The following is a 72,089-nucleotide window of genomic DNA, read 5'->3' on the forward strand; positions in this document are numbered from 1 at the left end:
AGGATGGATTTTTGCTTCAAGTGATAGGTTAGGTGAGTGAAATTATATTTATGTCTTGCTGCATGTATCGTCTTCTTTCAATTTTATTAAGTGACCAAAAAAGCACATTTTAAGCTGTTAGGCAAAAAAAAAAATCCTTGGGAGGGGATTCGACCGCTAAAATTGGGTGCCTCTATTTTAAACCCATTTTGTAAAATAAATTTAGTGGTAAAAGTAAATTTAGTGCATTCAGTATGAATATATACACTCACCTAAAGGATTATTAGGAACACCTGTTCAATTTCTCATTAATGCAATTATCTAATCAACCAATCACATGGCAGTTGCTTCAATGCATTTAGGGGTGTGGTCCTGGTCAAGACAATCTCCTGAACTCCAAACTGAATGTCAGAATGGGAAAGAAAGTTAATTTAAGCAATTTTGAGCGTGGCATGGTTGTTGGTGCCAGACGAGCCGGTCTGAGTATTTCACAATCTGCTCAATTACTGGGATTTTCACGCACAACCATTTCTAGGGTTTACAAAGAATGGTGTGAAAAGGGAAAAACATCCAGTATGCGGCAGTCCTGTAGGCGAAAATGCCTTGTTGATGCTAGAGGTCAGAGGAGAATGGGCCGACTGATTCAAGCTGATAGAAGAGCAACTTTGACTGAAATAACCACTCGATACAACCGAGGTATGCAGCAAAGCATTTGTGAAGCCACAACACGCACAACCTTGAGGCGGATGGGCTACAACAGCAGAAGACCCCACCGGGTACCACTCATCTCCACTACAAATAGGAAAAAGAGGCTACAATTAGCAAGAGCTCACCAAAATTGGACGTTTGAAGACTGGAAAAATGTTCCCTGGTCTGATGAGTCTCGATTTCAGAGAATGTTTCAGAGAATGAGTCAGAATTTGGCATAAACAGAATGAGAACATGGATCCATCATGCCTTGTTACCACTGTGCAGGCTGGTGGTGGTGGTGTAATGGTGTGGGGGATGTTTTCTTGGCACACTTTAGGCCCCTTAGTGCCAATTGGGCATCGTTTAAATGCCACGGCCTACCTGAACATTGTTTCTGACCATGTCCATCCCTTTATGGCCACCATGTACCCATCCTCTGATGGCTTCTTCCAGCAGGATAATGCACCATGTCACAAAGCTCATATCATTTCAAATTGGTTTCTTGAGCATGACAATGAGTTCACTGTACTAAAATGGCCCCCACAGTTACCAGATCTCAACCCAATAGGGCATCTTTGGGATGTGGAGGAACGGGAGCTTCGTGCCCTGGATGTGCATCCCACAAATCTCCATCAACTACAAGATGCTATCCTATCAATATGGACCAACATTTCTAAAGAATGCTTTCAGCACCTTGTTGAATCAATGCCACGTAGAATTAAGGCAGTTCTGAAGGCAAAAGGGGGTCAAACACAGAATTAGTATGGTGTTCCTAATAATCCTTTAGGTGAGTGTATATATATATATATTGAGATTTGCAAAAGATTACATTTAGCAGTTAGGGTTAGTGTTGTTACTGCAATTAGTGTTTTTAAAGATGAAATTTAAATGTATGTTAAATGATGAAAATAATCAACTTAAATGAAAAATTGGGGAAATTTCCATGCACAATTAAATATCCAATATCGACCCAAAAAAAAGGCAAATATCCACTGATAATCATGTGTTATACGTCTTTTTATACTGCCTTGAGAAACCAACTACATGAAGACATCTTAGTAGACAGGATGTAAAGCATTTCTCAGCTTTCGGGTGCAGTCAATGAAACGTCCCTTGAATTTGGATAAAGACACAGGTGTGAGTCCAAATGTCTAGGCAGGGACACTGAGAAGATGTGGGCACTGAACTGATTTAAATGGTTCAGAGGTACACTTTGAGTTAACTTACCCTACAGAAAAATTGTCATACAGGAGAAAGAAGCACTTATTAAATAGAGCGCTCACTGTTTATATTGACATCAGCTCCGTCTTCTCTATGTGTGACAGCACCTCCTCACGATGGCGTCCTCGTCTTGTCCTTAATTTATGATGCATGAAATCCTCTGTCAGAATGAACACAGCATAATCAGCCTCAGGCCATAATGAATACACTGTCTGTATGTGCAAACAAGATCATTGGCAAAGTTGCTCTAATCTTAAAGATATTTAGGGAAAAGTGCACTTATGGGGCATTACAAAACATGAAATCACTAATTCTCTGAGCTAAACTGCCTCAAAGTGCTTGTTTTCAACTTTTATGCACAAAAGATCCATTTGTAATTGGATTCAGCTTCATGCTCTAAAAGGGTTATTTCAGGTAGATGTTCTCCAGTTGTTTTATTTGATTTTTTTTATTTCCCTGCCAGCTAAAGGTCTGTCAGCAAATAAATTGACCAATTATAGACAATGAGCTCTATGAGTATTCTCACATAAATAAACAAGTTTAAGAAGCTGAATTATGCAACATTCAGTCTCAGCTTTCAAATGTAGCACAGGTCAGGAGTGTGGGTGTATGCTTGAGGTATAATCAAATTGTAGCAAATGTGTATTCTCACAAGCCTCAAAGTGAACATTCAAGCCAGTGTTTACAAAATCAGCATTAGTGTAGCTGTGTGGATAACCCATTCCCTTAAGCACTGAGCACAGGCTGAATGCAGGACTAGAGTGCCACTTAAAAGTATAATTCATAATTTAGGAATTCAAAAAATAATTATAATTACAGTCAACTATTTTATTACATTTAAAGTCGGCAGTGTTGCGACAGTCTTTTCTTATCTAATTTTGAATACACTAAAGAATTTGAAAAAAAAAGAATGATGTGGACGGATAAATCGTTTATAATAGCCGAAATCCTGAAATATTCCTAACAAACAAGAATTGTACATTTTGATTTTGTGGTGATTTTAACTACCTAAATTAACAATTAAAAACAATTAAAAAAAATCTAGGCATGTGTCTGTATGACAATTGGGAAAGAAGATAATTCTTATTTTAAATGAATAAAGTGATAATTTATTCCTTTACCATTACATTGTGCCACTTACAAATAAAATAAAAGCTTTGTATTTCAAAATCATGATTTGATATGTCCCGCCCTGTCTTCCTGTTTCAGTGGAAATTCAGTCAACACATTGAATAATGCTGCGCTTTTCAAGGCACTTCAGTGGGACTTTAAACAAGAGGAAAGAACATTTTCTGGGAAAACAAACTAGTCAGATGTTGAGGATGTCTATAATCAGTTAAGGGCACCACCATATCAAATTAGTTTTTCCTTTTGGCAGGGTTATTTCAGAGTCATTAAAACAATATTTTTGTTTTGTTTTCATGAAATTACCACTGGAAATTTTAAATCTTGGAACGAATACTATTTGACCAGGAAAAAAACAACTTAAACCACAGGAGAAAATCCAAAGGACAACCTAATAAAATACAGACATCACTGAGTGCACCGCAGTCCTTGACTAAAGGAAGATTGGCAAAGCTAAAGAACAAGATGGAGGGCTTTACCTGACACCACAGGAAACTTTGCTGTTGGTTTGGACACCTCGGCAATCCCCTAAGTGATTCTCACATCCTTGATCTTTATTTTATTTTCCTCTTCTGTAGCTGTTCCTCTGAAACTGTTGGCTCAAATCCCAAAATATTCATTGAAGTTAGTGCTTCCAACTGCACACAACATAAAATACTTAAGGCTGATTAATAAGCACACAAATAACATGGATGTCAAATCAGAAGAGAAACACTAGTGGCAAGAGAGCTTGGTGTTAGTCTTTTATCTCTTATGTTCTGTGAGAGGATTTCCTTCTGAACCATTGAAATAGTCAAAATTGAAAAAGGAAGTAATATGACATATGAACAGAATAACCTTTTTATAACTGGACTTCATTAATTATATAAAGGCTGTTAAATCACTAGTCACCTCTTTGTGGTACATGTGTCCTGACCTTCGAAGGTGTTTGATTCTGGCAAGGTACATGTTTTAAAGAAACCAAGGCCAGACGCTGGTGTCATATTCGCTAGCAAAGAGAACAAACTATAAAGGGCAGAGCATGAAAATACAGACTGAGAAAAGCCACACAGACACCCAAATAAATGCTATACACAAAGACAGGGGTCTCCCACTGTTTTCAGGCCTTAAAGAGAAAGAGCTGGGACCCTTTTCAATACTGTAAGAAATAAATTTTACATTTTACTCCTGGCATATAATCATGTGTAAAGTACCATATTGTTAAATTGACATCTCTTGGGATCACACAATGCCAAAGCCAGTAAAGTAAACTATTGATATACAAAGTCATATATTGTATCATGTGAAACTATTATAATTAATATCATATTAATTGATCAAAAGTGACAATAAAGACATTTATAATGTTACAAAAGATTTATATTTCAATGTATTTTAAACGCTGTGCTTATGAATCAAAGAATCTTCAAAGAAAAAATGTCTCAAAATTATTGAGCACAACTGTTTTCAACATTGATAATAATAAGAAATGTTTCTTGAGCACAAACATATTAGAATTAGAAGGATCATGTGACACTGAAGACTGGAGTATGCTGAAAAATCAGCTTTGATCAAGGAATACATTTCATTTTAAAATATATTAAAATAGAAAAGTTATTTTAAATTGTAATAATATTTCACAATTTTGCCATTGCTGTATTTTTGATCAAGTAAATATTACCGACTCTAAACTTTTGAACAGTAGTGTATTATGTGGAATTATTATATTAATATATATTAATTATATTATTTTTATATACATTATATATATTATAATTAAATTAGATTATATTACATTTAAAAAAGTACATTTTTACAAATATGTTATGTAAGTTATACTACTTTACTAACACACAAACACAGTATACATAAGTCCATAATTAGTTTAAAAAAAAATAATGGATCCCCTGCAGCACAATGATAAGTGCCTTCTAAAAAAACTTGGAAACAATTCTTACTCAAAAATGTACTTAAATGTTATGATTGAGAAATACTTGATATGGGGCTTATGAATTGAAGAATGCTTCTAAAGAATAGTGGATTCAATCCAAGGCAGCTCAATAAAGGTGTAAACAAAGAGATGCAAGTTCAGGCCAAAGCTTCTCCTCAAAACATACAGCGAGTAAGAAAGGGCACAGAATCAGCATGAACAGCTCTGTGGGTTCCTTGAATTGCTGCAATTTTTGGCCGACACACTGAGAAATCAAAGCTTGGCATGGTTTTGTTGGACTGCACTGAACAAGTAGAAGCCGCTCTCCTTCCTATACAAGTTTCAGAATCCCTCAATGAACACTGTCTGTGTTTATCATGCCAATAAAGCCTTCTTTGAATCATAAATCCTGAGCATGGTGGTGAAAGAAGTGAACATAAAACAAATCTAAAGGCATGCATATTTCTGTGGTTATCTTATAGCCTATAAATTTGTAACACAACTTTGTTATTCAGGTCAAGGTGGGTCTATATGAATTATGCCATAGATATGTGCATGCCTTATTCCTACAACACAGGGATTCTTATTTAATTGTGGATGCTTCAATTACACATAACCAGCACCATGAGACTTCCCATTAAAGAGTACACCCCTGTTAGCCTAAAGGAAAAGAAAAACAAGGGGGATGTTAAAATATTTGATATAAACTATGAGTTTTAATTACGCAACCCTGGAAAATCCGATCAAAACCACTCGATTGTGACACAAGCATTTGGACAGCATAGGGCTCCATCTGGAAGCTGTTTTATTTCCTATTCCACACATGTAAGACATCAGTTCAACTTTATTACTCGCCCTCAGAACCTCCGCTAGCACCCTATTTGTATGTTCGGTGACGAGCGGCTCGGTTACATAAGCAGCATGAGTACAGAATTCCAGAAATTCCTGCTGGAGGAACAACTGTATGATCCCATAAGGGGTACAGAGAAAGAGGGGAGTTATAGCAAATGACGACAGAACTAACACACGCACAGCTGATCCATCTGCAGTGCTGGAAATATAGACGACCCATTACTGAACCTCCAGGCCGTCATTTCCTTAAAACAGAGGAGTATCAGAGGCCTGGACTGTCTTACTGCGCTCATGAGAAACCATGATTTCCATCGGGATAGGAAATGATCTAAACCACCATCAGCCAGACAAAAAGCATCAGGCTAATAGTCTGATCATCTCAGAGCGTCTCTCAGGACATTGTCTCATCAACTCACTGAGAGTGAAAAAACTTAATGCATTTGATCTGGAACTGCATGATTATTAGTTAGAATTATCTGTATGTTTCTTCTCATAGAAAGAAAGGAAGGAAGCAAGCAAGCTTTATTAAGGAGCTTAACAAACTTTGATGCAGAAGCTAACTAAAAGACAGAGGGAATGTTCTACTGCCATCTAGTGGCAAGACACGTTTATAAACAAATGGAACATAAAAACTGAACTAAAAATACTTTGCAGGTATATACAATACAATAAACATGTCCATACACATTATTAGATTTTGAACTCGAAATATCTAGCATTTAGCATTGAATATGGGTGCTTCTTTAATTAAGAGCACTTTTGTCTTTGACAAACAGCCTGATACTACATATTGAGTAAATCTCTCTCTCTCTCTCTCTCTCTCTCTCTCTCTCTCTCTCTCTCTCTCTCTCTCTCTCTCTCTCTCTCTCTCTCTCTCTCTCTCTCTCTCTCTCTCTCTCTCTCTCTCACACACACACACACATATCTGTCGCATAAGATGAAGATGCCACGAAGTAAATTTTAGAGCTGTGTAAAGTATTGCACCAGAGTAAAATACGTTTTACTTCGGCTTTTAACTGTTGTCAGTCCTCAGAGTTTTCAATGAAACAATGGTTACATTAACATAAATCACATACATTATTAAGAAAGCGATTAAGTTCTTTCCAGGTAATGTCTATTTTAAAAACTTTTATCTTGCCGTACTGAGTCTGTCCTATAGAGGGCAGTGATCGCCAATCATTCGACTGAGTTTGTTTAACTCAACTAAATCAACGCAGAATAGAGTAAACTTGAAGGCTATTTTGACGTTCTTACATGATCCTTATCTCTCGATTGAGGTTAATGAAGTGACAGCCGATGGAAACTGACTTCCTGAGCCGTGGTCGCTAATGGCTCGTCACTTTTGCTGCCTTCACGTGCCTTCAAGTGAATGAGGCCTGAATAAACAACCAACCGGCGTCGTTTACTAGTGGCGGCAACCTGTGGGCTCTGGGCTGTGGTACATCCTCAGGTCTGACGTCGGAAGAGGCGTGTCCATACTTAAGATGGCGGAAAGCAACCTGCAGATGATGGTAATAAATGAATTTTAATTTCATTGTTACATAACAATGCATGCTTTGCTTTTTGGAGATAAATTATGTAGATGCCATGCATTGGTAAATAATGTTGCTAGCTATGCTTACTCAACATTTAAAAATCATTTCATTGTTTAGTTGTTTTGGTTTGCTGACTGTTTTGAGTATAAAGTCACCATGGAATCAAAATGGACAATTCTTGTTTTCTTATGGAATATTGCAGTATATCTTATATATGATTTATCTGTACACATCACAGTTTTTTTATTCATGTGCCCTTGTAATCGAGACGAAAATTCTAAAAATGTGCATAAAAAACTCAATTGAGACGGATCATTTTTTTATCCAAAAAGAAGACATGCGCATAAACTACAATGGAAACACATAATTTACAGAATAAATCCCTCGATGTACAACAAAAATCTCACATGACTTTGGCTCAATGGTGAATGTGATTGGATAACTGGACAAACCAGCGAATCAGTTTCATAGCACATCTCAAATGTTGTTTTAGGCTTTGGCTTTGCCTGAGCCAAAGTCTGTCATAAAAATGATTTGGTTTAATTCCCTCCCAGAAGCATCTCACATGATTACGTTCCTAAACATCAGCATCCGAACGCAAGATAACATGACAGCGTTTATTGCGTTTCGTCTGCGCTCTCTGCAAGTCATAAATGATGCCATGATGCCAAAGAGCCACGGTTTCTTCCCCGATTCAGCAACTTCCATTTTTATTACAGATATTTTGTCCCAGTTTCCCAGGAAGTGATGATTATGTTCTCTTGAACACATGGGATGGAAACACTGCTTTTTTCGCGAATGTTTTATGCGATATTCCAATCTTGCGCACAAGTTAAGTTCACAACTTTGGATAGAAACATAGCTACTAATCGATAATATATTATTTCTTAGATCAGTGAGTGGATAGCAAGTCTGTAGTGAAGTCAAAGTCAGCATGAAATGAAAGTTGCAATCGTCTTTTCTTCCCTATTATGACGTATTTGTGGCGTATTTGATCACGTATTTGATCATTGTGGTTTGCTATTGTGATCTCATATGAGTGACAGGTTGTCCCGCCCTCTCGCCAGTAAAAACGTCATTGGAGAAGAGAAGAGATGTCGTTGCAAGAGGAAGTGTAAGTTATTTTGATCAAAGATTATGAGGGCATTTTTTTGCAAATATTGATGTGCACAGATAATACATTGCAATATCCATAAAAAAATGGTCCATAAGAATTGTCAATTTTGTGACTTGGCTTCCCACATGCACTTAAAGGCAGCAATAAAACTTGAGTGAGACTCGAGTTACCAAGTTAGGTTGACCCACAACCTTTCAACATGGTGGAGAAGAGAGCCATTTCAGTTGTGATTGGTAGAAAATGATCGAAGTAAATCTTCCTTGTTAGCTGTTTTGCACATGCAAAACTCGCTGCCAAAAGGCTAAGGTGTTGTGTGTGGTGGACAGGGCATTGTTATGTGACAGCTAACGTGTTCTCAGTGGTTTTACACGTTGCTACACAGTTGCAATGGGAGTTTCTGGGTTGCTAGAGTGTTCTGGGTGGTTCCTTAGAGCCCACCTCCACATATCAGAATCACCTGCACCGCAGCGCACACATAACACAATGAGATCTTGTGTAGTCCATAATTTATTAGGTTTTGTTATGTGAGATTGTATGGGAGATAACAGTCCTGCCTTGCTTGTCTTAAACAGGTAGTGCTCTGCACAGTGCACACTGTACAATTCTCCTTCATTGTCTATCTCCCAACATCTATCATTATTGGTAGTTGCATGCAGTATAGCCCGAGTGTATATGGAAGGTCATTGTTTTCAATTACAGATTGCATTTTCGATACCCAGTATCAAATTGTTTATCGTGATATATGTCTGCTGGCAGGAGGAGAAGAAGAACTATATGCTTGACAAGTTTTTCCAGCTAGCTTGGATAAATGCTACCTTACTATTCAATGGCTTGGTAATGGGAACTGCATATATTTTAATATACATTCTGGATTATTGTATTTTCATTTGTAGAAATGTTAGCCCACTTAAAGGGAAATCTGTCATCATTTGCTGACGCTTATGTCGTCTCAAACCTGAATGACTTCCTTCTGTGGAACATTAAAGAAGATAAAATGAGAAATATCTGTGTGTTTTTTTTGTCAATGGTAACCAAAACTGGAAACTAGAAAGAATGTGTGTTCCGCAAAACACAAGAAAGTCATACAGGTTTGGAACGTCATGACAGATTTAGTCAGAGATAAATGTTTTTCCTTTACGCTTTTTGCGTACAGACGACAACATTATGAAAACGATTCCCGCTTACACCAAGGGGGTAATCCATCGACCGGAAGTTGAAGCCGGCCGGGTGCCGCCATCTTGTAGCAGAACTTCACTTGCGTTAGCATTTCCATTGACTCCCATTCAATTTGGCGTCACTTTGACAGCGAATAACTTTACATCTGAGGCGTTTAAAGACTCCATTTGTCCATTATTTATTTCTAAAGAAACACGACAATGTATAAAGGGCTCCATTACCTTCTATGTTACATTATGGCCCCGTAGAAACAGATTTAGTAAAAATAGGCTAACGATTGCGTCATAACCACTCGACTCTCTGTCGCGCTGTACAGAAATTACCGTACAGACAGGAGGAGAAGCTCGCAGGCAATCGGGGGGACGTCCCGTCAAGGGAGAAGCCCATAGATAATGAGTCCATAAAAGCAACAGAATACTTACTCCTGCTCACTCACGCCAAAGCACTCTTTGCTCAAGTTCCCCGTCTCTGCAAGATTAACGTTGGCAATTTTCACGCACAGCTACTAGAAGATTTACGTCTGTCAGACAGGTTGCTCACGTCATCAAGCTTAGTTTGAGTCGGTTTGAGTCTGCGCGTCAGGAACGGAAGTGCTCAAAAATCGCTAAAAATGGGCTTCAACTGTCTCAACTGAGTTCCAATGAGATGGCTCTGTCCACTTCTTATACTGTCTATGGTTTAACTTTACACGGATATGCGAAAACAACTAAAAATGCTGTATTATGCATGTCAGCCCAGTAGTTGGCGATGTCACCTTGTAAAGAAACACTACACGCGTATAGACTGAATGTGCATGACATCAGCGTTTGCACAAATTCGCATTTTTGTAGTTTAAACGGAGATGATAACAATATCGTTTTCAAAAACTTGCACTTTAAACCCGGATTTCAAAACTTTGTGTTTTCAGGCCCCAAAACACCAGACAGTTAATGAATCTAGTTAATTGATCTAGTAGTGCGTCTCTAGAAAATAGTGATCTATAGTATTTATTTTGTCGAATATCAAAGGTTTTTGTGTCTTATTTGAGGGATTTGAGTATATTAGATTTGTGTAATTAGCAAATGTTTAATTTACATAACACATTTGCTGATGTATCATCATCATCCTGCACATGCTAAACTTAATATAATCTAAATGTGTTACAATTTAAAAAGTAAATGCACAGATGTCCCCCATCTTACCCTAAATTAATCATTTAGACTTACAGGCAGAGGATGTGGTGGGAATCTTTGACTTTGGTCTTAAAATTAGAACCCTTCTCCTTGCAACTTACCACAGATTTATCTGTCAAGAGTATGATGAAATCTTGTGATAGATGTGTAGTCGAGATGGACTTTACAGCTCAATGCATTTAAACCAGATAAATGGTTCATTTCTGCCTTCGTCAGTATGTAGGCTGGTTAAGATTTTCTGGTGCTATTAATTTTATGCCATTAAATCCATATTTATAAAAAAAAAAGAAGGAAAAAGACAGTTTCTCTCTCTCTCTCTTTCGCTCTCTCACTCAGCGCTAGCCTTTGCTCTGCTTCTTTTTTCTCTGTCTCCCCCTCCCTCTCGCTGTCCCTCTTTCTTCTCTTTCTTTCTCTCTGGCTGCTTTTCATTCCTGTTTCTCTTTTCATTGTTTTTTTTTCTCTCTCGCTTTTCTTTAGCTCTTTGGGACCTCTATTTCTTCTCTTCCTCTATTCAGGTTTTCTTTATTCTCTTTTCTGAATAGTTGTGGTACTTAAAGGGAAAGGGGAAAGGGAAGGAGCAGGGGAGGGAGGTTAGTTTCAGTCAGATCTCAAGCATAACACTTCCTCCTACTGCAGTCAGTCTCAACCAGACTATGCCAGGGACTTTTCTTAGTGCGTTTTGTGTAGTGATTACCATAAAGCATTCGGTTTAGCCCTAATGAAACACCCTCAGGTGCATTTCTGTGCATGCAAACTTGTCATTTTAAATAATCCTATGTAAAGTACGGGGGTATATTGTGTCTCACTGGTTTTCTTTGTTGTCGGGGTTGTGATATATTGCTGCAGTTTTGTATGAGGACCGGTCGTTATCTCCTCATAGGAGGTGTCTAGGCCTCAAAGGGACATCTTCATCACAGCACTGAGCTGACAGGCCACAGTATATGTCCTGCCACATAGCATGTTTTCACTAGGAACATATAGGCAAAGGATATGAAGGAACCCAAGAGGCGACAAAGCATTAGAAATCTAACTCTCTGTTATTAAAGTCAACATAAAATAAAAATCAGGGCTGGATAAATTTGATTTGAGACAAAAAATGATTTTGTGTATTTTGTTTATATACTGTATGAAAGAAATTCACTGTCAGTTATTGCTGAACTTTCTACAAGTAACCTTCTGCAAGAGGAACCAAACCAAAAACTCGGTGGATACCAATTTAAGCAAACTTCAAATGGCATATCTTTTGTAAAACAATTATTATTACCTTGTGTACAATTTTAAACTCATGAATGCCCATGAAAGAGATGATTCATTAAATAGACTAGCTCATAAGAGTAATATGTTCGTGAATCTGATGCTGACTGTGCTGTATGTTTTTTTTTTTTGATTCAGTAAAAATATCTGTTTTTAAAAGTTCTTTTTTAATTATTCATTACAAAGACCGGTCCATAAGAGTCATTTGTTCATGAATCTGACAAAGCTGTGCATACTGTAGACACTGGCACAGAGCAGAAGATCAAGATCGTTCAAAATATCAGAGTTTATATATTTATTTTTCTCATCTATGCGCATAAATCCAATTTAAAATCTAATCCCGAATCAGAAGACAAACCTACATCTCAAATACCAAGGATATGTGACTTCTTGGTAATAAATCATCTTTATTTATATTTTTTCCTTATGTATTTGTGAGTTAGTTATTACAATATATTAGTATTTAAATGAAGAAGCTACAGAAACTCGTTACACAGTACATTTTCCAACTGTGAAACATTTATGAGTATTACATATGTTTTAGAAGTCTTGGTTGTGGCCTTGGAGTCTTGGTTACCACAGCTATGGTTGACAAAGGATAACTTACAGTGTTTCTTGTTCCATCTTTTGTTGCACTGTTGTCCTTATATTTGTCGTGTACACTTCACTTTGAGTAAAGTGAAAGTACATATCAAATGATCTGTAACAGACAAAGCAATAGACATGGCAAGCAATAGACCTCTCTGAAAAGCCTGTATCGAGCTGACTTGTTTAAAACCGAATCCACAGTAAAATGACGCAAACAAATGAACAGTGTCGCGATCTTGAACTTAGTTAAAAACAAAAGTTTATCCACGCTTTCCTAATGTTCAGATGCAGACTTGGCAATGATGTAGAAGTTGAGCATCTTCTGCAGAGGCTGTCTATGATGTCATACTGAGACGAACTCTGAAACGAGTCATTTTGGCAAGTTTTGAGTTCTGAAACTTTCATACAACCTTTTATAGGTCAAAAGGAAATTTTGGAAATCAGGAATGATGAGAGAACATTGTGCTTGGGACATTTTTTCGTCTTCAATCCAAACTCATGTCTTCAGCCGACAAAGTTAAAATCCCGTGTGGCTAGTGCGCTTCCCACAATGTTTATGCATTAGGTCAGTAGGCGGAGAGTAGGCGTCTTTTGTGGCAGTTCGAACGCATTCGACCACATGAGCGTTTACACTACGAAAGCAATCCGGTCAAATGACTACCTCTGGAAGTGGTCGAAAGTGGACAAGCACAAATCATTTTAGACCCCGTTTACGCCTGTATTTAGCACTTGTGATCCGATCGACCAAAATGCATCTTAATATCAGGTGTCGGCTGAAGACATAAGTTTGGATTGAAGACGAAAAACCAATATCCAAATAGCTATGTAATTCTTGTATGCAATCCAATCCAATCAATGTCCCATCCTATATCTTTCTCATTAATTATCCCATTTCACTCAGAAATACATCACATTATGAAAGCCAAATGCGTTGCAAACAGTTCACTTTGACTTTAATTATAAACACATCACATAGACATCTACGCCATGCTGAAGTAACCGTAGCGAGATGAGGACACGCGATAACCAGTTTGATTCATCCTGTAATTCTTTTCACGCCAGACCTTCCGAAAGCTTGAAGAACAGAGAAGCAGCCCAGGGATGAGCATTAAAGGACTGACCACTCTGTCCAGCACACATGTAAATGAGAGATTGTGCCAGTGGAAAGGAAACCGGGGATTGGACGAATGGAAAGTGATTAAAAATGTAGAATTGATAGGGCAACTGATGAAACTTTCTCTCTCTCTCTCACACACACACTCTTCATAAGTAAGAAACAGGAAGAAAAAAAAAACAGCATGATGGAATGGCAGGCTTGAAGGGGAGAGAAAGGTGAAAGACAGATGAAAGTGAAAAGAGATAAAAGCCGGAGTGAGGAGGGTGTGGGATAAAGCAGGAGGAAGGGAGGCAGAGATGAAAGCAAAATGAGAAAGATAAGAACAGAGTGAGAGAGACAGAGGGAAACGGAGGGAGAGATAGATAGTGTACAGCGCAGAGAGAGGGGTAACCATGGAAACAAGAAGAAGGTACAAAAGAAGAGAGAGACAAAGGGGGTTTTGATTTAAAAGAATGAAACTTGGGAGAAAGAAAAAGTAATTCAGGTGGAAATTTGTTACCGTGAGGTGAGGGAGAAATACAAAAGAGCGCGAGCGAGTGGAAGGACGGACACTTTCCCCATGCTATTTATGAGACTCCGTCTACGAAGTCAGGCGTCAGACCCGCTTGTGTTTACAGGCCTCTTCGTTTGAGCGCGGGCCGAATGAAATTGGATGTGAAACTAGGCGGCCAGACTCGTGCCGTCAGTCCATTTAACTGCCATTAGCAGGATTATGAGATGAAACGGCACGGGACGGAGGCAGGAGGCAACTGTTCCCAGTCGAGGCTTTGACCTCCTAACCTCAGACCGCAGAGAAACACACACATGCAGAGGAGTGGCTCCTGAATGCTTCTAGGCCCGACACAATGAACTTGTGCCTTCACAGCTGAGGTTTGCAGGGTGTGGACTCCCGCCTCATTCACATGCACACAATATAGCCTCCTATGTTCATTCAAATTTGTCTATCTTCATGGAGCCCAAGCCAGACATTGCTGCTGCTTTTTTTATTATTATTCTGTGTTTTTTTAGTCTCTTGTGTGTCTCTTTTTCTTTCTGTCTCCCTTCCCCCTTCTCTCCTGTCTTTCTCTCACTGTCTCTCTCCCTTTCCTCTTTCTGTTTCTCTCTCTCTCTCTCTCTCTCTCTCTCTCTCTCTCTCTCTCTCTCTCTCTCTCTCTCTCGTTCACTCTCCCTCCCCCTTCTCTCTCTCTCTCCTCTTTCTCCTTCTCTCGCTCTTCTTCTCTCCCCCCCCCCCCCCCCCCACTCTCCTCTTTCTTTTCTCTCTCTGTTCCTTTTATATCCTGTGCTGAATGCTCTCCTCCCTCGACTGTCTTTCTCTTTTCTATTCACTCTATTTCCTCTCGGCAGAAACATTTTCTTGCCCAATATTCAGTCCAACATTTTATCTGTAACCCCCGTGCTGAATGAGGGGGGTAATCTTTTATTCAGGATTTGGAGAGCCTCTCTTCTTTGCATCTTCTGTGTTTGTGCTGCTTGTGTGTGCGTATCTGAGTGCGATTTTCTCGGACGAGCCACAATGGAAAAACACAAACATTGAAATCAAGAGCGCAGGATCATCAGGGCCGAGACGCAACTTTCCGTGAATGAGATTAAGACTCGGTGTTTGGGTAAACTACCTCATAACACGTTCACACAAGCGGACGCATGATTTAGAAGTTAATTTAGAAAGGAACTAACTGCTGGCAGTTATGTCTGGTTTGGGGTCAAAGGTTATGTCCATTGAGTTCCTGTGGTTAATGAGTGGCAGTGCTGGTGTGTGTTCTGGGCTCAAATGGGGGGAGCTGAAGGCTGGCTTGCATGTGCTTTAACACCCCACAAGATCTCCACTAAAACTCACGGCAGCACAGAGTAATGATCCCGTAGCTTGGATGACAGGTGATGATCTGGCTTTGTGCTAATTCATGTTTGTTCGGTTCTGCCCATATTAAAAGCGTTTGAACAGATCATTTATCATGGAGACATGTTTCGATTAACATGACAGCATTGTAGGGGAGTGGGGTAAGATGGGCCACCTCGTTAAATCTGAGCAACTGCATGGTTTTTGTCATCAAGTATTAAGAAAGCAAAAATGTAGAAAGTAAAACGTCTGTTTATGTTTTATAGGCGTTTATATATTAGTGAATTATCTACTTGGCAGGTAAAATTAAAATTATGTAAAAGCAGATTTACATAATTTGGGGGTTTGTAAGTTTCTTTTTGTATAGACTTCACTAATGCTCACCAAGACTGCATTTATTTGATAAAAAATGCAGTAAAACAAAATATTATTTCAATTTAAAATAATGTTCATATATATTGTATATAATATATACAAAAAAATTCCTAATATAATTTCTGTGATGCAAAGCTGAATTTTCAGCATCATTACTGTCACTGCAAATCCTTCAGGATTCATTCTAATATGCAAATTTTGGTGCTCAATAAACATTTCTTATTATCATTCATGTTGAAAACAGCTGTATTGCTTTTTTGTGAAATCATATATATATAAATTCAGGATTTGATTTATCGAAATTTCAAAAGAACGACATATATTTGACATTGAAATAATTTGTAACAGTATAAATGTCTTTACTGCCACTTCTGATCAATTTAATGCATTCTTGCTGGAAATATAATCATTTCTTTACAGAAAAAAGAACTTTTGAATTGTAGTGTTTATGGGTAGTAGACACATAATGTATCAATGAGCCTTTTTTTTTAATCAACATCAGTATTTGTTCAAATATAAATGATTGTGTAAGGGATTCACCTTATTATTTATTTATGTATTTTACATTTTTAAACACATTTGCCTTCGCTAGTTCTTTTTAAAAGGTCCTGTGGTGTGATAACAGAATTTTCAAATAGATTTCATAATCTCTCATTTAAAAATGATGTATTAAAAGCCGCATGCATAATAATTAGCAACATGCATTTTAAAATGTAGTTTAGCTCGTCACACCACATGACACATCACCTTTCTAAAAGCATTTCATGTCAACTACACATCTTAGGTTGGGGAATTTCTATTATAAAACCATGTAATCGTTTAGTCATGAAATATTACTGTAAATGCAGTGTTTTCCCAAAATGGTACATGTGGGATAAAACGTGACAGTTTAGGATATACTGACTCCAAATGCTGGAATAACTATTATAAATATATTATTATTACCCTTTCAAATAGGCTACTTTTATACGAAATGTTGAAAATTATTACTTCATTCAAATATTCAGAATATTAAACTTGTTCCTGCCTGCATGTCTAAAAAAAAATGTGCATCAAAATAAGACTTTTTTTCTTGTTTATGTAAATTGTTCCCATTTTTTTGAAGTAAAATATCTAATATTTCAATTGAGAACACATTCTGAAAAAAATATATTTAATGTATTGGAGGACAACTTCCATAAAAATGGCACAGTTTACCCCACCCACACTCTACTTTTGAATTCATCTCTCCCACAAAAAATAAACAAAATGAAGAATTGAATAACTTTGTGAAACACCTCTTCACGTTCATTGCGTCATAATGAAAACGTTTGGAGTTTCCCCGTCTCATCTCTGCTCAGGTCAGGGTTTTGGGAATCAAAAACAACCACATGCATATACATCCCAGTCGGATCTCAGCTACTAACCCAACCGGTTCATACTTCCCTCAGTATCATACATTCACACTGCCACAGAAAACAATGCACACAAAAGTTCCCTATTGCTTCTCTTCAGGCAGAAGAAAAACACGCAAACCACAAGTACAAGTGTCATGCGATACGCTCACACACACATACACTTGTCTGTAAAACCTGTAGATAGATTCCCAAACCACACACCCCTCTGAAACACAGCTACACAAACCTGTGGAGAAGCAAACGCAGACACACACACACACACACACACACGCAGAAGAAACTAGTAGGCGTTTGTTATTCATCATGTATTCTTCCATGCGTGTGTGTGTGTGTTAGGACTGGTTCACACAAGTCTGATACTTCTGGGCAAATGAGGTTAGGACAGGTTTCAAGCAATTTCTTTCTTCTTCTTTTTTTTCTTTTTCTTTTAAGGGAGGAGGAAAACCTATTGGCCTGGATGAGTATTCCAGCCAGCGTATTCTTTCTTTCCCCCCTAACTTTTGTTGTCTTCCCCCTTTTTCGTTTTCCCCACAGGCGGGCAGCTCTGTGTTGTTTAACGTCCCTGGCCGTTTCTTCTTCCATGTGGATTCTTTGTCTTTTGCGTCTTATCTCTTTGTTTCTTCCCTTGCACTCTTTCTATTTTCTCTCCTCACTCGCTCTCTCAACTTCCTGCTATCTCTCCCCCTCACTCACACCCTCCCTCAATCTCTCTTTATCTCTGTCTGTTTCCCTTCGCTCCCTATCTCTCTCTCTCTCTCTCTGCCTGTCCTTTCTCTTTTCCCTCCCTCCCTCCTTTCCTCTCACGATCTCTCACACGCACACACATCTTTCTCTCACTCAGACCAGACGCACATATAGTGACTCTCCTACAATGCTTGATTTTCTCTCTCCTTCATGGATTGCCCTTTCCTGCTCACTGATGAAAAATGTCCTCCACTCTTCTCACACACTGACGGTATACAGCACAGTCCTTCACTCAGGTGTGTTCCATTCCATAATAGAGGCTCTTTTGTGGGACGGCCAGCCTATATCCTGACGTTAATAAGCTCACGGGAAGTGTTAAGAGTAATCCCATACCTTTTCCGTAATGAGGATGAGCGGGAACACCTCAGCAACGGAACGGGCAGGTAGCCTGACAGAGGAAACCAGAACTTCAATAGTTAATATCTTTCCTTGCTGTTTTTCCCTTTTTCTCTCTTTTCCCCCCGCCCCCCCTCCCCCCACTCATCCACTCCCCCTCTTTTTCTCTTGCTGATGAACTCCTCTTTTTTATTTTCACACTCCAACATCCCCCTTTTCTCCCCCCCCCCTCACTATCTCTTTCACAGGCTGCTGAAACTCTCTCTCTTTCAATGCATTCTCTTTTTCTATCTCTCTTTCAGTCCCCCCCTCCTCCTCTCGAGCGCTCTCCCTCCCTCTTCTCTCTTTCTTTCTGTCTTTCTCTCTATTCTTTGACCTCATCTTTTCTTATGCTTTGCTCTCCCTCCCCCAGTTCCTCTCTTCCTTCTTTTTTGCTGCATTCTCTTCTTCTCTCGCCCTCCCCCACCTCTTTTCTCTCTCTCTCTGTCGCTCTCTCTCTCTTTTTCTATTTCTCTCCCATTCACCCCCCTTCCCTTCCCTTTTCTCTCTATACCTCTCTGTCTCAGTCCCCCTCCCTCTTCCTCTTATTCTCTCTCTCCCCCATGTCTGTCTCACTCCCTCCCTCTCTTTCCAAACTGCTTTTCTTTCTCCTTTTCTTTCTTTTGTCACTCATTTTTTTGTGCGTACTGGCTCTCAGACATTGCACAGGCGTCTTGCGGCTTAATTATTTGAGATGCGCAAATAAACAGACCTGTAGAACTCCTCCCGGAAAACATTTCAGCATATCTCACTTACTGTCTGTCTGACACCAACAGACACACCTCCAGTGTGTGTGTGTGTGTGTGTGTGAGCGCGCGCGCACGCGCGTGCACATGCCGGCTTGAAACATGTTTGCGATCATCTCTAAAGTGAAGAGAGGACGTAAATGTGCGGAGAAGTGAGCTTTTGTTAGTAAGAGAGAAATATGTTTGTTGAAGGGTCACGCCGTATGGAGTGTGTGCGTGAGAAAGAAAGATAGTGAATGCGCGCGAGAGAGAGTGAAAGAGAAAGAAAGAAAGGAGAAAGAGATGGGGGAGTGTGAGGAAGGGAGGGCAGAGAGACGGAAAGAAAGAGAATGGAAGAAATAGGTTTGTGTGTGTATGCGTGCGAGAGGCAGGCACAGTCAGTTCTGATAACAGCAACAGTAGGAGGAGGATGAGTGTGGCTCCGCCCCTCTCTCGCAGTTATAAATAGGAGCTGGTGTTTTTTGCTCCTCTCACTTCTCTTGAAGGATGAGGTCCCTGAAACATCTGAAACATCACACCAGGAGTAATGTGGTGAGTGCTCAACCCAAACATACATGCTACCCGAAGCGACTTGTGTTGATATATTGACTTGAGCTGTTGGCTAATTGCTGTGTTAAAGTTTGTTACTCTGAACTGTGGAAATGAAGTAACTTTTTTCTCTCTCACAGAATACTGCAAGAGTGTCATTCATATATTAACCTTTCTCTCTTTTACAGTCTAGCCTCTCATATTGTCTCTCTACCTTGAATGCAGTATATTTCTTTTGTTTTCTATCTCTCAAACTCACAAACACACACAGGTTCATTCTATGCTAGTCTTTATACTAGCTAGCGTATTTTTTTTAATCTATTTTTATATTCACTTCAGCTCTCCTCATACAGTCACGGCTGCTATCTTGCCCGACTGGCCCTTTCATTTGTCTTTCTGTCTTAAGACTCGTTCTTTTTCCTTTTCCCTTCCTCCTTTCTCACCCTCTTCTTTTTTCTCTCTTTCTGTCTCCTTCTTAGTTTCAGTCTTTCACTCTCCACACCCCTCCCTCACTCTTTATCTCTCTGTTGTACTCTCTCACTCACTCAGCTTCTCTTAGTCTCTCATCCCCCGCTGCCCCTCCCTCACCCTCTTCTTTTTCTCTCCCTCTTTCTTTATCTCTCTTTATCTTTCTTTCCTCACTCCCCTCCCTCACTCAGTCACTCACTCAGTCTATCTCTCATCCCCCAGTTCCCCTCCTTCCTCTCTCTTCCTTCTTTCACTTGTTTCCTCAATCACCCTTTTTCACTCACTCACTCACTCTTTTTTTTCTGTCTGTTTCTCCCTCCCTCTGTCTGACTGCTTTAAAAGCAGTAATTATAAATGACATGGTTATCAGGGCATCCAGGTTCCCCTTCTCATTTCTCTCTCTCTCTCTTCCCCCCCACTTCTCGTTTTCTTTCCTCTGTCTCTGCTTGTCTGTCTCTCTTCCTCTGTTTTACAGCTGTCAGTCTCTCCCTCCCTCTTTCCCTTGTGTTTGCTTGTTTTTGCTTAAGCTGAAATCCGTATTTCATGGCTTTCAATTCAGCACAAATCAAGGTACCAGCTCATTAGAGGTGATAATGTACGTTAATGACTTTCTGAGCACACACACAATTACCTGTGTGAACATGACAGTGAGTTGAGCATTCTGGTAATCTAGAACAGAGGTGTGGTAAATTGACCTGAGCTAAGAGTTCAACCAAGTTGTTCTTTAATTAATCCATATGTAAGTAACATAATCATCAGCCTCAAAGGAATGAACTGAATCATTTTGGCTTCAGCCAATCTCTGAAGTCCGCGAATAGACTGGTCTCATGTTGCTGGTTCTGCTAAAACTTCACTGTCCGGCCTTTTCATAGTCAGCAGTGGCAGCGCTTGACCTCGCAGGAAATGCTGTGGATAGTCCACGGATGTAGACTTCCCGTTCGGACCCAGTCACTCTTTGTGCTTCGTGTCCTTTTAAAGACTGTGAAGGAAGGAAGCATGGCGCTTGAACAGATCTGTCTTATCTCTTCTATCTAAAGCAATCTCTAGTGGACACGGAGGCAAGGCGTTGTCAGAATATGTCTCTTGCTTACTGCTGTGAATATTGTAAAATGTGTATTTTATATATATTATAATTATCTTTCTCTATGAGAATGTTCACTATTTGACAAAAAAAAAGATCAGTTAGAGGAAAGGTTCTAGAAAAACATTCCTGCCATGTTGCCAGAAATTGCCTGATCTGACTGAGCTGTCATTTAGCTCTGAAGCAAATCCTATCCAAACAGCTTTTATTTGTTGCCCCGCATCAGTCAAATTCGTTGTTCTGACACTTATGTTGATGTGACACTGTTGCACTGACTTTGTTGCTATTGTAGTGACACTGTTGCCATGACAGCATTAGCCAGACCTTGTTGCTACGAGTGTATTGTATTGACGCTTGCAATGACAGATTTATACACTGATTTTGATTTCATGAAGTATTGCTAAAACCTGTTGTTCTTTCCATTGACAGGAAGAACAGGAGGTTCCTCTGGTCCGCTGCTATTCTAAAGTGATGGAGCATGCGGTGGATGTCAGCACTCAGACTGACCCGGTGGTGGTCCTGTCCCTGGCCCAGGCTGCTGTGCTGGGCCTCATATCTCAGAACGAAATCTTCGGAGCCACAATTGCCCCAAACGGTTTCTACACGGGAGAGGGACGTGAAGGCCCTGCCCCCCCTGCAGAATCAATGGAGTATGAATATGCAGATCAGCTAATTGGAGCCAATGGAGACTATCTGTCCGAGCCTCACGGGGAGAACAGGAGGCCAGAAGGGCTCTACGGGGCAGAGCGCAGGCGACCGGGGCCCCGCGGGAGGACCAAGAGGCCCTTGAGTGAAGGAGAACCGGAGCAGTCCACGGAGAGGTCTCTGGACACATCGAATCAGGTGAAGGGAGAGAGGCCTGAGTTCTCTAGCCCCTGTTATCTCTCGAATCCCCAGCAAACCGACAACGAGCCAGAAGTGTTGGACCTAGCACCTCAAAGAGTGCCAATGAAAGAAGAGCAGTGTAACAAAGGCTACCCTGAGTCCTCGAGGGAGCCAGCCATCCAACAGGTAGACTCTGAGACTCAGTCTCAACAAGGCCCTGTGGGGCGTGGAAAGGCATTGGTGGAGTCCCTCAAGGAAGGCCGGGGAAAGGAGGAGGAACAACAACAACAAGAAGAAGAGGAGGAGGAGGAAGAAGTAGAGGAGAAAGCACTGAACCTAAAAACTACAGAGGAGGATGTGAGCCCAGCAATGAGGCGCTACTATGAGTCCAGTGTGACTGCGTACGAGGCTGCTGAGATAGGCCTTCCGGGAGATTACGGGGAGGGCGGCCAGGCCATTGCGTGGGCAGAGGGCGAGAACTCCTTGGGTAGACGGATGCAAATCGACCGTCTAGATATCAACGTGCAAATCGACGAATCATACTGTGTGGATGTGGGCGAAGGCCTGAAACGCTGGAAGTGTCGCATGTGTGAAAAGTCCTACACTTCGAAGTACAACTTGGTTACACACATCCTCGGTCACAATGGCATCAAGCCACATGAATGTCTTCACTGTGGAAAGCTCTTCAAGCAGCCCAGCCACCTTCAGACACATCTGTTGACGCACCAGGGCACGCGGCCGCACAAGTGCACCGTCTGCAAGAAGGCCTTTACTCAGACCAGTCACCTCAAACGGCACATGTTGCAGCATAGCGACGTCAAGCCATACAGCTGCCGCTTCTGCGGCCGAGGCTTTGCCTACCCCAGTGAGCTGCGTACTCATGAGACTAAACACGAGAGCGGCCACTGTCACGTCTGCACGCAGTGCGGCATGGAGTTCCCCACTCACGCACACCTCAAGCGCCACCAGGTCAGCCACCAGGGCCCGACCACCTTTCAGTGCACCGAATGCCATAAGTCCTTCGCCTACCGTAGCCAGCTCCAGAACCATCTGATGAAGCACCAGAACGTGCGGCCTTATGTCTGCTCGGAGTGCGGCATGGAGTTCGTGCAGATCCACCACCTGAAGCAGCACATGCTTACACACAAGGTACTGACACAGCCGGCCCTCAAACACAAGGTACTTAAACCTCATTAGTTTTTGTAATCTTCCCGCAATCGTCCTATTAGAAATGACTCCCCAGTGACTTTCAGATCCCACCTACATTGCCAACATCTACATGTTCTCATAAATCCGTAGGTTATTGTGTGTCATCTTCAGCTGTGTCTTGGGTATTGCCACAAGAAGTTTCTGTGTAAATGGAGCTGTCTCTGTCAGTCCCTTCAAGCCATCCAACCCTGCCATTAACTCGTCCCTTTGCACTAGTATGGAGCTGTTTTGTTTTGAGTGTGCTTTGTGCAGTGAAGTGTGTCTCACATGCTGATACTTCCTCCTTTCATTTCTCACTCTCCATGAGTATGATTCATCTCGTCATGACTGCAGTGTCAGTAAACAGAATGTCACAGGTCAGCAGGGTTATAAACAAAAAACACACCGGCAGTTAGTCCTTTTTTTTTTCAGCTACTACAGTTGTTTAGTTTGGAATCCATTTTTAGATGTGTATTGCCATTAGAGATAATGACTGAATGAAAACACTGTGATTTCAGTAAGTTGGGTACACTATATGGCCAAAAGAAAATGGACAGCTGAATACTGCACCTGTATGTGCTTTATAGTTGCTAGGGAGTTTCCACTAGATGTTGGAACACGAATAAAGGAATTTGATACTATTCAGACATGAGCATAGTGCTGATGTTGGGTGATGTGGCCCGGTCAAAGTTGACGTTCCAGTTCATCCCAACAGAGTTCAGATCTGAGTTTTGTGGCCAGTCAAGTTCTTCAGCATCACAAGAAACCACAATTTGTGCACAAGGACATTGGGACCCTCCCTAAACTATTACCACACAGTTCTCTAGAATTGTCTTAACTGAAATTAAGGGGCCAAACACACTGATTATAAGGGGTATGCATTTGTAGTGTAGGTTCAGTCTAGTTCTTCATAGCACATTCTGAAATTGAAGGATGTTTGCATATATGTTAGGACAGCAGTATTCCCTGGATACACTGGAAGTGTTTACTGAATAGTCAAATTGTTCAGGCGAGAGAATATTTAACCCTCTTCATTTGTTAATGTTTTAGCATGGTGGAGCATCAGAGCTCACACTGCAGAGTATACACGTCTATTTACCCTGCAGCATTGCGATAACAACAGTGAATAAAGTAAGTGTGTGTGAGTTTCTTGCTCTGTATTATGAATTCTAGTGAGCAAGCAAGACAGGCACCCTGCTGATGAATTCAGCTGTGCTTATGACAACTAACCACTTTTTCACATTCAGCTGATGCCAGTGATAAATGATTTTTTCTCCCGCTCTCAAAAACGATTTTTTTTTTTTACAAAAGTTACTTTTAAAGAGATGGTCGCAATGGATTCATATCTTAATATATTGCCATTGTCTTTCTCTCTCAGGGTATGAAGGAATACAAATGTGACGTGTGTTCTCGTGAGTTCACACTTTCTGCCAACCTGAAGCGACACATGCTGATTCACACCAGTGTGCGCCCTTTCCAGTGCCACATCTGCTTCAAGACCTTTGTTCAGAAGCAGACGCTTAAAACGCACATGATTGTCCACTTGCCTGTGAAACCTTTTAAGTGCAAGGTGGGTACGAAGCACTCTTCCCTGCACAGTATAACCCCTGCTGGAGTCTATATTTTTCTACTTGATATGGCTGTGAATCAAACCTAGAACTCTTTGCTTTTTTTTTTGTAGGTGTGCGGGAAGTCCTTCAACAGAATGTATAACCTGCTGGGTCACATGCACCTTCATGCCGGTAGCAAACCCTTCAAGTGTCCTTACTGCACCAGCAAGTTCAATTTGAAGGGCAACTTAAGTCGACACATGAAGGTGAAACATGGAATCCTGGACACCTCAAATGAAGGGCAAGGTAACATGCAAATTATACCTCAGATTATATTTATGACTTGCAGTTCTCAATGTTATAGAAAATTAGAATGTTATAGAAAATTAGAAACGACAGGACAGAAATAGCCTTGAGGTTTATAGATCTGCTTCGCCTTTTTGTGGGTTTATAGAGTGGAAGTTGAAATGCTAATGCTAGTAAAAGTTTGCTACCTAGTGTAAATAAAAGTACCACGGCTTGCGATGTATATTTGACTGATTCAGAGATTGTTGTCTGTGACTAAGTATTGGTTAACCCCCTGAATTCACATATTGTTGTATATGTTGTGACAAAAAGAAGTGTTGAAGCTTATATTTGTGCATTTTCTTGCTCAGATGCCCTGCCTGATGCCGAGGGTCAGGAAGATTACGAGGAGGAGAGCTTTGATTACAGCGAGAGGGAAAATCTAGCCAGCAACAACGCACAAGATTTGGCCAAACTCGCCAAAATTAGCTACTACAACTACACCAAGGTTGCTGCTCGCTACAACGCGACTTAAGCAGCAGACTGAGACACTAAAATGTGGTTTAAGGTGGTGAAAAAGACTGCAATGGTCATTTCAGTAGTACTCTTGGCTCTGATAGGAGCCGGTGAGGAAATAGCCATCGTGAAGTGGATGTGCACTGGAGCCCATTTTGGGTCTGCGAAACTAAAGTGATAGCCGATTGAAGCTTCATTTTAACAATGTCATTTTACATTAGGGACCATCCTGAAGAATAAAGGACTGTGTGTGTAGGTGCTGTTCTTTTTGAAACAAATGTTCCACTTTTTCCCCATTACAGAATGTAGTTCTTAAGAAGTATATAATTTCTGAGCTATGTTCAATGGGGCAGCGAAACGATATGTTCAGATATAAGAAAGCACTTAATCTAGACAGACAATCCACAGCTCCTTTAAACCGATAAACCAAGACTGCTGTTTAGACCATTGATCTTGTTGGTGGTTTTAACGTCCAGCAAGTTAGAGACCACTTAATAGGACTTAACCAAAGCTGACAAAGTGCAAATTGGTCTCATTACATGTTAACTTCCCCAGGATTTAGTTAAGCATACTGTGACTTTTTGTTAAGATTCTTCTCCAGCATTTTTTCAATGGGCACATGTTGTTTGTAGCTCATAGTGGATTGATGGTTACTGGAAAGGTTTTTCAGTGCCTATTTTTTATTTTATTTTGGCATTTAATCACTGTATGGCCTTCTGGATATTTTTCTTTGTTTTAACATTATTGCAAATAGTATTTATTGTTCAATGTTTCTTGGCATTCACAAGTGTAAATACATTGCCAATGTTCCAGATGGGCAGATTTTATTTAAAATTTAAAATATAGAAGCTAAGTCATGGGTTTAGTTAAATTTGAGCATAATTGCATTATTTACCCAAGTGCATTGTTTGGTCCATCATCTCTCAATTACAAGAATCTTCTAAATTATATATATATTTTTTCCATCTTTAGTTTGATGAATGTAATACTAAGATTTGTCCCTTTTAAGTGTTCAATATTTCAGAGCAATGGGTCAAAGAAAAACTTAAATATTTTATCTTCATAAATATCTGAAATGTCTTTTTAGTTTTGCAATCTGTTCCTCACTATTTCTGTGTTCTTGTACTACGTACCAGCTAACTACGTGGACTAAATTCATTTTATTTTTAAAATGTGATCTTCTAGCATCATTTTTTTGGTGTGGATTATACTGCCTTATTCCAAACCTCATCCAATTTTGCATCCATTTTAATCTCCTTTGACATAAAACCTTGTAACATACAGCATCTTTCACAAAGTCACCAATACTGGTTGAATTTTGAAGAGGATGCCCTAAAAACACTGGACAGAAATATGAACTGCCCTTGTGTGTGCAAGAGGATGCCTCATCCATCATTCCGGCACAGAGCTCCAGAGTGATGAACGACAGTCTGCCGACATGTGACAGGGCTCGAGACCCAGCCGAGAATGATTGGGGAAATTCACCATGTATTCTCCATCTAGCTAAGAAACTCAAAATGTTAATGTGAAAGATTTGGTGCATTTTTATTGTTTTAAATTGTCGTGTCCTTGCATTTTGGCCGGTTAACTCCAAGCTAGGAAGGAGTTTGAGTTTTGTATAAGCTTTCAATTCTTTTGTTGCACACTGATGTGAAAATGATGTTGATACATGTCTGTTAAACGTTGTGCTCTGGACATTATTGTAAATTAAAACATTTATTTACCTTTAAACGTGTGAAGTGTGATAAACAACACAAGAACAGGAATCCAGGTGACGGATTTATTAGACGGATTAATTTTTCATGTGGCTCTTGATCTTTCTTTTTCTCCTGTGGTATTATACAGCATCAGACATACAGTACTTCATCTTAAAAAAATAGACCCCTGGAGGTGCAGGAAGAGATGGGATCACCCATCAGCAGGATTCACTAACAAAACAGCTAGGAACATCACTATGTTTTTATTACCCCTCCCTTCATACATTATGTGGTATTCATCATGACCTTTAAGTTAAAAATGAGGTACAAAAAGACACTCTCCACGTGTCCGGACCCCGTTGTCCTTCATTTGCCCAGTGCCTTGTCTAGGTTTGTCTTGATGGCATCCAAGAAGTCTGTGGTGTTGACGTAATGCTCGTTCAGCTTACAGCTGCGGTCACAGAAAGACAAATGTTAATAACATCAGAGACATTAGCTAGAGCACACATAATAATTGATGTCAGCAGTTTTATCATTAGGGCTAGTCACTCAATGGAGGTTAAAGGCATTACACTTTGATCATTTTTTATATGCTCTGACTTACTTGGCAAGACCGTGAATGCAGCCAGCCAGATCCTTGGTCATCACGCCGCTCTCCACAGTCTCCACGCACACCCGTTCTAGAGTCTGAGAGAACCTGCACAGAAACAGGAAAACGATGAACACTTCCACTTTCGATTAAACACTAGCAATATGACTGGAAGATAAAACTCCCCTTACGACCACGCTATCCTAATCATCCAGTACAGACGACTGACAGTAACAAATGAGCTTACTTGATCAGGTCTGGGTTTCCATCGAGTTTGCCACGGTGCTCCAGTCCTCTGGTCCAGGCAAAGATGCTGGCAATGGGGTTAGTGCTAGTTGGCCTACCCTGTGTAAAAAAAAAACCTCAATATTATGATACATTCTTATAATTCTTGGGAGTAAATTCAAGGTTCTACATTGTAAGCTATTCACATGCAATTGCATAGTAAAAATGGTAGTTGTGAATATAATGAATATATGGGTGCAACCCATTTGCAGCATACATAAAGCATTTTATGTGTGCCTCCTAGAAGATCATACAATAATTACAATTAAGAATTGTTGCATTTATTTGATCAAATAGAAACAGTTGTTTTAAGTTGTAATTTTTCACAAGAATACGGTTTTCTATTTGAATATGTGTAATTAATTATTGTGATGCAAAGCTGAATTCACAGCATTAAGTTTTTTGAACAATGTCACTTATAAGCAATTTAATGCATCCTTCAGTTCAAATGCTAATATTGAAGGATGTTGTTTTTTCCTCTCACCACAAGATGGCAGAAGGCATCTAAATTCAGTTGTGGAACATCCAGGTTACTTTTAGTTGTTTTTTTCTATAACCCTTATTGGTTACACTTTATTTTGATGGTCCACTTTAGAAATTCTACTAACTAGAAGTAACTTTGCAACTACATGTCTACTAAAGTACAAGTAGACTGTTAGCCGACTTGTGTTTTAGGGTTTGGTTTAGTAGAATAAGTTGATGTATTTGCAAAATTATTTATAGTTAGAATGTCTGTTGGGGGAGCATCAAAATAACGTGTTATCAGATATTAAGCAGACAGCCGTCTAATACTCGAATAACTGGTAGTTGACATGTAGTTGCAAAGTGACAGTAGAATGTCTAAAGTGGACCATTGATAAAGTGCATTTTATTCAACACAACTACTCTGAATTTCCGGTATCAAACCTATATTTGTATGCAGGATGAGATGCGTAGCAAGAAAATAAATCGCTGAAATACACAAACCTTCTGGTGCTCACGGTAATGCCTGGTTACTGTGCCGTGCGCAGCCTCGGCCTCAATGGTCTTTCCATCAGGACACACCAGCACTGAGGTCATCAGCCCCAGAGAGCCGAAGCCTGTAGACAAGATTCAACACTCTTTAATCAGGTAAAAATTATCATCTCAAATATCCTTCATGAGCACTATGTGCCTTTAAAAATTGGTAGCATGATTATAGTCTGAACAAATATGATTATGTAATTTCTAGAGTCTAGAGATTCATGACATGAAAGTCTCTAAGTGCTTAAAAAAATTTTTTTTAAAAAGGATAATTGGATGAACATGGGTGCAATATGATAACACAATAGAAAAGACTGAAATTATTGAATATTTTCCTAGGATTTTTACCCTGAGCAAGGATGTCAGACTGTACATCTCCATCATAGTTCTTGCAGGCCCACACAAAGGCTCCCGATGACTTCAGCACCTGAGCCACCATGTCGTCGATGAGCCTGTGCTCATACCAGATCTTCAGCTTGTCAAACTCTGGCTTGTAGTTTCTGCCCATAGAAAACAAAAAAGACGCTCAAGATTTTCCATTGAAATTACTTTGGAAGAAAAGTATAGTTTCACATGTCACCACTGTGACAGCATCTCAAAGCGCTAATCTCATAATTACACAGCAACACGCGGTGGAAGTGTGTAAATAAAAAGCGTGGCAAAGACACTGATAAATCCTTCTCTCACTTGACAAAAATTTCCTCGAAAATGTCCTTGAATCTGCCGTCGTAAGCCTTCAGGATTGTGTTCTTAGTGCTCATGTAGAGAGGCCATTTCTTCTGGATGGCGTACTGGAAGCAGCTGTGAGCGAAGCCAGTGATAGACTGTTAGAAAGGGACGAAAGACAGAATGTCACACAAGTGTTCCACTTTCACAATGGAGATTCAGCTAGGGTTCAGAAATGCTGTCTGTGTAGTTCCTTCCAATTGGTGAAAAAAAAAGTCAAAAAAATTCTACCACTTCAAATGTGAAGTGGAAATGGTGTAAAAAAAAAATCAATTTCAGCACCATCAATTGGTGGCCTAGAATGAACAGACACTTCATTCAATCTTTTTTGAGGGGAAAAAGAGCCCACCACCTGCAGGCAGACACCTCTTCTGTTGTAAACCCAAACAGACCATTCCCCTGACTACAAACAAAGACTTCAGGACAACAGGGTTCACTGCAGGAACATGGGCTGAAGGAGGTCATCTATAATCTACAGTAGACCTCATTCATTCCTCAGGAGGTGTAAGTGCAGAACATAACAGGATTTGAGTCAAAAGGCCTTAATTATACAAACTCAGAATACACGAGACAGCCTAAAAATGTCTCTAATTCAAGGTGTTATTTTTACACCTTCAAGATAGATCTTCAGAGTACAAGCTCATTATCAAAGATATTTTTCAATTTCATACATCCGTTTGCCAATTTTTTTTTTCAGTGGAAAATAGGAAGGTCCCTGCAGATATGCTGTTTTGAGGTCACATTTGGATTATTTGATAAAAAAAAGTTCTGTTTTAATGTTTTACAATGTAATTTATTCATGTGATGTCATTTTCAGCCTCATTACTCCAGTCTTCAGTGTCACATGATCCTTCAGAAATCATTCTAATATTCTGATTTGCTGCTCAGAGACATTCTTATTATCAATGTTTACAACAGTTGCACTTTTTAATATATTGTGGAATATATTAAAGGAATCTTTTATGAATATAAAGCTCAAAAACAGCAGCATTTATTTGAAATAGAAATGTTTTGTGGCATTATAAATGTCTTTACTGTCTGGAATTGTAGATACATTTATGTTATATTTTATTACAGGGAAGGACCATTTAAAAGTTCCAGGTTTACCATATCTATTACATTTGGGGGGGGGGGGGGGGGGGGGGGGTTTCTCTTTTCACAGATCGTTAATGATATCTTGATGATATCTTAATGATATCTCACTCAGTGTTTAAAAATGCATTATATGCATATGCTCACTGACCTCGTCAGTGTTGTACATGCCCATTCCACAGCCACCACCAGGGAAATCGAACACCTCCCACTCCTTGGATTTGCTTCCATCGGCTGGAGAGAAGATCATTTTGAATTTACCTGGTTGGCTCACAACAAAGTCTGTTGCTTTGTACTGTAAAAGTAAACAGAGAACTGCAGGTCAGCAGGAATAAGAACACATTGGAAAAAAAAACCTGTATATATATAATATAAACAAAACAAAAAAAAACATCCAAAAAGCAGACCTGGTCACCGAAAGCGTGTCTGCCAATGGTGATGGCCTGTGTCCAGCCAGGAACAAGTCTGGGAATGTTCTTGCAGATGATTGGCTCACGGAAGACAGTGCCGCCCAGAATGTTTCTGATGGTTCCGTTGGGACTCTTCCACATTTTCTTCAGTTTGAACTCTGTCAAGTGTTATTGACGACAAAGATTTACATTATGCACTTTTTGTAGAAATATTAATATGGCATGGCTATTTTAGCAAAAGCAGTTGTAGAAATTAGAAGATGACCATTATGGATTTTTATTATGGTTATCTAGAATGCAAGATAATAAAATCTGATGATACAAATAGAGATTTCAAAATAATAAGATTTTATAGATTTTCAAATTGATACAAACTACAACTGTTAATTCAACATTGTTATTTAACTGATATTTCAAAATGGCCAAACTGAACAGCATGGCTGATATATCGCCAAGTCATTACAACAAATAATATAATCAAAAAGAGGAAGTGTTTCTGAGATGTGCCGTACCTTCGACCCTAGCTTCGTCGGGTGTAATGGTGGCGCATTTCACAGCAACATGGTATTTCTGGGTAGCTAAAGCAGAGTCGATTGTGACTTGGTCATCAGTCTGGTCACGGTATGGAAGACCCAGGTCATAGTACTTCAGCTCCACATCCACATTGCTCAGAATGAGCTGGACACAATGGTTTCATGTTAAAGGTGTAAACAGTGTCATTCTCATAAAAACACAGATTAAATCATTGCTGTAAATCAAGTAATTTGCCAATTACTACACATTTCTTTTTAGTCTCAAAGGGTAATGTAGTTTTTCTGATGTTTATCCGATCTTAATATTGAAATTTGACGTTGCAGAAATTTCACACTTCACTTTTTAATTATGTCACATGTGAACGTTTACATTCTAATTGAACCTAAACAGAGAAGTTATAATAATCTTTGGATTAATGGCCTTGTTTTGCTGGCTATAAATAATGAGCCCATTCTGATTCTCCACATAATTGGCAGAATAATTTCAGCGTGTGGAACGTCAGCACCACCATCTGCCGTTTCTCTCGTGGAGGCAGACGGCCAGTCAGTAAGGATGACCTCAACACTGGCCCTGCCCGCTGCGTGATGCGGCTGTAATCTCCCGGTCACTCTCCCAGTAAGCCTATCACGCTGTCTTTTTAAAAAAAAAAGGAGATCTGCATAACACGCCAATCACTCCTCCACTCTCTCCTAGTCTATTTAATTCTCCCAAGAGACGCCGTCACATTCCCTTTCCAATTTCCGTCTCCTTTTGTCTTTCTACTCTTGTCTAACCCAATTTTCATTCTGTCTGTGTCTGTCTAGGCATCTCACTCTCCTGTTTCTCTCTTTCCTTTGCCCTCTACATCTTTCCCTCCCGTATTTTGTTTCTCTCTCGATGTGTGTGTGTGTGTGTGTCACAGATTAAAAAATAGACCAGACAGACACCGCCCCCTCATTCTCTCACTCACACGCTTGCCGTTTAAGCACCTTTTCTTTGATGAACTCCCAGATGATCCTGGTCATCTCATCTCCATCCATCTCCACCACCGGCTGTGCCACCTTGATACGTTTATCGGCATCTGTCAAATAAAACCAAAAACAATCTTTATGAGTCTTGTTCTTTCAGGACTGAATAAGGGATTGTTTCTTCCCATGAGACACCTGGAAATTAGAGTTTCCTCAAGGAGGAGGATAATAAAGACTTAATAAAAACACAAAGCTTCATTCACTTTGCCACCGCATGTCTCCAGTCACTGTACTGGTTAGACGCTAGTAGGCGTTACAAATTCTGGTTGCCCAAGAAACAGTTATGAACGTCATACCACTAAAAATGTATTTTCATGTTGACAGTGGACCAGCTTTTATACTGCTAAATAGGAGTATTCTGGAGGGAAAAGGCTTGTATAAAAATAACCCCCATGCGTAATTCATCATCACAGACAAACAAAAGCCAACACCTGCTCTATGCCACTGCAGCCATCTATCTGCACAGAGCATGCAAATGCTGGGCTATCTGGGTCTACTACACACACTCCAATTCTCATGTAAAAATAAGGATATGCATTGCACGCATCATCATTTTAACATTGTTCCTGTACATGATCAATGACATAATATAAAACAGTGATATTACAGTGCAAATGAGACTACGATACACAGCTGCTCCCTAATCTAAACCAATTTTGTAATTTGAGGGTATTCTTAAGATAGAGACACTAGCGTTCAAAAGTTATGTCAGTAAGATTATTTATTTTATTCAGCAAGGTTGCATTAAATTGACGAAAAGTGACAGTAAACACTTAAACATTGACAAACATTTTATATTTTAAAGCAAAGCCCTTTTGAACTTTCCATTCATTTCCATCCAAGAATCCTAAAAATAAATATCACCGTTTCCACAAAAACTATTGAGCAGCACAACTGTCTTCAGCATTGATAATAACAATAAATGTTGCTTGAGCACCAAATCAGCATATTAGACTGATTTCTGAAGGATCATAAAGGCTGGAGTAATGGCTGCTAAAAATGCGCTTTACCTTCACAGTTTAAAATAGAAAAGAATTATTGTAATGTAAATTTTAATACTATTTCTAAATATTACTGTTACTGTATTTTTGACCAAATAAATGCAGCCTTGGTGAGAATAAGACATTTCTTTTAAATGGGTGGTTGATTACGATTTCACTTTTCTAACTTTAGTTAGTGTGTAATGTTGCTGTTTGAGCATAAACATCATCTGCAAAGTTACAACGCTCAAAATTCAAAGCAAAGGGAGATATTTGCTTTTACAGAAATGGCTTTTTAAGGACTACAACAAACGGCTGGTAGGGACTACACGACATTCCTCCCGGGTTAGTGACATCACCAACCCTAAAATTTACATTAACCCCGCCCCCTGAACACAATTTATAGATCATCAAGACAGAATATGCTAATCAATGACTAGAAGATCACTACACATCAGCTGCATAAATTCATCAACTAACCATTCAGAAATGTCCTACGTTCTACATGTTGTCACTTCTTCTTGAGTCTCTCCATCATCTGACTCCGGTTTGAACATAAAAGGCTAAAGGTTTTTGACATTTTCAGTGCATGTCTGTGTGAGGTAAAAGGACACAAGCTGTTGAAGCTCCGCCCTCTGTGCCGGGAGCAGCAGCTCATTTGCATTTAAAGGGACAGACACAAAAACGATGCGTTTTTGCTCACCCTCAAAAAGTGACAACTTTAACATCTATATAAAAATATCTGTGGGGTATTTTGAGCTAAAACTTCACATACACACTTCTGGGGACATCAAAGACATATTTTACATCTTGTGAAAAGGGCATTGTAACACCCCTTTAAAAGCATTAAAAAATATTTTACCAACTCAAAACTTTTCAATGACAGTGTAAACAAGAAAAAAAGCAACCTACTGTTGAATGTAACATGATGGGCTTGATATTTAGATGCAACAGTTTGCACTTTGGTTTCATTACTTCCTTCTACAGCGTGACAGTACCACTGTATAACATCTCAACTTACCAAAAAAATAAAGGCATTGGCACATGGTTACTTCACACATTCAATGCCCTCTAAAGGTTTGGAAACGCCCTAGGCAAAGTGGGGTTTAGATAATATCAGCATAAACTCACATTATTTCGTAACAAACCCATTGAAGTATTTTGTAATTATCATTTAAGAACAGCAATAATAATTTTTTAATCTTGATTACACAATAATGGCAATATAAGTGACAGCCAGCCAGGAGTGCCCCTTTTGGCAGCTGTTATGCCCGATTACTCGATTAAACTGGCCCAGGTTTCATTTTTAAAGATTACTGGGTCAATGTGCTAACTGGCTGATTGCCAATTAAGGTTAATAGACATTAAACAACAGACAACAGACAAATTAGAACACAGTTTAGACATGCTTTAAATCGTTTTTTAGTTCTGAATTAGTGTTTTTATTTTATTTTATTTTATTAATTTAATAAAATGTTTTATTATAGTCTGTTTTGTCGTCCACAGTCATTACAAATTGATAAGGATTTTTGCTGTTATTGTTCAACCCCACTTTGCCTAGGGTGTAACTTCGAGGCGAGGGAGTTATAAACCAAAAATTTACTGTAAAATGTGCTATAAAATTACTCATACCATTCACTTCCACAAGGACCAATTTGCAGTAATTTCATGAACTTATTGAACTCATGAACTTGTGTTCCAAACACCTTTTCAGGCCACTGCTTCCTACTAAAGCGAGCAAGTAGAGATGTGTTTCTCTCTCTCTCTCTCAGAGGAAGGAGGGGGAGCCATGGAGGGAATCAAGTGACTTTGTTCCACCTGCCAAGTTCCTGCTCCTGCTACAGAACCACTCCATCTAGAGTCTGCAAAGCCGTCAAAATCAGTAAAAGAGTTCATAAAAGATAAAATGCCATCATTAAAGCTTGGCATGATGACTTTTATAAGCACTGTGGGTAACATATTTACTACATTCCACTGATGTAACACTCTATAAACTACATCTTCAATATATTTCAGTAGCCATCAAGTCAAGGTTCAGACCCTGTGAATATTTTAATTGCAGAATTACATATAAAGTCACAGTCTACAGTTTAAAGTTGTCACACTTTCTAAAATATTTTAATGCAACAACTCAAAAGTCTAATATAAAGGATGAATGGGGATCATTTCTTCGGTCAGAGTCAGACCATTTCATTTCTGCAAATTCAAGATATCTCAGGTCAAAACAACACCACCAAGCTAAAGAAGGGGCAGAAAAAATCTTTCAGATAGAGTTACCGGCCGCTCAGCACAGCTGTGTCAACCAAAACTGCATCATGGGTAAGGCCTTTCGCTTGCAACCTGCCTGTGTTTGTGATCAGAAATTACATAAACAGGGAATCCTAGGGAAAAGAATCCTCTCACTAGCCACGAGCACATGCTAAAGCGGGAGGAGGAGTATATGGGCAGGATTATATAAGCATGCTTCAACACTGTTCCTAACAACAGTGCAGCCATCTGCACAAAGCATGAATCCTCCCATTAATGATACATTTATGCTGAGCTGAGGTTTGAGCTAATGTTCCACGATGGATTGCAGAAACACTCATCTTTCCATCCTTTAAGAAACAGAATCTGAAAAAAGATCACAATGTCAAGCAAGGACTTGTGGTCTACAAACAAATCCCCTTTTAAAACAATTTTGCTTTTTACTTTACTCTCTATAGACATTTGTTCAATTTTGCTTTTTACTTTAAGAAGGTTTTTTTTCTTTTTTAAATTGTACATGATCCAACAACATGCAGTAAGTATGATATGGCACACTGCCACTTTCCTCCTACACTATTGCACAATACTCATTTCCAGTTGGTGCCATGTCAGCTATTCTAAACAATTTTAAACAAATAGTAGGTTCTACACAACTATTTCCTTCTAAACTCTTATTTGAGAGCAACAATGCACTAAAGTACACTATATAACTTGTTTTGTCCAAAATTAACAAAATTCAACACATGAATCCTTCTTCCAAAACGTTTTTTTTTGTTGTCTTACCCCGATTCACTATGGCAAACCTATTATAAGTGTTATTTTTTTAGACCTGATGGAATGTTTTTTTTTTTAGGGAAATTGCGTACATGCGTCACTGGCCATGCGTGTCTCGTCATAGCCGTAAATAAAGAAAAGTTGCTCCGGTTACTTTGACGCGTGTGTGTCTGGTGTGGGAGTGGAATAGTTAGTTATCACAACGAGCGAGAAAGTGAAATCGAAAGTGACTTATTAGCCATTCAGTAACATTTGGCATGACTTTTTTAATCTTATTTATCCTTTACATTGCTATATTTATATAATTGACCTTTAAAAATTGCAAGGTATATTGCATTTCCATGTAAACTGTCAAATGTCAAAGGAACATTAAATAAATATTTTACCCCAAAATTTTCAATTTACAAACTCAAGTCATTCCAAATTCAGGGAGAATAAAATGAAAGAATTTGTGTAAAATATTCTTTTAAACTTATAACTATGAAAGGAAAGGCGGCGCCATATCAACCCACGTGTATCTAAGCTTCTACACAAAGCATGTGGTCAGAATATCAAATAGCAAGCAATCATTCTCACATGGTCCTTTGATTTTCAGTTATCAATGACATTTGCAAACAGTGTACACTTGTGCTCCACACTTCAAGGTCAATATAAAAATAAAAAAAACATGAGGTGAGCATGTTCACATGGAATCCTCACAAACCATTTGAGCAAATGTTCTTATACTCTACCCTACTGACAACATTCAAAACCAGCTCAAAAGTGACCCAGAAAGAAAGATGCGGCACCAGGAGACACTTAAAATAAATTAGTGAAAAAACTAACCAACTGGGTTGGCAACAGCAGCTCAGATGCTTCTCGAAATAGTGGAAGATAACGCAATTTTCTTAATCCACCGAATACAATCATAAAAAAAAAGGAAATTACATATATATTCTGGAAATTATACATAAGGAAATTATATACTCAGGATGGAATAAATATAAAAACATTTATATTTAAGTTTAGAAAAATATTTCTAGATGAATATTGTGGCCTTCTCATCTCTAATTACAACCCATAACACCTCTTGGCGAATGTCAAATCCAACCTTGTGACTTTAATGAGAGAGAACATGCGAGTTTGCTTGGCATTATGCCTGAATTTATGTCATTAAAGTCAATCTGAAATGCAAGATGACTTCTTGATACAAGAACGCTATGCAGTGGATTAACTGTGGCCGACACTTCACCTATATTAAAAGCTCACAGAAACACCTGGTCCCATAATAATCCAAATCCGACTTAGGGAACGAGACATACCAACACAACCGTTCAGTGCAAAAGCATCTTCTAATAAACTTGGCAATACAAAAGTTTTAATGTGGCACACCTCAAGTGCCAAGGGTTGGTCCTATCATTTACACATTTAATCATTCGGATGTGATATAGGAGCACTACTGCTAATTAGGACTAACCCATTCAGAGTAAAGTGTAAAGGTGACCTGGAGGGCATGTGTGTACAAGTAAACCTCCAACATTTGAACAATCCTGCATGACAGCTGACTACCTACCACAGAGGGACAGATAGTGTCAGGACCAGTTGGGACATTACACCAAATCAGGGTTCTGTCCTTCAGTTGTCCCATGTTTATAACTTAAGAAACAACCTGAGATGCATGTTTCACAAGATAACGCGCAATCTATCCGTATGTCCAAACGTTAGCTCAGATGCTGTAAACAGGACATTTAACAGTTAGATCAATGCAGCCTCCATATCAAATAGGGTATATAAAACAAAGGACAACATAATGATGTAATAGTTAAATATAACGTGTCTTAATTAAGATAACGTGCATGTCGGTCATTTACAACTTCACTTGATGGTCAGCACTCAATAGTAACATACGACGTAACGTTACTGACCACCAGGCCGACTGACCTTGAAATGATTCACACTGCATCACATGCAAAACACTGACAAAACCATAAACACTCGTATAACCGGTAACGTTAACCGGATTATCATGCATCAAAGTTGTTCGATTAAATGTTATATCATTTACAGCAGTATTTTAGGCGCGAATGGTTTCATAAGTCATCCCGCTGCCTGTGTGTGCAAACCTTATGGACCATAAAAAAACAAACAGTTTTTCTTACAACGTCGTCAAATTGTTCAACAACGCAATGGTGTAATTAAAACTGGATTAGAATGTCAGAAACGGTGTCTTAACCACAATGAATTAATAGAAACTAAACTATCGTATTATGTTCCTTTTCTTTAAAAGGCATCCAACAAGCTAACAAAGGAGCGCGAGCACACGGCGCGCGACTCCCGCTGCACGTACAACGTCACCGCGAAAATAACGTTCCGCTTGAAGCCGCGAAGAGAATCTGTGCAAACCGGCAGATTGAAAGAAATACGACTTTCCGAAACCGGCGTCTTCAGATACAAACATGAGGTGTGTGACAGGGGTGTAAGGATATTTAATTTTAAAAGCCCATCGTGTCAGATAAGCATTAACCGGTGTTAAAGCGCCGGTTAATGCGGCTTTACGGACATATCTACATACAAATTTGAAAGTGGAAAACTCACAGTTCCTCTGTTGCAAACTCTGGCAAGAAGCTGGAGCAAGAACGGCGGGGTTTTTTGATAGAGTGGCGGCGGACCTAGTGAGAGAGCTGAGGACCTTCAGGTAACCTGCCATGTTTTTTTTTTTTCCTAGCCGAAAACACTAGAGGTTGCTACCCGACTTAACTCCGGTCGAAGGAAGGGTCGAATGAATCGGAGCAAACGGGAATAAAACGCAGCTCTTCTCCGCCTCCGTGTCAGGGCCTACGTCACAATTACATGAGGTCAGGACTAAAAATCATCGAAGGGGTGAATGGCCAATCATATTTGAATACGCAACACATCGATGTTCCACCTGGTGACTTTTGATAACGCTCAGTTTGCACGTTGCCTTTCGTTTTCAGTTAACCCTTCACAGGCATCTGCAGTTATTTCCGATTGTGCACTCTTGTGGAATGTGCTCATTTGCATTGATCTTATTTACAAAAATAAATATACTTTCGTTTTTAGAAGTATTTTCAGTGAATCTCCAAACACATTTGCGTTGTTTTTATTCCTGTTATTTGGCATAAGTAACAGACTGTCTTACGACACAGGCAGATAACCTCTTCACATTCCGTTGTCTGGTTGCTGAGCAGCTCCGCTAATTTTAGCTGGGTTGTGTTACTTACCATACTGGGTGAAAGAATGGGAGGTGCGCAGTCTGATTGTGCGCATGCGTCGTAGAGCTGCTGCAGGTCATTTCAAGGTGCTAAAAAGTGTCTGAGTAGTTGAAGGCAGAGTTGAAAGCTGAGTTAAATGCACATTTTATGTTCTGCCTCACAAAATTCACAACATAAAATTGGTAACTTTAGGTTTTGTTAATTTTTTTTGGTAGTTTTGGAGTTAATTTATGCATACAATAAAAATATTTAGGTTTCCTCAACTATGAGTTCAAATGTCCCAGCTTTGGCAATCTAGGCCAGTTCAAATTTAAATTCCTCAAATGCTTCACGTGATTTTGATAAGAAAACTGATTGAGTAATGTCACTAGCTTTTCCTGTTTATGTATTGTAAACTAAAAAAAAATTGTTGCCCTCCAAATAGACAATACATTTTAGTAGAGACAATAGAGACAAGGAAATACAAAAAGTTCGCTGGCCCGCACACTGAATCAGACTGAGGAAGTCTAGCAAAAAAAAAAAAAAAAAAAAAATGTAGGCTCTTTCATAAGTTGCATCGTGCAAAGTGCCTGTGAATTAAAAACAGGTAGACACAATGTTGCTATCTTCACTGCTGTATTTATGTCTGTATTGTTGTCATGTAAGGCTAGGCTGTCATTCTGAAATTCAACATGCAAATATTGCTCCTCTGAACTACATGTCAATATGACCTCTGTTATCATTCAGAAGTCTGAAACGTGTAGTTCAGTCAACATGTTTACCCTACAGTGTTTGTCTGCTTACAGTAGTCAACTCTGCATAGGTCAAAGACATACAATCATTCACAGCTGGATCTGGTTCACTACAACTAAATTACTGCTGTGTACTTATAATGTACAACAGAGCAGTGTCAGTGTGGGACTGATGAGGACATTCTGTCATGTGGTTATAATGACAGTGAGTTTAGGGTAGAAATAACGGAATGTACTAATAGTCTTTAACAAAAAAAATATTTAATAGTAATAATAATACACTTCTTTTGTATTAAATTGTTTTGTATGTACATACATTTTTATTTATCCTTTTCCACTTACATTTACAATGAAATCAAGCCTTGCCTTATACATTTATTGCCTTTAAATAAAAAAATCGTTATTATTATTATTATTAATAATAATAATAAAATAATAGTTATTGTTAGGGTTGGGTATCGGTTAAATTTGAACTATTCTGATTTCAATTTTGCTTATTATTATTAAAGCATTTTTATAGTGCCACCTGGTGGAGGTAAAGACTATAATTTTAGTAAATAATTAGTACAATATAATATTTAAATTAGCCTAGTTTTTCACCTAGTTCAGAGAGGATTCAAATTAAAACTTAGTTAGTTAGTTAGTTAGTTAGTTAGTTAGTTAGTTAGTTAGTTAGTTAGTTAGTTAGTTAGTTAGTTAAAATAGATAGTCTAGCAAAAAGTAATATTATGACTAATATTGTTGTGAGTTATAAGTTATTATAAAAAGAACTAATGCAAAATGTGTGTCACATTTAGATCATAATATAATCATATTCCATTTAATTCATTCTATTTGTTGTCCACTCATCTAGAGAGGAAAGATGCTATACTATATGTCCACCAGAGGTCAGTGATAAATCATTCTTGCACTTTAGTGAAGGCTGATGCAGTTTTCTGGTTGAGTTTTGACACCTACAGTGATTATTTTTAGTTCACTTGAAGTATGTTGTTACACAAAATGTTTATACTTTTAACATTGCAAGCTATCTGTAACCAATTGTTTGTATTGAGTGAAGTCATTTATCATACATAAACATCCCTGGTTGAAAACATCACAGTTTGGATATATAATTAAATAACAGTTTTTAAGTTATTTTACAATAACCTATTTATGCAATAACTGCTTTAGGAGACTACTATGAACAACCATGGAAGCAGCTTATTCAACAAGTTTAGTCCTACGGTATGGTAAAGCTAATACCATAGGATATCCAGGGACTTTCACACACAACAGTCAAAGTAAACCGAGTTCACAGAGAATTTTACGAAAAACAAGCAAAATTGTGTGAGTGAGTGACAGTTCTGTCGGTCAACATGCCTTAACCATGCTGGTTCAAGCTGACAGACAACAGATATTTTATTTTTCAACATTACACCTATTCTGTCTTTACCGTGTACATCATGGTATCATCTGTTCACAATTGAACAAAATAAATACGTCTAGCCTAAACTAAACCTTTGGAAGAGGATCCCCTATAATCCCTTAATGTACTTTATTAAGATTCCTGACGAGTTTACAATCTACAGTGGATTAGATCTGGAAAAAGAAACTGGTCTACTATAGGTCAGGGGTCAGGATCACCTGAGATGTCTGCGTTGTTACTCCTTTGAGATTTACAATCAATTTAAACCTTTTTGTTGACCACAGTGACCACAGTCAGGAGACTATGGGAATCTGAATGCTGCAATGATGGGTCTGCCCTGATCAACATAACAGGTGCTCTTACAGTCATTTGAAGTTTCAGACTTTGAGATTAGAATGACTAGAACGTTTGTACAGATTCATACAGACATTTATTCAAAATATACAAGATACTACATACAAAAATACTATGCATCAAACAATGTAAACATGAGCGCAACCAATATGCCTCACAGTTATAATAGAAGACAGTTGTGATAAAACCTTTTCACATGGTCTCATTTGGGCTTTATTAGTAATTAAAATTTTACTCTTATATGTTCAGTTCAGGGCCAGCAGTTATGAATTATAATTATTATTGACCCATATGTATTTTTATGTCATACACATATTTCATAATCACAGACCAAAAGCCTGAATGCATCTGTTTGTTGATTGCTTGTGCTTTATGTCTTAACCCAGGGACAATTAGTGAGGAGTTAGCCAGCTAACCCTAGTACTACCGAACATATATTATTTGACAGCCTTATGCAGGCTAATAAGTGGCTATTAAACGTTATAGCAGCAATGAATCTGAAGCACTTTACATTTGCACAAAAAGTAACATGGGCACATTAGTTCACTTCTACCACATAACATTGGCTGACAAATGGATAAACCTACGTTTACATTTGTCTGTACAATAGTCATTGGTTTATCACAAGGTATGTTCTGCTACAGATCTAACCTAAATATATTATGATACGCTGTGATCAAAGTATTACCTAGAGATTTCTGTCAATTGTTGTCATATTTATATTTGTCATGTGATTTCTTACTTGCCGCAAACTGGTTCTAATATTGTAATTAAAATTCTGCTCAATATTAAAAGTAATCTGTGATGCAGAACACATTTTACTCTCCTTCAAAGGCACTATACGCTACAAACATTCAATCTTTTGAACTCATCGTGGAGCGAACTGACACTTTATATATATATAAAGACTGCCAACCTAATATGGTTAACTAAGGGCTCTATGACTATATAAATCATCTTTGCGTTAAGGAGTAAGTCATAATTACATTTGCAATGTTGCCTGTATTATTGCAATCAATGTAAGATGTGATCAATTACAAGAGACGGATTTCCCTATTATTAGCTCACAGATGGTCAGTATTTCTTACAGAATCTAGATCATGTAATGAAATACATCTGCACACAGGCATTATCAACATCAACATTATAAAGTTAATATTTTATATGTATAGTGATCAGAGAAAAGTTATCTTGCATCTCTCTCTTGCTACAATTCTCAACTGGCTTTGCTTTTCTTGCAGGACTTCCAGCCTTTTAATAAGGAGCCAATGGAATGCTCTCTTTTAATGGGTATGATCTGGTGACCTCTCTGCTCCATTTTGACTGTCTGGGTTTGCATTCACTCTCCTGTCTGCTTTAATGAATCTCATGGAGAGATGTCTAGACTTTGAAGATATACAGATATTTCTGTCTCTGTTTTTGTTTGCAGCAGAGGATCTGCGCTTAGAACTAGCTGTAGTCAAGCTGTCAAATTCAATCTTCATACGCAAGAGAATAATAGCACACTCTCTCACCTACTCTTTAAGAGGGAAAACACAACCTTTGTTGCGGAATGGAAAATTGCACACTGCTTTGTTGTATTTTTGTATTAAATCCCATTTCCACCAACATATATTTTGAAAAAACAGTTTTCTGGGTGGTAGGAAGCGACAGTATAAGCTTACGCTATAAGGTTACATCATATATAAAATCTAAACTAACCTTTAACAGCTAGGTTGTATCTTTAAATATCTTCACCTTTTATAGACAATAAGCTATTTATGCACCTGCGACATCTGATTTTTTCCCCACTGGTAGGCATTAGATAAATATATTAGTTTTCAGTTGCTTTTTCAAAAATGGTCTTTTTGCTAATTGAAACTAACAAGTAGATTAACCTCTTGATACAATATCCCTTTGCCCTAATTGGCTACATTCAGTGCTAACTACTTTTAAATTCTATTACAGGTACCACCTGTTTTCCACCTGCCTAAGCATCAACATTACCCAAAAACCTCAGACGTATATATTAATAATGATGTTAAAGTTGCTACATCTACATAGACTGAGTTTCATGATTGATGGTTGAGCTCTTCAAAGTTTGAAAGCTGCTTCATCTGTTCCACTTGCATAGAGTGTCTTCTCACAAGCTTCTTTTTCGTCCTGAGGTTTCCTCTCTTTGGTGAGTTGGGTGCTACGGGAGCTATTGGTCTGAAACCTGCTGCAAGTGGGGATGAGGGCTTGCTGCTTGCTCCTATATCTGGAATCGGAGGGTTGGGATTGATGTTTAGTGGGGGCAGGTGACCTGGGCGTGTGTGGGATATATAGTCCAGCAATAGCGTTCCAGAGCCACGCCGCTCCAGTAGGCCAGGTGCTCTGCATCTGGTTGTGCTAGGGGAAGAGGTACTGTGATTGCTGTCCAAGGACTCTCGCGAGCCTGTAAGCATAGCAAGAGGGGATGTATTGAGCTTCCTTCTCTCTAGGGGTGCCTTAGGAGAGTCTAGCATGCTAGAATCTGAGTACAGCTGGGAGTCTGAGTCGTAGTGTTCATTCCCCAGTCGCCTCCGGTGCAGTGTGTCTCTGAGGCTAGCTGGCCCCAAGTTTGCTCCAGAGCCCTCCTGCTCTGTGGGGACAGTGCTACGCCGTGCCAGGGGTTGGTGCTGTGCCAGCGATCTCTCGTAGGAGGCCTTGGAAGATGTCGAAAAGGATGAAGTTGGGGAGATTTTTGTGTTCTGATCTCCCACCATTGGAAACAAGATATCCTTTCCATCCACGCTGTTATGCCGGGACAAAGTGCCTCTTTTAGACAGGCTCAGACCGTTGACACCTGTAACAACATCTTCATCTGAGTTGGCTCTCTTGCTCGCTTCATTTGCTGCCGCCAACATGGAGGGGGCGATCAGACCCCAGGGCTCTGACTGTAGTCGCTTCAGCTGGGGTAGACGAGCCCGCTTGGGGTTCACTTGCTTCTTATTTGGGGAAGTAAGTCCATTGGGAAGTTTAGCTGCTGTGTTTGAGGTTGACTTAAACTTTGTTTGAAAATTGAATACAGTGTCTTTCTCCTCCTCTTTACTGGGAGATGGCAATGTGTGAAGATCTATCTCTGACGGTGAGGCACATGGTGCAGGAGACGTCCTCTCATCCAACTCAGGAGATGGAGGAACATTCAGGTACTGCTTGGTAGTTTTGGTTCCCGACGGCGATTTGTCAGTGGTAATGATGATGACCTCCTTGCCTTTGGCTCTGCAGGCGTCGAGGAGAACTTTTAAGGTTTCTTTATCATCTGCGTTTACAGAATAGACTAAAGCAGAGGATCCATGACGGTCCTCCAGGCTCGGATCAGCCCCGTTAGTCAGTAGAAGAGAGACCACCTCTTGTCCCGCCCTGTGGCTGCATGCATGCATGAGGGCTGTCCTTCCAGCTTTGTCTTGAATATTAGGGTCAGCTTTGTTGTCCAGAAGGTACTTGACAAGCTTAGCCTTGCTGACACTCTGCTGGTCAGAGTGTTTGGACATGCAGGCCACCATGAGTGGTGTCTCTCCCCGATCGTTGCTTTCATTGATGTAGGCTCCACCTTCCAGGAGAAGCCTTGTAAGGCGCAAACGGCGAAGCCATACTGCTTTCAGCAGAGAGTTCCCATCCGTCCTGATCTCCATCACGTCAGCCATCACTCAGACTGGACCCAAATCAGCCTCAGTCCTGCAAGGCAAGAGCAGACTGCTGCTACAGTCAACACGCAGATCCCAGAGACATGTCCATGCAACAAACACTTTACATTTAAGAAATAAGCAAAGGTGTTGTTGATGTGTTGTTGACCCTGCATGAAACCACTTGCCTGTTTGTTTTGAAGAGCCACCAGGTGGCAGCCTGAATGCGCAGGAATGAGTTATTGGAAGAGACGCTGAACTGACATGTGGATCAGGTGCGAATGGAACTTTGGATTTGCGTGAATAATCTGAAATGTGTTTGTTTGTGTTGTGTATCAAAATGTATTTCCTTATGTCAATCCTTAAATTATATCGATAGTGATTGTTCTCTCAATGTATATACATGTTTTATCTGAATGTACTAGTGGATAAAAAATACGGATACAAAATAATGGATAGAAAATCGATTCAGTGACGTTAATGAATAAATGAATTGCGCGTTTTTTTTTCTATTTTTCCTCTATATTTTGTGTGTATGTTTTAGATTTATTTGAAAGACTGCTTTTAAAGCAGTTGCTTTGGCATGAATAGTCGTCCTGAATTGTCTTGTTCCAGTTCTCGACCCACACAATATTAGATCAGTTAGCTTACTTGAAATAATTTGATAACCGTTTAAATTTAAATGGAGTTATTAGAAACCCAAGAAGGGGCTTAATCAGGGTTAGCTGATTGCTTGTGATTTTTAAACACGTAAACTGTATGACGGAATGAAAGAACTGATCATGCGTTTTTGGTTAAGTCTGAATGAATGAAACATGTTTCGTGTCTTATAGAATTTTATTCAGATATCACTGCGATAGCGATTTGCCACTGTCCATGGTCCTGAGAGCATGTGAAAAATAGTAAACATCTGTGATGCGCGCTTGGAAGATAAAACCCGGTCTCGTAATTTTATAAGTTATAATTCTAGATCCAGTTGCATCTACATCTGTATAAATCACAACTTTGGTCAGTCTACTTGCATTTTCTATGATCTCAAATGTATCTGTGTATGTGATTAAGAGTTCCCTAAAATTTTATTTTGTTGAACATTGTAGTATTAGCAAACATATTGCATCATAATCATTAAATGGACAAAATATAGTCAAAATAGTCAACATGTTTAACGCGTTTGTCAGGTAGTTAGACACCCAATTTGATGAAGTTATTAAATTTCCTTACCTGGTTGACGCACAGGTTTACCATTGTAGAATAAGTCCAGGGTATAATGGTCTCCAATATTCTAGAAGCTATGGAGAGGCATAGTTTCTCACCACAGCTCGTGTAGTTATTTAGTTCAGACTCCACAGAACTGTCCTATTTTAGGTTCAGCTCTATCGTGCAGGCACAACGACGCTCCAGCCCCACCGCTTTTGTTACTGAGACGCAAGAGACCAGTCCAATCGCTACATTCCTATTTGCGCACCCAAGGACCACACTAAGACGTTGAGGTTATAAATAACTTCCCCCCTTTCACTTCGTGAATTAAACGTGAATCTGATTGACGTCAGAATCTACTAAAATAAATCGGTTCTGGTGTGAACCTGTGTTGTCATGATGAGCACAAACAAACAAAAACATGGAAAAAAAATCTTTGATTTTGGTACATCGAGATTAAGAATCAAATCAGTAATATCAAAACACCAAATCCAGTATGTAATCTGGTGCAATTTATGCACAACCCGTATTCTTTGAATGCAGTATATATTATAAATATATAATAATATATACAATTATAATAATACTATATAAATTTAGATTTTTATTAGGTATTGTTTATAATAACTAGCACAAAAAACAAATATAACTTAAATAACTTTGTCACAGCACAAATTAAGATGAAGTCACCACAATCTTGTTCATGACACAGACTGACTTGTGTCATGCACAAGAGAAAATAATTATTTGATGTTATGAGCATTTCAATAGTCGCATATATAGCACTGATATAAGCTGATAATAGTGCTCTTGTTCTTTTGATTGGAACAGTTCGAATGCCCATTCTTATGCAAATCTTATCTTAAATTCTTATGCAAGTGGTGACTATCTATCTATCATCTATCTATCTATCTATGACATTATTTTCATTGCTTATTGTCAGAGTTTGCATTGCAATTGAACACCCATAACTTGCAGCCATTTCAGTCATATATAGCATAATAGGGACAGTTCTATTTTTAGGTTGCTATGAGACAGCACAGAATCATATTCTGACTGAGACCAATAGAATTTGTGGTGGTGGTGTGAGCATGAACTCAAAATATTAATAAATATTTAAAAAATAACAAAAATATGAAACTATTATTCCTAGTAATGTTGTGACGCTAAATCGCTTTTATGATAAAACAAATTCTCATAAAAAAAATGGAGGACTTTTGTCTTCGAATGACCCTTGTCTTCCCTTTCCTCATGGTTTTAATATCACACAAGGCCTGTGGTTATTTACTTTCTGATAAACTGCTTGCATGAAGCCCTTTTTCCACTGGAGCAAAACAATGATTCTTGAATGACTTTTCCCACACACTGTCCCCACTTTTATCTGCTGATGATGACACTTCTGATCACTTAGGAGAATATTGTTATTTACCCAGCCATCATGTCTGAGACAGAGGCTAGTTATGAAACTGCAGGGCGCTGCCAATCTCCATGTTTGTGTTCATCCTGCTGGCTTATGGTGTCGTCTGGAGCTTCTCCAACCATATGACCACGCTTCATTTATCTTTACAAAAGTTTCCAGACCACAGAAAGGTGGACAGTAACCGGGGGTTCAATATCTGCTGTCGGGTTAGATCTTCTTGATTTTTTTGTTATGGAAGGAAGGAAAAATATATGCATTTCATATAAAGCACCGCTCATGTGATGAGTGTTGTTAAGCAACAGAACTAAGGGCGGGTGGTGGTGGTGGTGGTGTGGAAAACAGATGCAATAGGATGCCCACTGTTGTCTGTTATCAGTTTATAACATGCTTTATACATTGCGAATATGAAATTGCCTCCTTTGACATGACATTTGTAATGACAACAAATCTGCATTTTGGTGTAAGGGGTATTTTTGTACATGAACTACTTATCTGGCTTACAAAGAGATGTGCCATGCTGTGAATTGGCATTGTTTTATGTGAGCATAGTGTGCTAGTTTGCCTATCACAGTGTGTGTTTTCGAGGCATGACTTCCTCAGGCATGCGCTTTCTGACTGGGGAGCAGAAAGGCTTCTGAGCTCTGTTGATTAGACACGTTCATTAACATGGGAACTACAGGGACGTCAGCACTCTTTCCGCAAGGTTTTTTCTTTTCTTTTCTTTTTTTTTCAGTGCAACGCCGTAGATACAAAATAAATAATGAAAGTGCCCGAGATTCAGCTCTCTCACCCCTGGGAGCTGTTTCCATTTTCAGAAATCTTACATTGCACCTGATGCGCTGCCTCTGTCTAAATATAACCCCCATCACGCTCTCTCTCTCTCTCTCTCTCTCTCTCTCTCTCTCTCTTGCACTCTCCTCTCTCTCTCTCTCCAACTTTCTCACTTTCTCTCACTCTTTATTTACCCAAGAAGCAAAATCCCACTGTGTAAAAGCATTGCAGTTCTGAAGTAGCAGTCTATGGAAGCCACGGAATAAAAAATAAAAATAAATTATTTTGAGTTTCTCACAATTCTCTTTTTTCCCCCTCACAATTCCAAATTTTTTATCTCGATATTTTTTCCCTCAGAATTGTGATATAAACTTGTGAGAAAAACCTCAGAAATGTGAGATAAAAATGTTATTTTTAAATGTTATCTATGTAAAATGTTAAAGGTTTAGATATAATTTCACGATGTAACTGTAGGGCTAATACATTATGTCCCTATGAACTGAATATGTGAATATTACTATTGTTTACATCAAATTATCTCTGGTTTCATCTGTCCAGTCTGTCTGTTTAATGGCTTGCAACTATAAACTTCTGCGTTTAGCATCAAAGAGCGTAGGCTATTTGACTATATTTTTTTCTATAAAAATTAAGACTCGTTTTTGCATTCCAATTCTGACATCCAGAGGCACACAAATCATTTTTTTTTCTCTTATTCTGTGGTTTTCCTCCACTTGGTTTCACTGCTGTTTCATTGCTGTTTGCGTCATCTAAAACACACAAATGGTCTATAAGACATGCATTTAGCCATCACCTTAAATCTTTTGAAAATATGTTTACCATGTTTATAAGAAAGATGAATTACATCATTTATATGGCCACTGGTTATCTGGTATTATTAATGTTGTTAGGTTTTATTACGCAAATGTAAGTGATTTTCAGGTTCACACCCTTCAAATGTCCATATCAGTTCTATTAGCTCTTGTGTGTTCCTCTGATTCTTCCTTTCCAACAGTTCTCTCTCCTTCTGCCACTATTCAAATGGTTTGTCACTGCAAGTAATTAATCATTTCAGGATTGGGGTTCCAGCAAGAGTGTCTGCTCACCGAATGACCTTTCTGAGGCAAAGCCCAATTAGAGTGTGCCAATTTTCAAACCCTTGCTGCATTTACATATTCTTGAGTGACAAAATCCTATGATTTAGAAAACAAATCTCAGTCAAAATGTGCATGTATAACTGATAGGAAGCTTAGACTCTTGTATGGTGAAATAGACAAACATTGATTGGGGACCACTCGATAGCAGAGAGCAAATAGCGGAGTGAGGAAAAGGCTGTCTAGTGCCTGAAATAGATCTTGTGAAATGTTTTTTTTTCACCTTGGCAGTTCTGCTTCATAGTTTTATTATAATGCCTTTGGTTTGTTTCCAATCTTAAAAATGCACTCTACTCAAGCCATTTATTGACCTCCATTTGCTTTTGTAAATCATGAGAACACATTTGGTGATACGATTATTTCACTTAGATCCTGATAAACCTGAAAAGCAGTCTGCTTGTGAATTAATTTCCAAACAAAAAGCCTCTGAAGTATAACATGATGTTGGTTTTTGCTTTCCCTAACACCAAAGAATGGTTCTTTTTTTTTCTGCTAGAATAGTGTAAGTAGCAGATGTTGGCCTATTCTGTTGCATTTGATTTCACCACAGTGATGGGAACAATAGCAATGGGTGGAACATGATCAAAGGGACCCACAGATATAATTATGGAAATCAAAGATCATTTTTGTCTCCGCTGGCAACATGTAATCCTAGTGTGAATAGAAAAAAAGACAAATATTGCAAATGAGGTATTCAGTGATCCATTACCCAGAGATTGTTTGATCTATGAATCAGCCACTATACTGTACAATTAATTCCAGTCTAATCAGTTCTACTGAAAGAGTTAATACAATGCTTTGTAAAAATGCCCCTTTGTAAAAAAGCGAAACGATTCTTTAATTACTTTTGCAAAAGATGCATTTGCTTTGCATCACTTTTAAATCAAGTGAAGACATGGAGAACTGTTTTGGGATTTCTGAATTAAAATTATACTCTAAATCTGCTGCTATTATATTTCACCAGATATGTTTTGCTAGTTTATGCACTCATAGTCTATCACTAAGGAAAATGTTGGTTTTTGCTCTTGCACAGATTGTCTCCTGGCAAGTAAAGGCTGTGCATATGTTCTATCACACAATTTTTAATCATCTTTACCCCCAACTCACTGCTGTGACTAATCTCTACTCGTCTCTAGACCAAAATAATCAAATGAATATGCTTGTGCTCGGAAGCATGCGGTCTTTCCCCTTCTTGTTGTGGTGTAGAGTATTGGATGTTGCTTTTGATTGCGTGCTCCTGAGCTTAGCGTCTCTTTAAAAAGCGAGCCTGACATTCTCATGGCATTTGGTGTCTCAACGATTGTATCAGCCGAATGTGTGGGCTGTGACAGCAATGAACTGGCACAAACCTCACTGCAGCACTATGTTGCCTTCTCTTGCCCTCCTCTTGTGTCTCCTCTCCCACACGAAGACCATACCCTGTATCAATGCTCGCATATGATACAGAGATATCTTCACGCGTTCTTAAAGTACAGTACGCACCCTCAAATGAAGCCCTCAGTCTGTTTTATTTCGAGGAATGCTGATTGTCTTTGCTGGAGCTTGGAGATGGCTTCGGATCTTCTTGTGCAGACTGATGCTCTCGTCACTGTTACATGCATTTACAATACAGGCAACGATCCTGCTTGGTGATTATTGTGTGGCGGGCCGTATCCTAGGAGATTTGTGAATATCTAATGAGGAGTTTGCCGCTCATTTTGCAGAGTGTGCTTTGATGTCTTTCTGTTGCATTTCCAGATTCACGTCAATTTCCTTCCTAATGAAGCTGGAAGCCTGAAGGGTGTAGATTATGAGACATTTCCGGCTATTGTAAAACATAGTGCGTCCTTTGATGGGAAAATTACAGTGGGACCCCTCATATTGAGAAGAAGGTCCATCTACTTTGCCCCGTTTCTCTACTGTCCACTACTTTAATTGCTTGTAAATATAAACCTAATATGATTCTAACTCCAATTCAAAGGCTACAGGCTACCGAAAAAATGTATACATTGAATGTGATGTAAGGTGCTTTGAATAAATGTATTTCATTATCATGATTAATTAGCACCAAAAGTGTACTCCGTAATGTCTTCCTCATTAAAACATGTTTTATACATAAGTAAATTAATAGTAAGCTTATTTCAACTTACAAAAAAAGTATTAAATGTTTCAGGTGATGAACTAGATAGAAAGTTCCACCAATCATTTACTGTATTGCATTTCTTTTTGCTTCAAGTCAAAGATTGTAATGTGATTCATTTTGAAGTTGACTGGTTTTGTTCAAGGCTCTTTATTGAAGGTTTTTTAATCTTTATAGAGAAAATTAATGACTAAAAAGCTAATTACTGCTAAGCTCTGTTACAGTTACTGTGTTTGTAAACCTTTTTTATTCAAAAACACTGGAATTTATTTTGTCATCCTACTTGTTATCACTGAATGTGAGATTTTTTTATACAAGCAGTCGGTCTTACTGTAAATATTACTGTCAGTTAATTATTTTTTTTTTGTAATATATCAACTCACTGTTTTTTAAATGGTGCAAGACTATAAATGTACTATCCTTATTATGTCTTTTTTCGCAAGAGAAGTTGAGGCTGTTAAATCTGTTAGTGCATGTGTGTTTGTGTGTGTTGCACATGTGTGTGTGACAGCTTGTTAGAGAGCATCACACTGCCTTTGGTTTACACCCTTAGCAGTTGCTATGACGTCTTGGTGCTCTCTGACTAAAACACACTTCCTCTGCTGATAAGAGTGGGAATGTGAGTCTTCTGGTTTTCACTTTTGAGGAGGCAACAAACCGTTAGTATGTGGCTTTGATGATGTCAGAGCTCATTTGCATCTTCCGTATAAGCCCTCATAATCCATTAATGCATATGTGAACAACATCTAAAGAAGCTGCTTTCACAAGTGTTTCCTCAAATGACATTTTATCTTTTTATAAATCCAGAAGAGCTATGTTGCTGAACTGAATAGAACCATTGAATGAGAGAGCACTAATGTGTAGGCTAACGTTGTGCCACACATTAAGCAGATAAAGGCGTGTTATAGACAGAAGCGTCTGCAACTGTGTTTGAATAACTCATCTTTGGAGGAGTAGATAAAGATGACAGGTACAGCCTTGTTCATGTCAAATGAGAAGTCAGTAATTGTTGCCCTGAGCTGTAAGGTGCTGCGGAGGCCACACAATAAGAGCCATTAGACTGAGCCTAAACTTCATAAAGAAGCTCCTTTCCTTCTCCCAGTGCCCACGCTCCTTTTAGACTACGGTTCTTCCCGTGTCACAGGGTGCATTTGCGTGGTGCATGTAACAGTGAATGCATCTGTGCTTTAGTGATTCTAAAAGACCCCCTGAAACACTCGATGCTGACGCATGTTTGTCATTAAAAGCTTTTTACTTGCCTATAAATGTATCCAACCCAGATACCCAAGGACTGGTTTATAAAAGCACGGTTTGGTCTTTGATCATTCACAAGGCTTAGGACCAGCGTTCGGTTTGGCTGGATTCTCACCTGCCGACATGCCCAGCAGGAATAAGCAGGTCTGCTATCAGAGATAGCAGCATGAGAGCTGAAAGGGTATTGAAGCATTCAGCGCTATTCCACTCCGGTTCTCATCCGGTCAGGTCAAGTAACTCAACACCCTCTTATTTGGCTATACCCCCTTGTTTGTTATGCAATCAATTGCTGTCTGTTTTAGATTAAATGTTGTTGTGTGTATGCTTTTGTACCAATCTGATTGGCTGGAAGGTGTGCAATAAATGCACAGGTAGTTCCAGTCAGTTTAATCACCGTTCTATATTAATGCGCTGTTTTCATTGAAGCGCACACATACAGTACGTCACTCGCACACATCGGAGATCGTGCTGTGCACACACAGAAACATTTATGAGCAGATTAAGCACAGAACCTTATCAATGCTCCCCCGTGACTTTTATTAATAAATTAGCTTCAAAAACATCGCTGGTTTTGAAGTAATTAAACTTACAGCGTCGTTGTTAATGGAGAGAGATGCTGCAAATCTATAATTCATTCATTCAAATGAATGTTATCTTATGCCATACTTTGTGTCTGATTTAAAGCGGGCAGAGTGCTAGATCTAATGAGCCATAATTCTTTGCCTCCATATCCTGTGTTAAAATCGTTTAATGCACAGCTAGCCGTGGATTATCGCATACTTAAATCACCTTGGTCGTTAATTTATACGTGTGGCTTAGTTCTGGGTACAATAGGTGTTAGGCTGTCTTGCTGTGCTACATACATGTACACTACTGTAAAAATAAGTAATAATAATAACGATAATAATAAATTCTTACTGACCCCAAACATTTAAGAATTGCTTCTTTTTTTTTAAAGAAGAATGCATTGAAATTAATCAAAAGTGACCATAAAACATTTATAATGTTACAAAAGGTTTCTATTATTTTTTTTTTTTTTTAATGCTGTTCTTTTAAATTTCATATTCGTCAAAGATCCTGGAAAAACATGTATCGCTGCTTCCAAAAAACATTTGTTTTCAGCATTGATAATAATAAGAAATGTTTCTTGAGCACCAAATCAGCATATTAGAATGATTTCTAATTAAATTACATTTTTAAATGTATTAAAATAGTTCTTTTAAATTTTAATAATATTTCACAATATGACTGTTTTTGCTTACAGACCCTAAACTTTTGAACAGTATCTTACTTCAAAACATTGATAAATTTACATTCTTTCAGGAAACAGACCCCAACAAAATGCTGACTCATGCACTACAAATTTTGTCCAAACAATAATCTCTAATATAAGAATGCCTTACCCACCACATCAGATTGCCCGATCTAACTAGAAAAATAAACATCCTTATCTGACAAAACAAGCCCAAGATACGAGACCCCTTGGATTTATATTTTTACTCTCTAAAGTCACTTGGACATGGCAACACTGCAAATTGTGGTCGATTGCTGTTCTGTAAGTAAAGCTTATTGGCTATTTAAAAAAAGTTACGAGTGGTATTGTGATAATAGGGGCCGTTCACACAACACCGTTTTCAACTAAAAATATAAAACTTTGCATGCGTTTTTGCCGTTCATTTACACGACGTTGGCATTTTATGGGCCTGAAAACGCAAACCTTTGAAAACGTGTTTCAAAGTGCACGTTTTTGAAAACGATACCATTATGTACTCTACAAAAATGCTAATTTGTGAAAACGGTGACGTCATTCGCATGCGTACTACGTGTTCAGTCTATAGGCGCGTAGTGTTTCTTTAAGTGACATCACCAACTACTGGCCTGGCAGCAGAATACAGCGTTTTTAGTCGTTTTTGCTGATCGTTTTCACAACGTTGTGGTCTGGAAGGGAACATTGTCATTCTCGGAAGGAAAGCCGGGTGTCATTTTATTTGCTTATTAATATCTTGTTTCCTAAACAGATGCAGGAGCGAGCCGGTGGTCTCTTCAAATCTAATCTTGTTTTAATTATCCTAAAGCAGCAAAACCATAGATGAAAGGGAGGCCGGATATCCATTAACAGGTCAAGCTTGAAATCTTCTCTAAGGACGCTGCCTGTCGACAGAGAACTAGGCAGCACCATCATGGTATCACACATTCTGCTTCCAATGTGCCTATAGAGAAAGAAGCATATTGTTAGGAAAAGGAGCATGTGTGCATGTCGCAAACACAGCTATGGAACACTCTGCATATGCAATCTCAATATCACAAAAGGATGAGTCATCTGTATTATAATATCCCCTGTGATGTCTCCTCAAAAACAAGCTTGATCCACACACAAACACGATGAAATATAATGACATGCCATGGTTTCTTTTATCTGTTCTTATGAACTTTCTCATCTGTTTTCATATGATTTGGTGACAGACCTGCATGATTTAGCCTGTCCATATTGTGCAAGAACATCGACACATTTAATGTCAATAGAAGCGGGTGCACGAGAAACATATTTTTCTGTTTCTTGCTATTTTCTGCCTGGCATCTGATATAGAAACATTTTACATACAGTAGCATTGATTTGTGTTGCAGGGTGTGCACAACAGATGGATGTGGATGCGGTCCAAGAGCATGAATTCAGTGCTAGTAATGCAGATGGTACATTGTTAATTTGAAAGAATCATGTAAACACTAAGACACAATAAGCAGGGCTGTCATATATGTTGCACGTGCTATACGAATTATGTTTTGATACAATGGTGTGGGCTGTGCTACAAAACTTTCAACCTCTGTATCAGCAGTGCTATGTGCAAAAACATGTTAACGTAAAGCCCTGATAAGAGTGCTGTAATTAGATTTTCAGATTTAGATTAGCACCCTTTTGTACTTGCATGTATGCAGATTCTAGGGACACTAAAATGGTTGTAGGAAAAACAGTCATTTCCACTCAACCTCATTCGTATCGGTTGATGCATGTTTCTGAGGGAGACCTAATGGCTACAAGTGCATGCTTAATGACTCAACCTGAGGTGATATGTTTCATATAAGGGCCCTTGAATTGCAGCTTTGTTTGTATTGAGGCCTTTTAAATCAGAGGATATACAAGATAGAAGGAACAGGTGGATTATTTAGATCAGAGTACTAGCTTTCTCAGGATATTCACAGGTTGGTGCCAGTTCCAATGTGAAAACCAACTCTTATGATATAACTTATGCCTTTTATCCTGCAATTTTCATTTGAGAGATACAGAGAGGTGTTTCAAATGCCTGCAATGTGGATCCGAGACTCCTTCTTTATGTGTACAGATGTGACGTAATGACGCTAACTCGCAAAGACATGCTCGAATTTCCCACGGAAATCCACCAGTACCACTGGAATTAAAAACATTATTACAAGCTTATACCGTTTTGAATCGAGCTAAGGCAAGCAGAGAGTTTTGAACACTGGCTGGTTATGTACTTGCTCAAAAATGTATTTTGACCCAAAAAAGTTACAGACTGCAGCTTTAAATCATACATTTTTTTTTACATTAAAATAAATCATTTTAAATTAAAAGAAATTAAAATATGTGTTTGAAAGAAAAGAAAAAAGCCTTCCAAAGACATAGCAATAAGCCTGGTTAAATGAATCATGGAGTGATCATTCAAATAATAATTAATGTGTATGTCAGGATTAGTTGTTGAGAAAACACTTCTTAAAAGTGAACTGATTTCTCTAAATCCACTGATCAAATGCTTTGTGACTTCTCAATTTTCCATGTAGGCCTAATTATAGCCGCCCTGAGGTGGACAAACACAACTTCATTTCTTGAGTGAAAGTACAGATACTACTGGTCAAATATTACTCCATACAAGTAAAAGTTGTAAAGACCGATTTTTACTTAAGTAAAAGTACAGAAGAACTTTTTTAAAAGTACTTAAGTATCAAAAGTAAAAGTCAATGCATTGTTTATTATTGTTGCATTGTTATATGTACCTTATGCCTCTGAAGCAACCTAGTGAATGCATCCTACCAGTTAGTAGTATCTGTGGAATTAAGAGCTTTTAGAATGTTATAAAACCTATAGAAATTAAACAACTGAATTAAAAAAAAAAAAAAAAGAAAAAAGACAGCCATAATCATCTTCATTTCTTTTTATTTAACACTCCTACCACTCCGTTCATCTTCGGAACACAGTTTAAAAAGTGTACTTAAGTACAGTAGGCCTACTCAAGTAAATTACTTAATAGTGACTTAAAGGGTTAGTTCACCCAAAAATGAAAATGATGTCATTAATGACATCATGTCGTTCCAAGCCCGTCAGACCTCCGTTCATCTTCGGAACACAGTTTAAGATATTTTAGATTTAGTCCGAGAGCTTTCTGTCCCTCCATTGAAAATGTATGTACGGTATACTGTCCTTGTCCAGAAAGGAAATAAAGACATCATCAAAGTAGTCCATGTGACATCAGTGGGTTAGTTAGAATGTTTTGAAGCATCGAAAATACATTTTGGTCCAAAAATAACAAAAACTACGACTTTATTCAGCATTGTATTGTCTTCCGGAGGTCTTACGGGCATGGAACGACATGAGGGTGAGTCATTAATGACATAATGTTTGGGTAAACTAACCCTTTAATAATGACTTTCTCGTAATAATGACTTATTTTCTCGCACTTCTACGCATGCGCAAAGCAGTGGAGCAGAAGGGAGTGCCACACGACATCCGTAAATGCATCACAGCAAACATGGCACGCTCTGCAGTGAATAACATTCATGATAAATTATCAGTATATGAGACAGGCTTCCATACTATTCCATACACTGATTGTGAGTATTTTAAAATGTAAAATAATCAAATTGCATGTAGGCTGCTTAATTTTTGTAATCTGATTACATGATTTCAAGTTTTCTATAAATTATGTAATACACTTGAGTGTATGTATGTAACATCATTTATATTATAGTTATACTTATTTACACAAGAATACGGTGTGAGATTGAAGTTAACGTCTACAGATATTGCTCTGTGTGTAAGGAGCAGTGAACACTATGTAGGGACCCTGTGAATTAGAACACAGCTTGAGTCCTTTATTTGATGTTACAGGTGTTGCTTGTGAAGAGGAAGTGGAAGGGAGAGAAAGACAGAGACTCAGGATAAAACCGAAGAGAGGATGGTAGGTACGGACAATAAATGTCTTTCCCCACCTCTTTTGTCATAAGTGAAGGGTGCTATTTCTGGCATGTCGTCAGGCTTTCCTTGGAGTTATGCCTCCAAGTCTACCTGAGATCTAATTACATAGAATGACTAAACCTGACAGCCGGGGATGACATACTCGCACACACTCGTAGACACACGGCAATGACCTCATCAGCTCCCTCTCAACTCTTAACTAAAGGATGAACTCTATGAATATTAATGCTGCTCAAATTAATTCATGATTATTCAGATGCTACATAAGGTACAGCAGAAACAGACAGCATGAATGTGGTCACAATTCAAATAAAGGTGTCCATTTAATTGTATTATCTAGATTCATTTTTGGTTTCCACAATGATTAAAACATTCACTAAATGTTTGAAGGGGGAAGGATGCAAACCGTTTTCACGCGTGATTTGAAGTTGAGTGGCATCTTACAAGCTCGGATACGTCAGAAATCTGACGTTTGAAGCCAAATCTGTGATATCCGAATGAGAACCACCTGAAGCATTACGGAAATCCATTAAGCTGCTTTGAAACAATCCATTGTTAAAAGCGCTATATAAATGAAGATGACTTGACTTGACTCAGCAAATGCCACAACTTTATGAGGTTGGCCACAAGCAAAAGAGGGATTCTCAGACTGAAGAGGGATTTAGATCATCTCTGTAATGGCATTTAGTTTAATAGAAGATAATGAGTAGGGCAGAAAACTGTGCAAACAAGTTTGATAATACCTGGTTGGAAACCCTTCTGGGAAAACCAGGTTAATGCTGGAGGAGGTCATGACAGGTTGCTGTATTCTGTGTGGATCTGAATGCGTTGGATGAGGACATAATGTTTTGAAAAAGTCTTTCAATTCCAGTTCCAGTTGTGTGAAAGCTGTTTTGAGAGTATAAAAGAGTGATCATAATCTGTTAGGAACAATAACGGCATCGTGTGACAAAATGCATCTGAAAATGCTGCTTCTGTTTAAATGACATATCTTGTTATATGGCCCTGAAAAATCTACAATGAAATATATCAGATCAACAAAAGTTTAAGAACATGTATCCCGTTAAAAAAAGGACATTAATACTTTTATTCAGCAAGGACACATTAAATCTGATCAACATGTAAAGACTTTTACATTATTACAAAACATTCTGTTTCAAGTGAATTAATTAATGTTGTTTTTATGAATTTCTATTCATCAAAGATTTTTTTTAAGTAGTCTCTCATGCTCATCAAGCCTGCAGTAGAAAACCATTATTTTAAGTTGTAATAATATTTCACAGTATTACTATTTTTTTCTGTATTTTTGATCAAATAAATGCAGGCTTGATGAGCATAAGAGACTCCTTTCAAAAACATTAAAAATAGTAAAGTTTCCAAACTTTTGACCGGTATATCCCATGGTTTCCACAAAAATATTAAGCAGCACAACTGTTTACAACATTGATAATAATAAAAACTGTTTTTGGAGCAACAAATCAGCATTTCTGAAGGATCATGTGACACTGAAGCCTGGAGTTTTTGCTTGTAATTGTGCATACTGTATAGTAAGTACACGTAAGATGTGTAAAAAAGACACTATAAAATAAAGTGTTTCACATTATTACTTTTTGTACTGTATTTTGATCAGATTGCAAGCTTATCTGGCAAGAAATTTTGGTTCCTGTTCCTGTTATAAACCTTCAGAATGGCTTCAGATTATCTTGCCATGGATCACTTTTATGATTCTTCATTTTGCTTTTTTGGTATTTTTTGAACTGTCATTATATATGTCAACTAAGAGCTGTGTAATGATTATGAAATGTATACTTGTGTGCTCTAGAGGGGAAAACAGCATATCAAGTGACATGAGTGTGAGTAAAAGACAGAATTTTCATTTATTGTTAAACTGTCCCTTCAATATCTTGTGGTTTGTTGTGGACAAATGGTCTGCTCTGAAGAGTAATATTTAAGATCTAATACCTACAAATAATAATGAATGATATCTTTATGAAAATGTCTGCTTCGTGGCATGTCACAAACGGAAAATGTCACAGATTTTTATTGCCCCCCATTTATTATAGTAATGTTTTTGTGCATAACCTGTCATCACCAAGATGATAGCACTTGAAGATGTATCTTTCTCATATCTTCATTATTCTAGTCTTTTGCTGACAGTGTGCTTACATCCACTGGTTCGACTGTGCTGTGGATGCAGATGTGCTGTTTCTGTAACACCTTTAGCAGGAGCCCCAGATGGAGGAAGAGTGGCCTAAATAAATAAAGTCTCCATGCTGAGTTCCCGAGTGACTCCTGCTGCTTTCCCTGATGCTGTGGGTTTGGCGGCTCTCGTCGTCCAAGTAGCGAACTGGCCCTCTTATTTAAAAAAAGACAGAAAAGGCAGTGAAGTAATGGTGGATGATGGCATCCACGAGGCACATGAGTCATGTGCAGACGCAGACATACACTACTATTCAAATGTTAGGGATCTGTAAGACTGTTTAATGTTTTTGAAAGAAGTCTCTTATGCTCACCAAGGCTGCATGCATTTATTTAATCACAAATACAGTAAAACAGTAATAATGTGAAATAATATTACAACTATTATTATTATTTTTTTCAACATTGCAAATAGGCTGGAGCTGATGAGATGGCAGGCAAATAGAGTGATCTAAATGCAAAGGGGCTTATTAAAGGTAACTTTTTCTTGGTCAAAATTGAAATAATGAAGAAGAAGAAGAAGAAGTTTTATTTATATAGCGCCTTTCCAGAAGCTCAAGGTCGCTTTACATTGTACATACAATACATTTAGACACCCATATATTACAGTCACATAGGATACATATAATCACATTATCCAAAATGCATGTTAAAAAGATATGTTTTTAACTGGGTCTTGAAAGTAGCCACAGAAGAGGTATTGCGTAGTGTAAGAGGTAGTGAATTCCATAATTGAGGAGCATTAGTACTGAAAGACTTCCTCCTACAGTAGACAACCGGAAATGAGGGACGGACAGTAAACCAAGTTCAGCTGACCTGAGAGACCGTGTAGGACGGTAAGGGTGGAGTAGGTCAGACAAATATTGTGGAGCAAGACCATTTAATGCTTTGAACGTTAGAAGCAGTAACCTTAAAGTGGATACGTGATGCCACAGGTAGCCAGTGAAGTTCATAGAGCAGAGGAGTGATGTGTGCAGAACGCCTAGTAGAGGTGAGGACTCTCGCTGCAGAGTTTTGAACGCACTGTAATCTTGCAATACGTTTTTTGGGAAGACCAAGAAATAAGGCATTGCAATAGTCGAGGCATGATGTGATTAATGCATGAATTAAGGTTTCAGCATCAGCTAAGGTGAGAGAAGATCGTAAGCGAGCAATACTGCGAAGATGGAAAAAAGAGTTTTTCACAAGAGAAGAAATATGAGAGCCAAAGGATAGAGTTTGATCAAATAAGACACCAAGGTTACGAATCGATGACGATGGCTTAATGTGAGTTCCATCAATATCAAAGGACTGGTCCATCCTTTTGACTGAGGCAACAGAGCCAATCACTACTTTCTCGGTTTTCTTATCATTTAGTTTGAGAAAATTCAGTGACATCCAATGCTTGATGTCCCTGATACATGCAGTGAGTGAGTCAGGCAGAGATAGCCTATCAGAGCTGGTGGTGAGATATGTTTGAATATCATCAGCATAGCAGTGGAATTTAAGTCCATGCCTGCGAATGATGTCACCGAGTGGATAGATGTATATAATGAACAATAGTGGGCCAAGAACCGAACCTTGAGGAACACCCTGTGTAAGTGGGGCAGTGGCAGATCTAAACCCTTGTATAGTGATATAATACTTTCTGTCACTGATGTATGAAATGAGCCAGGAAAGAGCAGAGCCAGTGATGCCAATATCAGAAAGCCTAGAGATCAATATTTCATGGCAAACTGTATCAAAAGCAGCGCTTAAATCAAGGAGCATCAAAATGTTTATCAGCCCTGAATCCATGTACAAAAGAATATCGTTGACCACCCGAAGAAGGGCAGTTTCAGTGCTATGTGATGGGCGAAATCCAGATTGAAAAGGTTCAAAAAGACCATTTGCATCCAAATGTGTTCGTAAATGTGAAGCAACAACCCTTTCAAGGACTTTGCTCATGAATGTTAAATTGGATATAGGTCGGTAGTTATCCATATTTAGGTGGTCAAGGCCTGGTTTTTTAAGAATCGGGGTCACCGCAGCCATTTTTAATTCGGCTGGAACAACGCCAGACGCTAAACTACAGTTTATCATATGTGTTATGAAGGGAGCAACCTTACCTCGGGCACACACAACTTAAGCAAAACAGTAGGGATAGGATCAAGCCGGCAGGATGTGGAATTTGATTTCACAATTAGATCACTTATGGCAGCAGGAGTAGTTAGAGTGAAAGCAGAAAGGGAGTTTGTCAAGTGAGCGGAACCAGCTAACCTTAAATGAACATTTGAGTCACTTGTATGAGGAGTGTTTTTGGTAATGGATGTAGTGATTGACTTCAATTTATCAGAGAAAAATTTAGAAAAGTTATTTACAAGCCCCACAGAGCCCGAAATGACATGTTCTGGTGGATTTGTGAGTTTGTTAATCATTGCAAATAGTGATCTGGGCCTGCATTTGGAATTTCTAATGGTAGAGGTGAAATAAGAAGATCTTGCATCATTAATGATGCAAGATCTGTACGGTACCTAAGCAAGTGTTCTTTGAAAGCCAAGGAGTGCACGGTAAGTCCAGTTCTCGTGTATAGTCTTTCCAGGCGGCGACCCTCAGTTTTTATCGTTCGTAGTTCAGGAGTGAACCAAGGTGAAGCACGAGTAGATGGAACCAGTCTAGTTTTAACAGGAGCATGCATATCAAGTATTTGAGACAAAGCATTGTTGTATATACAGCAGATCTCTGATGGACATTTAGATCGTAAACATTCAGACAAGTTAGAATCCCTTATTGAAGCAGAAAAAGAAGATGGATTCACAGAGTTGATTTTACGATAAGTCAGTGTTTTCTTCAGTGGTGATATAGCTACTGGAAAACTACAACTGAAGCTTATGAGTTTATGATCAGAGAAAGCAAAGTCCGAACCATTAACACAGATGTTATTTAAGCCAGATGTACATATGAGATCCAGTATATGACCCCTGGAGTGGGTAGCAAAAGTTACATGTTGAGTTAGGTTGAAACAGTCCAGTACAGACATCAATTCATTCACCAAACCGTGTTTTTGTTTTTCCCTGATTTACTATGGACCGGTTTTAACTTTATATTTTAGACTGAGCAGGAAGGTTTTTGCAGGAAATTGCATAGATACTGTACGTTATTCGACGTGCATTTCTGGCCATATCCATAGAGAAAAGTTGCTCCGCTACTTTGACGTGTGTCTGGTGTGCACAGACCCATGGTGGTGGCAGAGGTTAGTTGTCACAATGAGTGAGAAAGGTTGCCAAAAATCACCACAACCTCTGGGGAATCACCCGTTTAAAACAAACGCCAACAGAGGAGAGACTGCTGGCAAAAAGAGAACGACAGAGCTTGTAATAAAACCAGAATCAACATGGATTGGCTTCTCAGAGATGGTGATCTGTGCAGATTACACTGAAAGAGAGAGTGAGCTTGTAACTGTTATTCTCACTCCTGTCCACTTGGTGGCGAGAGCGCTCTTGCTGACTATCAAGTTAATGGTCAAAGAATGGCTTTTCTGAGTTACTTGACATTGTTTACAAGCTGTGTTATTGATGTAGTTCCGGTTTTGAAACACTGATTGAGCGATTAGCTGCATCAGAGACATACGGATTTCGGTAAGTTGGACTCTATCTTAGTTTCAACATATTTTTGATGTTCATTCATTCATGTTCAAATTGATTGAGTTCGCTCACGTTCATGTTTCCGCTTCGCTTTAACTCGTGCCACATCGAAGAGCGCCAAAAACAGTATATTTTTTTAATTTTGTGATAAAATAGACAAAATTTGAAAGCTGACTTAAAAAAAAAAAAAATCAAAAGTAGTAAAGCGCAAAGCTTATTGAGATTTATTGGTCAAAAAGTCATGATGAAACCTGAAAAGTGACGCACGCAGACTGTTCAACTTTCTCTTCATAAATGAATAAATGCATTATCAAGCCTATATGCTTGTCCTGTACGGTCGTCAATAAAAATGGAAATGTGAACAAAACAGAGCGTATGAAATGGTTATTATCATTAAAATGTGAAAATTAAAGTGACAGGAAGTTATGACGTAGTTATGACAGAGCATCGTTGCTAGCAGCTATGTTTACCTTTGACAAGCTCGTTATGTTAATTTACTTTTTACATGATGAAAACGGTCGAATTTTACATAGCCTAGTCTAACTTACTTCTATAAAAAAGAATAGGCCTACATTATTTTAGACCCGTTTCCACACAATTGAGATATTAATTAAATAATTAAAGTTTGAATAATTCACACCTGCTATTGCTAACATCGTGTCTTTGCACTGCATGTTTTCAGAAATGAAAAATGACTCGTTCACACAAGAATTAATAACTCACAGCACATTTCTGATTATTTGTCTGGTGTCATGAATTGAGATTGCACATGAATCATACAGATGACCAAGTAAGTGTGTTCTGTTCTCTCATCATTTATTCTCTCATTAACACTGAATTGTTTTAGGAATCACATCCACCGCAGTTCGAGTTTTCTGTCTGTTTGAGGACATCATGCAACTTCTTCCAGATGAGACATCAAATCAATTAATAAATAAATAAACTGTGTCAGATCAGTTAAATGATTCATTCTTACTCATGATGATGATAGGTTTAGGTTTAGCCTCAATGGTTTAGCCTCATATGGCGCATTTATTTGGCTTATCTTGTTCCGACATCAGTGAACCATCTCCATCTGAACATGGATGCTAATCAAATACTCTAGCAAGGCAAAACGGCTATAAAAACATTGATGATGTAAAAATGAATGGGGTTGCTTATGTTATTTTTTTCTGAAAATAACACTTCAACACTGACAGCACTGGAATGTATTGTTCTCGCAACAAGTTTACAATTAAAATGTGTCCTAAAGCACATAGACCATAGTTGTGCAAATGCCCAAAGGGACTGAGGTAAAGGAAGGTGCCAGTTTATAAATAGGGATGAACATAGAGCAGCCTGGTTTATAACTTCATTGCCATGGTGATAATGACTGTATATTCCCTCAATCGCTACTAATAGAGCTTGTCTTTTATGAAGCATCTCAGAAATGCCTGTTGTTGTTGTTGTTGTTGTTTTTTACACTTTAGCCACGAGACAAAATAATAATTTCTCTCCTTTTCAAGGTTGCATAGTTCACTTTTATTCTCCTTTATCATTATGATAGTTAGCTATTAATATTAAACATTGTTAAAATAATAAAAGCACGATGAATCTCGTCTTGCTCACGAACGCACATCTCTTGTCGTCTATTAGACATGCTAAGTAAAAGATTGTAGACGACGACCGTTTGATTTACACGGGCATCATCTTAGGACCAGTCTGATAACACACATCAGATTGCTTTGAGCAGGGAGCGTCTGTTCAATAACGCAACATGAAAGGCTGACACTACCCGACTATTCACTGCCAGCTAATGTGATTGAGCAGGGATGGAGAAAACAGAAGTCATGGCACTGCTTCGCTTCTGTGTTTAAGGCGCTGTTACAGCAGACTAACATGAATCTTCTAGTGAATTAGTTCTCTTTTATACAATATAAGTGTGGTAAAAAAAATGCCTCATGTCAAGCTGAAATAACTTTAATTATTGTCCTGCCTTTGTGCCCTGCCTAGGCTGTAATAATAGCAAATTCTTTAGCTTTTCATGTCTCATTTGATCACCGCATGACGCACAGGTAAATGTCACTCAGTTCCTCAATTAACTTTGAGTGGATGCCTCTTGAACCGTCATAGTTCGTCTCGATGATATCTTAATGCATCGGGGTAGGTGTTTCATTCCATTCCCACGAATCCAATCTGAAGAGCTTAAAAAATGAAAGTCAGACTCTCGTGTCGAACTGAGAAAGGATTCTGTATTTCAGAGGTGATGCCGTCTTTTCTGGCAACATGTTGAAATACTCACTGTTAAAGGCTCATTATTCCATATTTATCTCATTATGTAGCATTCAGAGCCAGGCGTTTATGATAATGTTAGCTCAAGGGTTGAGGGTCTCTGCACAGACAAACTTATTGTCTCCAAAAGTCATCATTTATCTTTTCTCTTCAGAGATGCACAGTTGCGACATCGCCTGTTGTGGAGAAAAGAAGGGTTTTCATTTAACACAGACACATGAGAGCCTATAATTAGCAGTAATGTATGATTTAAATATGTTTGGCATTAAGCATAATGTGTAAATAAATTCCATGCATTTGCAAATTCATGCTGTTGTTCTTATAACTGAACAAATGGGATGTTCATTTATTTGTTTCTCTCTTTTGTGTGCATCTCACTTAAAGATGTTTGTGAGGGGCTAACAAATAAACCAATTAAGTCCTTATTTACTGATAAGAGAAGTGGAACACAGTGTTCTTAACTCAAGAGCTCTGCACACCCTTTACTAGTCAATTATTTAACCAGACTTTCCTTTTTAAGTACATGACAAATAAAAGAGACCATCTAATAAACTTATATAATAGCTATAATCTGCAAAATTGCAGTTTCCATGCTGTTTCTGTATAATCACCAGGTGTTGTATCCAAAAGAGCTGGACTTTCTTCCTCTTGGATGTTTAAATGCACTTTTATAAAGTCTATTAGTTGTTTCCATCTACTGATACTGATACTAATATCACCTCAATCCTCAGCAGATAGTGTTTCACAGATGTTTGTTAAAAAAGCTTCAATATTCTGATATCTATCTAAAATCTGGATTTGCGTAAACATGTATATGGACGTTCCCTGCTTAAAAAACCCCACATATGACATGACTGTTGCAAGCAGGACGAGGCCGAGAGCCGTGGGAATGGTGCGAAGCCAGTGGCACGAGTGTTAATTACCGAGTTCTCACGGGAACGCTAAGAAGGACGAGAGAAGACCAGGCCTTGGGCATTTATGTTGTGTTTTATTATGTTTTTATGCATAATAAACAGAACTTTGTTTTCTGTTTGTTTGTTTATGAAAGTGCGTTTGAACGTTCACCGGTTCCCGCCGCCTTCTTCCCTAAACACTAACCTTGTTAAAATGACCTTACACATTGTCAGGTTATTTAGCATAATTGTATAAAGCCATCCATGTAAACACACTCATGGTTTTATTGGTTATTTTGGAGGGATGCAATGTGTGCCATGAGTTTTTACTGTTGGCTTTTGATGTCCATGTCTTTTGAAAGTCGATTCCCTATGCAGTGAGGGCCCTCTTTGCTCCTTTTGACACCATGAATTCCCTTCCCTTTGAACATGGTACTTTGTCATCTGAATGCAACTTTGAATCGTCTTTCCCTTCGCCTCACAAGCAGGAAGCTTTATCCCATTCATTATACTCTGACTTTTAAAATTACAAATCTTTTTATCACTTTCAGGACCTGTGCTCTATTAAGGAGACGGCCAGTGAGAGTGGAGACCGGTGGTGTCCTAAATGTAGCTGAAAAAGAGGCCAGGGGCTTCTTGACCAATGATGTGTCACGGTCGGTTGCAGTGAAGAGGTAAGAGGCAGGATCGAATCGCAGGCAGTAACAATTGATTAAACTTTAACATACGAAACAAAAACACTCTGGGCAGAAATCAGGAGTATTAAGCGACATGAACGGGAACAAAACACAGGGAAACTAATCAACGAAATGAATGACAGGTGCAACGACTCAAACAATCAATGAAAAACCGTGGAAACTAACTGAAAACAAGGAAACCGAGCTAAAATGCATGACAATTCCTCCTAAAACAGAAACGAACACAGATAACCCGTTACTTGATGTTCAAGTTTGGAAGGGATCATGAGAAATCTACTGTGCCACAGATTGCAGTCACACAGAACTGTCTTCTAACAAGTCAGCCCACCCTAGCATCTTCCCAGCTACTCGAGTGACATTTTTCCCACATCTAGCCCACTATTCCTGGTGTTCTAATCAAAAATCATCCCCCTCCAAGAACAAGTGTGCTTCTCCAGGCAGAAAAGTATCCTAGAAGAAGAACATTTGTAACAGACATGAAAAGAATCATTTGGTCACTCATCAAAGTCCATTTTCAGCCCATCCCTTTAATGCATTTTTTTCTGCAAAGCCAGACCACATGACCAGTGGAAGATGATGTCATCCTGAGCCATCACAACAATCTTCTGTGCTTTTTCAGGTAGAGTCAGGTAGACTGGTACACATGACATCATCTACAATCTAGTTACGCAAGAATTCCATAAAATATGCTCCAATGTGCTGAGCAAATATAAAGGAATTTTCCAAGTAGGTGTTTTACCAGTATTTTGAAGTACACAAGGCATTGTGTTGTGTTTTAGGGTTAAAGGACATGTCCTGGCAGAAAATTATGGAATTACCTAATTATTTTTTTCAAAATGCACATAATTCGAATCATAATATGAACACTTTTTTAAGTGTTCAGTAAAGTCTCTTGTGTCATCTACTGTATGTTCAAAACAACATGACATGTAACAAAACATGGGCCAGTAAAACTAGACAGCAAAAATATCTTTCCAATATACACTAGCGTCCAAACGTTTGGGGTCTGTATGAATTTTTTATGAATGTTTTTGAAAGAAGTATTTTATGTTCACCAATGCTGTATTTATTTGATCAAAAATACAACAAAACAGTAATACTGTGAAATATATTTGCAGTTTAAAATATTTTTCTATGCTCCAAGTGTAATTTATTCCAATGATGTCAAAGCTAAATTCAGCATCATTACTCAAGTCTTTAGTGTCACATGATGTTTTAGAAATCATTCTAATATGCTGATTTATTGCTCAGGAAACATTTCTTATTATTATCAATTTTGAAAACAGTTGGTTTGCTTAATTCTTTTTTTTTTCTTTTTTTTACGTAAATAAATGACCCTTCACAGTAGATAATGCTTCACAATGAACTCTGTTAGAGAGCTACACATGGCAATTTGTCTGTTACTTTTCTCTATTTAAGGATATGACGAGACGCGCACAGGCGAGTGACGTATGTAGCCTACTGCAAATTCCCGCGAAAACCATCCCACCCGGTCTAAAATATAAACCGTTATAACATGCTTACCATAGTGATTCAGTTTGCCTTTAGCTATAGCATTAAATATCCTCTATACATTATAGAGAACTTTATTTGGGATTTGCTATGGGATAAAAATCCCTGTTTCATAATCCTGTCACCACAAAGAATATTCTAGTCAGATGAATAACACATCAAGAGCTATTCTGATCACACTCAGCCTAAGAAATGACATGTCTAATAGCTTTGACATTGATTTTTTTTCATGTCTGGACACTATAAAATGACGAGTCCTCTAAATACCCATATTGATCTTTGCTCTGTGGCTCACTGATCCTGAACAGGGATGGAATAGACTCTGACATTCACATGATACGCTTTAGTCTGTTACAGTATTGTGGTCTCTCCTATTTCTGATTATCACAGTATTTACAGCATATCTAGACATAATTGTAAGTGTGTAATCACTGAAGCGAAGACAGATTGATGATTGAAACTGATAACTCTGTTCTATTCTTTCTGTCTCAACAGGAATTTTAGAGCTTTGCATTTATCTTGTGTATGTCTGACGCTACTGCTAAAGGTCAATTGATTGGTGCTTGGGGCTTGTAAAAGGTCAGAAACGGCTGTGTGTTTGTCTGCTGGAGAGAGGAAATGCTCTTGTGTCGCTCTGTCTGTGGTCTCTCTCAGGGGGGATGCGGTAGTGTCACGGTTAGGAGTCGGACGGGGAGTGATTGATTGAAGATTGAACTGAGGCTCAAGGACTTTCCATTCCCAATCAACTTCACTCCAAAGTTGCTGTGAAGTTGTCGTTTCTGTCACAAACACTCGGCAGTGGGCCGAGCAGCCACTCATACTCTGCGCCAATCTATCCGCTAAACAAGCTAATAACAGTCATTAGAGAAGCACAGCACTCCCCATTTTTTAACATTCAATGAGCAAATGGGAAGGGGGCAGAGGCTGTGTCACGTCCTGTGCTTCAGATAAAGCTTCTCTCCTCCTCCGTTTAGCTGACCAGATTCGGGACAGAAGGAGCTAGGAAGTTTAGCAAGGAAACTTAGCTTGGCAGAGCATGACTCATTAGCATGACACCAGGCCTGTTGAGCCGAGTTTGTGCAAAAATGTAAGCAACTCTCGCTGCTGCTTTTTAAGGCTCATTCAAAGCTTGATTTAATTGATTGGTTTTAATATATGTGCCACTGGTACGACAATGCAGGAACTATTTCAAATTGTGGAATGAGCAGACCTATTGGATTTTAGAGGCCCTTGTAAAGTAAAATAAAAGTGTAAGTGAAAATAAAGCAATAAGCCTCACGAGACCATGTATTACAGAGCGTTCTTTTGGGCCAGTGCTGCATTGCCACTGAAAATCTTAAGTTCATTGAGCATAAATCTGTTTTATGTCTTATGTTTAAGTATAATCGGTTTGGGTTTCTGTTACGTATTTTACATTGTTATTGTAAATTTAGCTGATTTGTGGCCAAAATAATGTTATTTGGCTGACAAACTGATAC

At 38.6% G+C, this 72,089-nt stretch overlaps 3 protein-coding genes across 4 annotated transcripts; 1 reads left to right on the forward strand and 2 right to left on the reverse strand.

Annotated features, from left to right (window-relative positions):
- The first annotated feature begins 19,506 nt into the window (after nt 1–19,506).
- Nucleotides 19,507–27,378, forward strand: znf710a (zinc finger protein 710a). Of its 2 annotated transcripts, none has more exons than XM_056255776.1 (5): nt 19,507–19,737; nt 21,713–23,287; nt 24,675–24,866; nt 24,978–25,152; nt 25,503–27,378. In XM_056255776.1, the coding sequence occupies exons 1-5, from the start codon at nt 19,693–19,695 to the stop codon at nt 25,664–25,666; spliced, it is 2,151 nt and encodes a 716-aa protein (XP_056111751.1). In that variant the 5' UTR covers nt 19,507–19,692; the 3' UTR covers nt 25,667–27,378. The 2 variants fall into 2 exon arrangements, with proteins under 2 accessions (XP_056111751.1, XP_056111757.1); XM_056255782.1 differs by having other exon boundaries at nt 19,511–19,737; nt 21,713–23,257.
- Nucleotides 27,379–27,413: 35 nt separating this feature from the next.
- idh2 (isocitrate dehydrogenase (NADP(+)) 2) lies at nt 27,414–39,756 on the reverse strand. Its single transcript, XM_056255792.1, has 11 exons — nt 39,565–39,756; nt 32,951–33,042; nt 31,961–32,126; nt 31,446–31,606; nt 31,190–31,333; nt 29,908–30,044; nt 29,569–29,720; nt 29,185–29,297; nt 28,181–28,278; nt 27,949–28,041; nt 27,414–27,795 (listed from the first exon to the last, which is right to left on the reverse strand). Exons 1-11 carry the CDS (start codon nt 39,674–39,676, stop codon nt 27,711–27,713), a joined length of 1,353 nt encoding a protein of 450 aa, XP_056111767.1. The 5' UTR covers nt 39,677–39,756; the 3' UTR covers nt 27,414–27,710.
- A 4,715-nt stretch (nt 39,757–44,471) lies between these two features.
- Nucleotides 44,472–47,846, reverse strand: ankrd34c (ankyrin repeat domain 34C). The gene is made up of 2 exons (XM_056255800.1): nt 47,540–47,846; nt 44,472–46,370 (listed from the first exon to the last, which is right to left on the reverse strand). The coding sequence occupies exon 2, from the start codon at nt 46,337–46,339 to the stop codon at nt 44,744–44,746; it is 1,596 nt and encodes a 531-aa protein (XP_056111775.1). The 5' UTR covers nt 46,340–46,370; nt 47,540–47,846; the 3' UTR covers nt 44,472–44,743.
- Between the last annotated feature and the right edge of the window lie 24,243 nt (nt 47,847–72,089).

This window comes from Rhinichthys klamathensis, unplaced genomic scaffold (genome assembly GCF_029890125.1).
Source record: "Rhinichthys klamathensis goyatoka isolate OS25496 unplaced genomic scaffold, OSU_Roscu_1.1 h1tg000005l_1, whole genome shotgun sequence".
Classification (NCBI taxonomy): domain Eukaryota; kingdom Metazoa; phylum Chordata; class Actinopteri; order Cypriniformes; family Leuciscidae; genus Rhinichthys; species Rhinichthys klamathensis.

Excerpts from the sequence above, each read along its gene's own strand:
- znf710a (XM_056255776.1), top strand. The coding sequence starts at position 19,693 with ATGAGGTCCCTGAAACATCTGAAACATCACACCAGGAGTAATGTG. Across the intron at positions 24,867-24,977 it reads TGAAACCTTTTAAGTGCAAG|GTGTGCGGGAAGTCCTTCAA; the intron begins GTGGGTACGAAG and ends TTTTTTTTGTAG. Across the intron at positions 25,153-25,502 it reads CACCTCAAATGAAGGGCAAG|ATGCCCTGCCTGATGCCGAG; the intron begins GTAACATGCAAA and ends TTTCTTGCTCAG.
- idh2 (XM_056255792.1), bottom strand. The coding sequence starts at position 39,676 with ATGGCAGGTTACCTGAAGGTCCTCAGCTCTCTCACTAGGTCCGCCGCC. Across the intron at positions 32,127-32,950 it reads GGGAGTTCATCAAAGAAAAG|CTCATTCTGAGCAATGTGGA; the intron begins GTGCTTAAACGG and ends CATTGTGTCCAG. Across the intron at positions 28,279-29,184 it reads ATTACCGTGAGCACCAGAAG|GGTAGGCCAACTAGCACTAA; the intron begins GTTTGTGTATTT and ends TTTTTTACACAG.
- ankrd34c (XM_056255800.1), bottom strand. The coding sequence starts at position 46,339 with ATGGCTGACGTGATGGAGATCAGGACGGATGGGAACTCTCTGCTGAAA.